Below are 72,089 nucleotides of genomic sequence, written 5' to 3'. Positions count from 1 at the left end.
GGTCAACTAATGGTTCAAGCTGGATGGATTTAACAATTACAAGTAACATCCTAGCTCCATTAGTAAGCAATTGGATAGTAGAAGAACCTTCCTGCAGTGATCACCGCTACTTCACTTGGAAATTCAATGCGAGTCATTCAGATTCTTCCAACGATGAGTTCCATGAACATAGTTACTCCCTAAAAGGTGTCGATTGGACCGACTTTGAAGTTGCGACAATTATACTTTGCCTATTCACAATGATGTAAACACCTTTACGTCTTAAATAGACAAATCTGTCATGCACATATGCGGTCCAAGACTGCCCAAGACCGCTCGTAAGCACGATTACGTTCCTGGTGGAACAAAAACCTCACGATCCAGAGAAACAAGGTCCGAGCACAGATACAGGGTGTTTTATTTTGCTCGAAAAGGGGATTTTTGTCAAAAACTATGTTTTCTAGAAAGTTGAAATTTGTACTGTACATTATACTTGCCGGGGGACCCGTTCTACCAAAATTGCATCTAAATCGAAAAATATTTTCACGTTTTTTGAAAAGTTAAATTTTAACCGCTAGGTGCTATTAGAAAATTGGCAATGATAAAATTGTAGAGCGTCACCGAAAACGTACACATAGCGTTAGCAAGAAATAAATAGACTGTCTTTTTCATTGAAAAAATACGACTTGAAAAAGTGACAAGTTGGGCAAGCTAAAATACCTTTTTCTGAATTCCATTGGGAGAGTAGTGTAACTTTATGAAAGTCCGAAATTTGTTAATCTGGTGTTTAATGCAATAAACACCGCTGAAAAATCGAGGAGACAGTGGCGAAGAAGGTATTACAGGATTTAATTTCGTAGGATGAAAAATGCGAAATTTAAAAAAAAACAAAGAGACATTTTATTTATCTACTTACAAACAAAATTTATATGTACGTTTCGAAAATACCACCTTCGGCTGCGATGCAGGCTTGGGCGCGAACAATCGTATTGTCGAAGGCGGCTTGAATCATTTCCGGGGTTAATTCAAATCAAATTCAAAATTGTTTTATTTACAATTTTTTTTTATTTTCACATATGTAGTTAGGACCAAGTTATCTTGCGACTTATAGCCCTCTTTTGTTTAAATTATTTTTAACAGTATAATAAGTTAATAAAAAGATAAAACAAAGAACCAAATCTATTAAACAAACAAATAAGACACTTTGTAAATTTGAAAGTAAAAATTATATAAAAACAAATAGCTAGTAAGATTGGGATCCAACAGAAATATTACTCATTTAAAATTGAGGTTTTTATCACTTTTTTCACAGAGTGTACAGAATTTAAATTTTTAAGCGATAGATGCATTTCATTAAACACTTTTAGCCCCGCGTAGAAATTTGACGAGTCTAATATCGAGTCTTAGTTTTTAGGTTATAGTAATTAAACAAAATTTTGTAAATAAAGAACAGACTTGAGAACTTAGAAATTTGGTTGATATTTGGTAGTTTGCTTTTTTCATAAAGTGGTTTTGTTGAATCCAGCCAATTAACATTATATATATATTTCTCGGGGCTCGTTTTTGAAACACTGTTAGTCGTTTAATGTTGTTATTACTTGTGTTACCCCAAGCTATTATACCGTATGTTATGTAGGAGTAAAAAAAACTGTAGTACAATTTGAATAAAATGTTTCTGGGGAAAAATTCTTTACATTTTCGGATTAGGTATGTGGAGGTAGCTTCTTTTTTACATACATAATTTATATGTTCATTCCATTTAAGTTGGTGATCAAAAATGATACCTAAATATTTGTAGGCAAATACCCTATTGATTTCTCTTCCCTGTATAAGAATTTTACATATGGATTCGTTAATTGGTTTACCTTGGTTTGCAAAAATTATATATTCAGTTTTATTGTAGTTTAGTTTTAGAAAATTCTTTTCGAGCCATTCTTTAATAGATTTAAGGTATTGATTAGCAGATTTAATAAGAAAATCTAAGTGTTTATTTTCAAGTAAGAGAATTGAGTCGTCTGCGTATAATGTTAGCCAATTTGGAATAATAGCTGTTAGATCGTTAATGTATAGGTTGAATAGCAAGGGAGAAAATTTTGATCCCTGAGGGACACCGATGGATATTGAGCTTAGTTTTGTGATAGTCTGATAAAGTTTTGTAACACATTTTCTCCCTGATAGATAGCTTGTTAGCCAATCCAAGGCTAAACCCCGAAATCCCAGTTTTTCTATTTTTTTAAGTAATCTTCGGTGGGAAACGCTGTCAAATGGTTTTTCAAGATCAAGGAATATTCCTATACAATATTTTGAGGCGTCTAGAGCAGTAAGAATTTTTTTATATACGTCTGCTATGGCTTGTTCTGTGGCCCTCCCAGCTCGAAACCCAAACTGATGGTCGGAAATTAAATTGTGGTTATTACAAAATGAGGTAATTCTTGTCATATAGCATTTGTCGAATTTTTTTTAAAAGAACGATAGTACTGAGATGGGTCTATAAATATTTTTTATTTGAGGGTCACCTTTTTTAAAAATAGGGGTTTATGTCAAATTGATGAAAAAACCTAGTGGCGCGATGATATGATTAATAACAAATATGATTGGTTTAGGGTGAAATCGTCTATTCCTGGTGAGCTTGATTGAGGCAAACTAGTGATAACTTCCTTGACCTCCTTTTTCGTTACAGGGAAAAGAGCACATGTATAGGGATTTTGGTTAATGTCAACGGGGGAGTTGTACTCGATTTCATGGTTGATTATTGTTTCTTCCCGGCAAGCGCTTACAATTCGTTGATGCAGCTCTTCAAGGGTCTCAACCGGAGTGGCGTACACCTTGTCCTTGACGAAGCCCCAAAGAAAGAAATCCAACGGAGTCAGAACGGGCGACCTTGCTGGCCAGTTTACGGGACCATTTCTCCCTATCCATCGTTGTGGAAATTCGTTGTTTAGGTAATCTATCACGGCTCTGTGGTAATGAGGCGGGGCACTATCTTGCTGAAACCACAGTCTTGCTCGTTGCGCTAACGGCAGTTCGTCAAGTTGTTGTTCTAGCTCATTTCTCAATAAATCTAAATAACTCTGGCCATTTAGATTTTGCGGTAAGAATACTGGACCAATTAACAGGTTTCCAACAAGACTAATCCAAACATTTAAGCACCCAAATTGAAATTGGTGACGGTGTTCATATCCCCAGTGGGGATTTGTGTCTTCCCAAACATGATTATTTTGGTGATTGTAAGGGCCGTCTCTTGCAAACGAGGATTCATCCGAGAATAGCATGTTGCGGAGGAATTTCATTCCGTCATGCACGGAATTTAGCAGCCAGTTGCAAAAATCCAGCCGTTGTTGAGCGTCTCCATCTCGTAAACCACGGTAAAGCGTTGCTCTGTAAGGATGGTACTTATGCCTATGTAAAATTTCCCAAATGCGAGTTTTACTGCAAGCCAAATCCTTACGCGCCGCGGCACAACTACTACGTGGGTATGCGGCAAAATAGGCTAAAACGGTGTTTTCGAAGTCCAAATCCCGCTGACCAGGCCCACGAAATCGAGGTTGTACGTTACCATACTGGTGAAAGTCATTTACAGCTCGCCTTACAGAAGTAATGGATGGTCTTCTATCTGGATGTCGTTGCTCAAAGATCTCACTCACTTCTCGTCGTAGATTTCTTCCACCTTCCACGTAGTAAATGGCCACTAGTTCCGTACGATCAACTCTGGAATATTGAGGCATGATTGTTAAGATTGATTACGACAATACTGTTACACTGTTTGTATTACAGTTATTTATATACTAAATAATTTTTAGGTTTTTACTGACCTTTAAACCTGTGGTCTATTTATCTTCTCGCCTATAGGGTTAAAATAGGTTTCGAATACGACTAGATGCAAACACAGGCCTATTAGATTAAAAAACTAATAGGATAAGTCAATAGTTAAATGAGCCAGATTGCGGTTTCAAAAAGAGTGCCACGCCTCATGACCCCGAAATCTGAAATACTGTATTTCAAAACGATGAATAGGGTGAAACGGTTCGGCACATTGGCCAGCAAGGTCGCCAGATCTTACGTAATTTAAATCGCCATGAATAATTTAATTAATTAATTTAATTTCTTCGCCATTGTCTCCTCGATTTTTCAGCGGTGTTTATTGTATTAAACACCAGATTAACAAATTTCTGACTTTCATAAAGTTACACTTCTCTCCGAATGGAATTCAAAAAAAGTTATTTTATTTTGCCCAACTTGTCACTTTTTCAAGTCGTATTTTGTCAGTGAAAAAGACGTCTATATTTTTCACGCCAAAGCTATTTGTACGTTTTCAGTGAACGTCTACAATTTTCCCATTGACAATTTTCTTATAGTACCTAGCGGTTAAAATTTAAATTTTCAATAAACGTGAAAATATTTTTCGATTTAGATGCAATTTTGTAGAAAGTGTCCCCCGGCACGTTTAATGTACAGTACAAATTTCAACTTTCTACAAAACATAGTTTTGGAGAAAAAAAATCACTTTTTCGAGCAAAAAAAAACCTGTATAACAAGACCCGGCTCGGAGAACCGAAGCCTTAAGGCAAATAGCCATCACTAACAGCTTTGCACGTGGTTGGCGGTTCTCTGCCTCAATCAACATATAATACATGCACAGAAATACTGTTCATTCAGGAAGAGTTTTAATCCGATACTATTGTACATACTCAAATAAGTGAAGAAATTCAGTCACCTCTATAGAACTATGCCACAAACCTTGCGGCGGTTCTGTGTCATGCTATTCACTACAATATTTTCCACTGAATGAAAGTTGGCACATGTCATTTTATTGCTAAAGTCAAGACGTTTTCCTTCAGATCCATCGTCGTACAGGCCAATCAGCCATCTTGAGGTCTTGGGGAAAACCTTTGACCAATTTTTTACACAAAGATTGTACTATTTCCTGTACAAAAACGAACACAAACTATAACTTATATGGATTCCAACACGAAAAATCCACAGTTGATGCTATAAGCAAGCTAGTTAACTCTATACAAGAGAGTAGCTCATAAGGAGACTACTTCTCTCTCGAATGTCTGAATATTCAAGGCGCCTTTCACAATGTGTAGGTCCCCGCTGTACTGCTGCGCCTCAAATAAGTCGACTGTCTGACGAATTAATATGGTTGTTTTAAAAGCTTGTTAACTGATCGAAAATCAGCGTTTTTTACTGCTTATTCTGTAATTTTGAAGCCATTTACAAGGGGCGTACCATAGGGATCATGCTAAGATTGATTTTCCCGGAAGTTTGCGAAGTGCCAGTTTCGCGGAGAACTCTGCATAGGCTATTCGAGGAGCCTCCAGACGAGTTGTTTAGACAAAGGGTAATGACTCCCTCACCCCCTTAGGGGAATGGAGTGAAAAGTACAAGTAAATTTTTTCGCCAAAGAAATCACAAGCCATTATTTTCAAGGGTTTGGGTGCTCCAACACCCCTCTCGCTTTCCGCCTTAGAGGAAATACAATACCGCGTTATACATAAATTAAATAGCTAAGGATGATAATAGATAATCGGCTACGCTGGTAACCTCACCTCCAATCAGTCAAAACCAAAGCAGCAGGTATTATCCAGGGCATTGCCCAGTATGCCCATGAAACGTGGGGTATCAAGGGTGCCGCCTGACGTGCTATTTCACAAAGGAATGTTGAGCGTATTAAAGTGTACGCAGCCGGGGCCTGATGGAAGGAAACTGGTAACATAAAATGGTAAAAAAAACTGCGCCCTATACTATGCATTTTTGCTATGCGTGTAGCAAAGGCATACATGACGATTTCAACCGGCGCACTCGTAGTACTAGCAGGACTAAAGCCGGTTGACTTATTTGCCAGCCAAGAGGCCGCTATACACATACTATATTAAATCAGGTCCTAGGTGCACCACTGTGAACAAAAAAAAATCCCAACACAATCTCTCACCAAGTAGAGACATATGGACCATACATCCAGCTTATTGCCTAAGTTTTAAGTGAGAAACAACCTGGTACAAAATTTATACTGACGGATCGAAGAGCAGCGCCGGTGTTATATGCATTTTCTTGGTATATTGTTATGGTTTGGAGTCCCACTCAAACCAGTACGTCCTATATCCTGAAACGGACATTTATAGTGTGGAAATGCTTGCCATTTCCAAGGCACTTACTTGGGTGGTTGAGGAACTGCTCCAATCCCCGGCAGTCCTGTACAGCGGAAGCCTATCTTCAATTCCGACAATAACAAACCGCCATATTACTAGCCCATTGGGAGAAGAAAATAAGGATTTTATAAACACTATTGGACCAGATAAAATAAATGAATCTGGGATTTAAGCTTACGAGGGCACGCTCGGCAATGAATGAGCTGATGCTCTTACTAAGCTATCTGTCAAATCCTTGTCCGCACCATCACAGGAGGTTGCCAAACTGGTGAACCACTGTGAAAGATTAGGTCAGAAGCTTGTTATTGGGTGTGATGCCAATACCAACCATGTTGCATGCGGCAGCAACAGTGCCGGCGCTAGGAGTTTCGGGCCCCAGGTAAGCGTTCTCAGGTCGGGTGATTGGTCAGAATATAAAAAGACACTCACTTCCTATCGTAAGGCCATCCGGAAAGCCTAACAGGCTTCCTGGAGGGATTTTTGTGAGAGTATCTCTGTTATTTCCACTACGGCCAAACAAATGAAAATCATGGAACATCTAGAAACTATTATGTTGAAGGATGGTCATTACTCTAGTTCTGGAAAGGAAACACTAACGCATATGCTGGAGGTTCACTTTCCAGACTCCAAAGTCACGGCCACAGATGATTCTTATGATCTTCCTCTTCGGTACAAAAGAACTATAAAGGTAGATTGGGATGTGTCAAAACAAGTTGTCACTCACTCCAAGATTTTGTGAGCTATAAAGTCATTTAAGCCCTACAAGGCTTCTGGACCGGATGGAATCTCACCCATCTTATTGCAGGAGGGAATTGAAATTGCCCTTTGTTATGTAGAATCTACAGTTCCTGAATTGCTCTTGGCATAAACCGGGCTACTGGAAGTATTCAAAGGTTATCTTTATTCCTATCCCAGGAAAACCAGTTATCTCGTGGCTAAGGTATTTAGACCAATCTTTCTAACTTCATGTTTCTTAAACGTCTTGGAGAAATTAGTTGATAGATATATTAGAGAGTGGGTTCTTAGTAATACACTCCTCTCTGATACTCAGTATGCCTATCAAAAGTGTAAATCTACTGAGACTACCCTTCATGACATTATTACTTGCCTTGCACGTGCAATTGAGTTCAAAGAAATAGCGTTAGCTGTTTTTCTGGACATCGAGACGTTGTGTCTATGGATCGATTTTATGTTGACTGATCGGATCGTGACGGCCTCCTTGCTTGGCGAATCGCTGAGGGTCACCACTAGCCAGGGCTGCCCTCAGGGGGGTGTTCTTTCATCCCTGCTGTAGTGCCTGGTTGTAGACGAACTCTTGGAGAGGCTAAACTGGGATGGCTGTCGCGGTTATGTGGACGATGTCGCAATGATTATTACTGGGAAGTTCCCAGGAACCATTTCAGCTATGACGAGAAAAGCTCTCATCTCTGTGGAATGCTGGTGTAGGGAGGTTGGCCTCACCGTCAATCCTGACCAGACGAGCCATGTTCCCTTCACTCGGAGGAAGGTACAGGACTTGTTTAACGATATTTCTTTCTTTGGGACCATCTTGGTCAAGTCAACTGAGGTAAATTTTGGTAAAATACCTCGGTGTCTTACTCGACAGTAAGCTAACATGAAAGCCTCATCTTGATCTTAGTATCAGGAAGGCTAAAATGTTATTCTGGGGTGTAAGGGGTACCATTAGCAGGTCTTGTGGTCTTAGCTCAAAGATTGTATATTGGATCTATACTATGATAATCAGGCTTTTTTAGTGGTTTGGTGGCCGAGGGTATTGCTTAAGTCAGTTCAGGCTGAACTATGAACTGTGCAAAGGATGGCCTGTGTCAGCATTACAGAAGCTATGAGAACAGCCGCAAGCGTTTCTCTGTAGGTGTTCCTGAATATTCTACCGCTCCATCTTTATATAGAGGAGGTTCCAATTATGAGTTCCTATCGGTTACTACATAATGGTTGGTGGAGGTCTGCTAATTGGGAATGCAGCCACACCAAATTGCTTCTGCAAAATTCTGGTCATTTACCCATCTTATTGATGGGTTCTAACACCAAAGCTGCAAAGTTACACTTTGAAAAGCAGTTAAGTGTTTACTTTCCAAGTCACCTATAGACTTGACTGGCGACACAGTTTATGGAACCACGGGTGAAATTGTTTGGTTCACGGATGGCTCCAAGGCTCACTCAGGGGTGGGAGCTAGACTTTACTGTCAGATTAAGAAGTGTGGCTTCTTTGAGAGCCTTGGCGTTTTTGCTACGGCTTTTTAGGCTGAGAGTTCACCCATCTGCTTAAGAAGAAGTATCCGGACAAGACTGTTGAGATTTTCTCGGACAGCGAGACTGTCCTTAAGGCTCTTATTCAGTTAAGTATAACGTCTAAGCTCGTTCTTATGTGTCTGGATCTCTTTTCAGAACTGGGCACCCATAATAGGGTTCAACTATGTTGGGTGCCTGGTCATAGGGACATCATGGTAATGAGAAGGTTGACACTCTGGCCAAGGAGGGTGTGGAGGCTAGCTTTATAAGGGCTTAATCTGCTATTCCTATACCCAATGGCCTGGTTCTCAGTTATGTGCATGGGGCTATGGCTGATAGACAGGTCACGCTTTGGCTCGAGACGGATGGTCAAAGGCAGGCCATGGAATTTATCCCTGGGCCTTCTAAGAAAAGAGCAACTGAGTTTCTCTCGCTCTCTAAAAGTACTATCAGGTTGGTTATGGACCTTCTTTTAGGTCACTGCCAGCTTAATAGACATCTGTATCTGATTGAGTGAGAGTCCTATGTTCAGGGCATGTTTTGCAGCTGACGAAACTTCATCTTATGTCCTTTGTGTCTGTGATTTTTATGCGGCTCAAAGGTTTGAGCATCTTGGAATGCATAGGCCGGAAACGAGCGATCTTTCCAGCATCTCGGCGCTTCGTTTCGGAGACTGGACTTTTTCATACATGTTTAAAAGGCTGGGGCTACACAACGGACCTCTGCTCGAAGTGCTAGGATGAGCTTGACCCAACCACCCAACTCTCACTAATAATAATAATTATAAGCTGGCTGCCACGGGTGCCGGGGGAAAATACTGTCTCAGCTCACCGAAAATTACATTAAAGGGTCTTTATGAACCCTTTCTGACAAATTTTGGCAAGACCAATGAATTGCCTCTGAGAAAGGCCACCACACATACTCTTTAGTACCCATTATTGATTAATTCTGCAGTGATGTGGATTATTATGTTTCACAAATTCTTAGTGGATATGAAAAATTCCCTGCCTATCTTTATAACTTAAGCCACTGGACTGAACCGTCTTGTTACTGCGATACAGACTATGCAGATGCAATGCATTTTCTAAGCAACTACCCGCTCACTGAGCACTTCCGAGATAATTTTACCGATATCAACCGCACTGTTATCCTAAATAACAGCAATATAACTTACTTTCAACTTTGGGGATATTACCTCAAATCACGTCATTTGTGATACTTCGACTGACACGCTAGACTGCTCACCCTCTAGCTCTGGCGAGGGAGATGACCAGCAGTGTAGCCTTAGATGTTTTCATCAAATCAGGCTCGCCACTATTTGAAACTGATCGCCCACCGCTTCACTGCTGAAAATCAAATAAACTTTTACACACCTCTTGCATTTCTGTTTGGTAAGCTCTTACGGACCAATATAACATAGCTTTACTTTCATAGTAGATTTGTACTAGCCCCCTGTAGTACGGACTTAAAGTCTGTGGAGCAGGGGTATAAATATAAGATACAAATAGGAAAAATCTTACTCGTGAGATAAAATAAATTAGCAGGATTACCACATGATACTCGCACTAGATTAAATTACGAAAACAAAAAGGTTGTTGTTCAAGCACTTATTTTAATTGAGAATGTTATAAAGGTGTCAAAAATAACTTAATATTTTAGAGAAATGCAGTGTATAAGAAAACATGGTTTTTAAATTGAATATGAATCCTACTATGCTGAACAAAAACGACTCTCTCATAACATATGCATAATACAACAATACTGTATTATTATTTAAAAAGCAATCGTTTTAAATTTATCAATTTTTTTCTTTAAGAAAACTAATATAAACAAATTGTCTAAGGGTGATCTTTCACGTCATTTTTCTCAAAAACTATTAAATCTAGAGTTTCGACATTTTCAAGGTATATTTATTGGTAACGGAACATTTTAGTTTGAAAATTTCAGAAAAATAGGAAAAGATTTCTTAGCTTTCTATAAATTATTTATTCACCCATATACGTCAAAAAACGTTTCAATGTGAAAATTGTAAAAAGTTCTCTCGAACCTAAAATAAAATTTAATCCATTGAAAATGGTCAATGTTGAGTTATTTCCAAATAAGGTTAGACATTTTAATTTCATTTAGTATTTAAAATCAGGTCTTATGTGTTTAAAATCCTTTTGACATGTTATTCCTTGAAACAGTGAGTTTTTTGCTAGAGTTATTTCTTGGTTTAGGCAACCGTTACGTTATAAGTGTTAGCCGATTGTTCAGAAGGCGCTATCCTAAAATTTTAACTAAGCAATATACTTTTTTAAGAGTGAATTTGAAAATACATGGTTCAGAGGGCCGGGTTATCATCTCATTAAAATGAAAGATATCGTTCTGGCGTATTTTGCTGCTTACACTCGAGCAAGTTTTAGAACCACTAGAAAAAACTCAGGATTGTCCAGGGGTTATGTCTAGAGAGTTATTTACCAAAAAAACTTCCATTCTTTCCTAGCAACCCTCCATTAAGCATAATGAGTATGTGTAAAGAGTATTTTACTCTTGCAACTGTCACCTAAACATGGCTGACGAAATTCCAAATTATCATTGTCTACTGGTACTATCTGCAGAGATGGCCCTTTCAAACCCCCATAACCAACAAAGTGATGTCAACCCTCCCAAGGCATTTCCTCATAATGATCAAGATAGATTTAGGTTTAACGCCTGTGAAAGTCTGGTCGGATATCGTATCATTGAAGCGTTTTTTCTTCCATCTCGTTTTATTAGGCAGAACCATCTGTGAGGACGTATATCGGAATGGGGAACGGATTGCAGTTTACTTTTCCCGAAACCCGTTATTTTGCATTCCGGTTTCGAAGAGCAATGGTTAGAGTAACCTTCTGTGGAATAGGTTTTGGAAAGCAATTGTAGCAGAAAAACATTTATTTAAAAATTAACTGTGAAACCGTTAAGGAAATTTTATAGGCACCGAGAGGCTAACCACTCTTAGAAAATCTGTACACCGGATTACGCTTAGATTACTACTGCCAAAGGAAGGGACTTCAAAGATTACGCGTAATCCCGTTAGTACAGTCAAAGGTACGGCTCTGTACACCGATTACGCGGAGTGATCAGCCCCTCGATAGGCACCTAGGTATTTGATCTTTTTGTAAATTTGTTGTCTCCTTGTTTTCCTTCTTAATTTACTGAACCATAATTTCAGCGTTCCTAGATAAGGCGCCATGTCTCAAATGAATGTTCATGGACAAGTCAAAGTTTATAGTTCATGCCACTTTTTTTCTTAAATATTTTGAGAAATGAATTTTGTTAACTTGAGAAATTAGAGCTTCATTAGCATCGCAAACAGTAAAAAAAAGTATCCTTTAAACTTCTGCCATAGCTCCGGGTGTACAAATACCAGGAGTTTCTGGAGACAGGAGTATGAGACTCGATATTTCGTAGAAAAAACGTTGCAGACACTTCATCAGAAGAAACGTTTTCCAATTCTTGTTAAGTCAAAATTAGTTTCTAGACCATCTCTAATTTACAATATGATGGAATGCATTGATTGAAAAAATTTAACAGTTCGTTTGTGTTATATTCAAAAGAATATCATAAGCTAAAGAAATAGTTAAAATTCTAATAGATTCAAAGTTGGTTTTTCTAATAGGTTAGCGCCGTCTTACTTGGCCGTTTCTTCCACAGCCCCTCTCTGGGCCGCTACCCAGGCGGAAACGAAGAAGAATGCCAAATATTCAGGCCTCGAAAACAGGTTCCAATTCGAAGCAGTGGCCATTGAAACTCTCGGCTCTTTCGGTCGCGATGACTTGGCTTTGTCCCACGCCATTGTGATGCGACTTCTGAGCCGCGCTCCGTTGAGTTCTTCCAATGTATCGCTATAGCCGTACAACGCGGTAATGCAACTTTCATTCTAAGCACTTTTCCTCCGGGAGTTTCATTGGAAGACTGTATACACCATTTGTAATAATTTTGTAAATTTCTTACTTGTTATTACCAATTTAATTTATAGTTTGTTTGTTAAACTTTTGGGATGTTTGAATAAAAGAGACGAATATTTCTATAGGTATTTATTTTCTTATTTGGGACTAATTAGAACATTTGGAAACCCCTTATTTAAACTTTTGGAGGGTCCTCACTGTAAATTGTGTCGACTCCTGTTAATCGAGAAGATAGCAGCCTATTTTTGCCCACTGTTTGCGCCGACACTGACTCTCTAAGTTTGTTTTAAAAGCTAAGTTATAGAGTGAACTATCCTAACAAGCCTTAGAAAATGAAAATTTTAAAATAGATTGGAAAAACGCTCAAATAAAGGAGAGATGTGAACTACCTGATCGGGTAATTTTAAAGTGATATATTATCTATATAAAATAAAATCATTTTCACGTGAATATTTAAATTTGCTCAGGTGGTTTAAAACATAAAACTGTTTCAAGGAATCAAGGTGTAGTCGAAGTGTAGATGACTATCTGGTAGATTAAAAAACTTAAATAATTGGAATTCGTACTCAGTAATTTAAATTCGACATGTATTGGTCCTTCTGTTAAATAATTAAATATCAGTTAGAAAAATAAATCTTCAACTGTATTTTTCTATTTCCATTTCGTTTTACCAAAAATGTACTAATTTTAACATAGGAAAAATAAAACGATCCGCGTGGCACTAGAGGAAGGTGGCTATACTTTTACGGGTCCTTCTACGATGCTTCCCTCTTATCGATGATTTGAAGTGTATAGGAGATTCGGTATAATTTTAAGGTGGATAAGCCCACATTAATAATCAATTGAATAGAGCAAATCTAGACCAAGTAGCATACGAAGATTGCCAAGCATTTTCGTCAAATCTAGACTGAGTAGCATACCGCATGAGGATATTTATATACATGGGCGCGAGATTCGTTTGGCAATAAGGAAGAAAGGAAGAGGTTTGATTAACAATAATTAGGATTATCAACAGAAATTTGATATAAAACAATCCTTTATTGATTAATATAAACAAAATAATATTCATGAATACATCACACTTAGATAAAATCTGGATTGTCTACCAATTGGTGGAAGTTAAACACAGTTTTCTTTACTAGGGGTTCGGATATTTACGCGATACTAAAACGTCTAAAATTAGAGGGAGTTGGGAGATTCTTCCTCTAAAGTAGTGGTTCCAATCTCTATATGAATTTAAGGAATATCTGGTATCCCATTCTTCTACACTTTTTGTAATAAGACAAACGAGCAGATAAAAAACTTCGTCCCCCTTTATTTTATCTGCTCAGATAAAATCTGTGAGTCTAATCTGAATATTTTAACTGGTACGTTTTTATTATAAAAATACGATAATAAAACCAGTTATCTGCTACCGATTTTAGAATAATATTAAAAGTAAATGAAAATTTTTAGAGAAAGGCTCTTTTACTTACAAGGAGACAACCCGAGGTGTTACAAACCGATTTTGTTCAAACTCGGGAATTTAGTAGACCTTCATGCAGGGCCGTTTTAACCAAATTTTGGGCCCCATGGCAGACTTGTGGTGTGGGCCACTGTGGACCCTCCCTACCAGGGTTGCAGCAACTAGAGAGCTGCATTTGAAGAAAAAACATTACCATTCCCGTCCATTCCCAACCACAAAAATTCCATTCCCATCCCATTTTCATACCAATTTTCTCATTCCCGACCATTTCATTCCCGTGCATTTTCAAATAAATCCATTCCCAATCCATTCCCGACAAAGTTTTCTCTTTCAGGCCCATTCCCTAAATTCCCGAAGCAATTAATTTCAAACATTATAATAACACCAAGAATGTATTAAATGTATACTTCGGGAGAACGATTACGTTGGGAAGATCAACGGAGTTGAACGAACACCATGGACGTCCTTTTCCAGCCTCGTGTGTGGAAAAATGGAAAACGTCAACCAGGTCAGTCTCAATAACCATAGACTAACCCAAAAACGTAGCTTTTACGAGGTCAACGAGATACCGGGACGCTTTGATTTATTATAACGCGTTCTAGAATTTTCGAAAGTGCAAATAAAACTAGCTTTATCATCTACATACCACCTTTCACCTCTGGACTTTCCCATTCCCAACTGCAAGCAAAAAATACTCGGAGGGAGGGAATTCAGGGGAAGTCCGTGCAGTCAGCCGGGAGTAGTGGCTCACTCCTGTAATCCCAGGCAGAGTTTGTGGATGGCCGTGTGAGGACGACCACCAATCCCCCAACGGGTGGTCGGAATACTTCCGCCACGGGTTTCCCCACCCCTGTCCCCTCGTATCCCCCCGTTGGCGTGGCCGTTACACATATCTCGCCCTGATTAATCAGTTATTGAGTGCTGGTGTCTAAGGCCTTGGGTCGACACCGATGTGTGGATGTCAAAAAAAAAAGTCCGTGCAGTCACCGCCTGGCATACGATACGAGTACGAGAAGCTGTAGGTGTAGGAGTTAACGGCGCAAAGCGCTTGTAAGAAGAGACACCCTCATAATAATTCGAGGGGCTGATCACTCCGCGTAATCGGTGTACAGAGCCGTACCTTTGACTGTACTAATGGGACTACGCGTAATCTTTGAAGTCCCTGCCTTTGGCAGTGGTAATCGAAGTGTAGTCCGGTGTACAGACTTTCTAAGAGTGGTTAGCCCCTCGTAATAATTAAATATTTACATTGGATTCACCCATTTCACTCGAACTAAATTCTATTTAAGGGGGCCAATCACTTAGTACATTATGTATATAAAATGGGGGAAAATCCATTCCCGTCCATTCCCGAGGCAAAATTTTCCATTCCCATTCCATTCCCATTTAAATAAATGATACCATTCCCGTCCATTCCCTCGTAAATGGTAAAAAGCCGATTCCATGCACCTCTCTATAGCTGCAACCACTCAAATATCCAATTGTATAGTACAAGCAAGAGCAGCGTCCCGTTCCGGTTGTCCAGACATCAAAGTGGAAAAGCTAAGTTCACTGTCGTTATAGCATACTTACTTGTCATAACAATTACGTCTCTCTATCGCATTCCCGGTCCCATCGGAAAGTTCCTGGAAAAAAATATTACGTTAAAATTTTGTCGCGCCGATACGTTTATTGTTTTTTTAAATAATATCGTGGTTAAAATACAAAATCGTCGTGACTCACCAAAAAAAGCATCTGAGCGTCGCCTCGTTTTGCGTCGACTCTAGGTGTCACTTCACTCCAAACCACCGCAAGAGCAGCGTCCCGTTCCGGTTGTCCAGACATCAAAGTGGAAAAGCTAAGTTCTCTGTCGTTATAGCATACATACTTGTCATAACAATTACGTCTCTCTATCGCATTCCCGGTCCCATCGCAAAGTTCCTGGAAAAAAATATTACGTTAAAATTTTGTCGCGCCGATACGTTTATTGTTTTTTTAAATAATATCGTGGTTAAAATACAAAATCGTCGTAACTCACCAAAAAAAGCATCTGAGCGTCGCGTCGCCTCGTTTTGCGTCGACTCCAGGTGTCACTTCACTCCAAACCACCGCAAGAGCAGCGTCCCGTTCCGGCTGTCCAGACATCAAAGTGGAAAAGCTAAGTTCTCTGTCGTTATAGCATACTTACTTGTCATAACAATTACGTCTCTCTATCGCATTCCCGGTCCCATCGCAAAGTTCCTGGAAAAAAATATTACGTTAAAATTTTGTCGCGCCGATACGTTTATTGTTTTTTTAAATAATATCGTGGTTAAAATACAAAATCGTCGTAACTCACCAAAAAAAGCATCTGAGCGTCGCGTCGCCTCGTTTTGCGTCGACTCCAGGTGTCACTTCACTCCAAACCACCGCAAGAGCAGCGTCCCGTTCCGGCTGTCCAGACATCAAAGTGGAAAAGCTAAGTTCTCTGTCGTTATAGCATACTTACTTGTCATAACAATTACGTCTCTCTATCGCATTCCCGGTCCCATCGCAAAGTTCCTGCAAAAAAATATTACGTTAAAAAATTTTCGCGCCGATACGTTTATTGTTTTTTTAAATAATATCGTGGTTAAAATACAAAATCGTCGTGACTCACCAAAAAAAGCATCTGAGCATCTCCTTCAAACTAAGTAATATTTATTGCAGCATTACCAATTTCACTGCACGTATACTCTTGGGCGTATCGATTTATCATATCCCCATCTGTTATTCTTAATACGCCTGAAAACGAAAAAAATATCTCCGCTTCGCATTATTTTTTTTTTATATATTGGACAATTTAGTCAATTAATAAATACGTGTAGTGTAAATGTTGTGTTTTTGGCGTTTAACGTAATTTTTATCTTATATTTTGCTTTCTGATAATACGCCAGTTTTAGCCTCACGGCTTTATTTGTTACAAAATCTGTGATAATATCAACTAATTTTAGTTAATATTTTGAAATAACTATGGCAAAGGAACCAAGTCTTAGTTTAATTTTAGAAGAACTTCAAAAAAATAGAATTGAAAACAGGTCGCAATTTGAAAAACTTACGGAAGCGAATAAGAAATTTAACATTAAATTCGAGAAGATTTGTAGAAAAATTAATCAACATGATTATAGATTGGGAAAACTCGATACCAAAGTCGATGAAGTGGACTGTATAAATCTTGAACTCGATAATTTAAAAGTAGCAACTGACCAAAAATTTACACAGAAAGATAAGGAAATTATCGAACTTAAGGCCCAAGTCGATTCTTTAGAAATAGAAAAGAGGATAAATAATGTTATAATAACAGGTGTACCAAAAAAACCAGGAAAGGATAGGGCTAAGTTAGCAAACGAAGTGCATGTAATATTTCTAGAGCTATTGGGTGTCGAAATCAGAATTTTACCTTTTCAAATCTATCGAATTATCTTAAAACTAGACGACGCAAAGACTAAATTAGAAATTATGAAGAATTCCTATAAACTTAAAGGTCCGAAAAATTTTGTTACTCATGATTACACAATAAGACAAGAAACCACCCGTTTTCATCTATATGTTTGGGTAAATGCGAATGATATTGGGTAAATTGAAACATTGGATAAATGAGAATAAGTTTGGGTAAATGCGAAAAAGTTTCGGTGTATTCCAATAAAATTGGGTATATTCAAATAAAGTTTGGTAAATACGAATAAAATTGGGTAAATGCGAATACGTTAAGGTAAAAACGCATTTACCCAATTATTCGTATTTACCCAATTTTGTTTCCATTTACCCAAATTGATGGCATTTAACCAATTTTGTTTTCAATTGCCAAAATTTATTAGCATTTACCCAAACGTATTGACCAAGATATTGTTAAAACAAATTGTTTAATTTTTTTAAATACTTCACTGAGATATTCTCATGTTAAATCCCGCAAAGAAAAGTTAAGATTTAGTTGCCAAAATCCGAGCCAAAAACGTTTCTGGTTGCCATGGCAAAACGGAAGCCCATTGAAAGATTTCCCTTGGGATAATTTCCAGTTACATAATGGTCTAGTAAATCCCAGAGTTTGAACAAAATTGGTTAGTAACACCTCGGGTGGTCTCCTTATTAGTATAGTGTGCAAACTTAGTTGGGCCTTCGTTCAGCGTAAGATAGAATTCCTTCTAAGGACACTACGCGGTAAACACAACCTTCCATAAACCTTTATAAATAAGCTAATGAACAAGAATTTATAAACTATTTTAGTCGTAAACAATACGTTTTGTCAAAGAAATATCCTTGTTGAAGGATACGTGACGTTCTTATCTGATTGCTCGGATAAAAAAAACAGATTGTAAAGGCGGTTTAGTAAACCAGATTTAGGTTAAAGTGGTTATTTCTATACGGATAAGTATCATTGGACCAACTGTTATCTGCGGATGATTAAAAAAGGGGGTTAATCCGATTAGGAAATCGTTGAAAAAAACTAGATCTATTCAGATAAATTAACAGATAACAGATAGCTGCTGGAAGCCCTACTCTTAACATGATTTTTGAGGATTGAGCCTCAAACTTTGATGGTCCCTAGAAGGAATGCTTCGCCACGGTTAGTTAATTAGACGCAGGGGAAGAAGATTAGGGAAACGTTTCTACGTTACGATTAACTTCGAGTGATCAGTTTCATCGGGGAACTCACTCACTTCGGTGTCTCAAAGAAACGAGTATCTCATCTGATTGCGGATTAAACGGTACCCGATCAAGCGTTGTCTTGTCGGGATGATCTCGCTGACGATTCGGTTGATTCAAGGTGGATTCTTTTCACTTCACTTCACTTTCTCTATCTCTCGGACAGTCTTACATGAAAAACTCCTTTACTCGGGTTTCACTAGATCAAACAACGTTCCGTTGTGCAAATTTGCATCTTCTGGATTATATAATTGTGCTTAGCATCTTTTTATTTAACTTTAGGGAAAGTCAAGGAACGGAGTCTGACTTGAACATATCCGGGCAAAGGTTATTCCCGTTCTTGGAACGGCCTCGTTCTCTTGTCGGCATTTGCATACAGAATTGGAATTGGTTTAGTTCTCCTTCTATTTATAATTGATTTGATATCAATAGGGTCAGATTAGTTATAAATGGTGGTAATTTTAAATGTATCATATTTAAATTAGTTTTTTCCTTTCTATAATAAGGGGAGCCAATCTGTCAAGTTCATTCATACGTAACACAAATAAATCAAATAACACTGACACGGAAACAATAAACACTTTCAACATAAACTAAGGAGGACCTTCCTTAGTCTATGCTTTCAACACAGAAATACGCTTAGAAACAACATTCATGAGGATATTTGAGTTATAGAGGTTCTTCATCTTTTATAATGGAAAATATTTGCTCTGAGAATATAATGAAAATACGTAAAACATTGTCCATTTAAGTGGGAGTTATATTTTATCCAATTCCCGGGGCGCATTGATACCGTTTTATGAGGAATATCTTTTATGGGTAATCCTTGTAAAACCGCATAAATATGAAAAATATAATCCAGGATATCGCCGACAAGGGGTATCGCATATTGACAAAAAAAGGCCAACGAGCGAATCACGCCGGGAGTAGTGGCTCACTCCTGTAATCCCAGGCGTCCGGGAGGCAGAGTTTGTGGATGGCCGTTTGAGGATGATCACCAATACCCCAACGGGTGGTCGGAATACTTCAACCACGGGTGTTCCTACCCCTGTCCCCACGAATCCCCCCGTTGACGTGGCCGTTACACATATATCGCCCTGATTAATCAGATGGTGTCATTGCCGGGCTCGCGGTCTTCTCAGACTCAATTAGCCCTTTCTTCTTTGAATAAAAAAAAAAAAACGAGCGACTCACCTCATCTTACCAGTTTTTTTTTGTACAATTACACATACGCCAAAATAGACTTAGAAATCAAAATTTTATTTTCTAAATACTTTTAGATGTCATTATGCTTGAAAATTATAATATCCTCAATTTAGCACTTGTTGGCGGTAACATAAAAATAATGATGAACTAGGCAAAAACAAGTATCAGATAGTCAAGTTGATACTGGCCGAATGGGATTTCAGGTGGATCAAATACAAGAATATATAATACATATCCCTTTAAATGTTGAGATAAAATTATCTGATTATTTAAATAATTAAGAAATAAAAATCCATGTGACAATAGGTGTTTCCAAAAAAAACTAGAAATAAATTGAAGTATAAAATGTTTTTCTTTTCGTCACTATCTTAACATTTTTAGTTCTTTATAGGCACACGCGTTTCGCACGCGGACTTCAAATTCCAAAATCTTTATCGACTGCAGCACGCACTCTCAATCTTCAATAACCATAGTTAGTGACGTAGAAAAACATTTACACATGGCATCCCTTATTTTATAGAAATCAGAAAGGGTAATACCCAAGGCACCACTTTGGGCTTCGCCAAGTAAAGTATCCATTTCTCCCATAAATGACTACTTATAAAAACGTCTATCAGCTTGGAAGTTTCAATGTACAAAGCAGCTCCTTAAAAACCACTTTTATTTTATTTTATAAACGTTCAAAACCAGCTTTGAATTTTCAAAGGTGTTGAAGTACTTGCATATTAATGTTTCTATTAAATGATTTAAAAAAATAACTTATCTAAAAATATATTTTAAATAACGGTTGCTCTAATTTTGTTTTATTTTTGTTAATTTTGATTTTGTGTTTTATTTATATGCATAAATGTGAAATTTGTAAACTAAGATAAAGGGCTCACAAGTCACAACGTGACTTAGCCCAATAACTATGTATAAGATACATTAGTAATAAATAAAGCTTGATTTGATTTGATTGGATTTGATTTGATACAACACATTATCTATTCGATTAAGGCTCACCATTATTTAAAATGATAAATATAATGCTTCAGAACCTTTTAAAGGTAAAATAAACGGCAAAGAAACATATAACAGAAAAAAATTAAAGAATACAACAGGGTTTTATAAAAGTCCATTACTCTAGAATATTGTTTGTTTCTACAAATACTTGAAAGTTTAAAGGACTTTAAGGGTTTTACATTATAATTTATAGCAATATTTGTGCCGGTGCATTATAACTAACCTTTAAAATATTAGAGGCGAAAGTTAACCAAGAGACTATCCAAGGTCTTAGTGGCTGTTAACGTGCATGCTTTCGCATTTTTAGCACACAGTTAAGTTCTAGGCAGTAAGTTAACTTTTCATTTAATTTATGTAAATTTAAAAGACCATAAGAAAATCTTGAGAAATCCGGCAAAAAGGCCTAGATTTAATATAAGAATTATTTTTCAAAGCTAAAAGCAAATCATTGTAATGCGATTAACTTAAAATAAAGTTGATTCTTAAAATTTATATAAAATTAACTCCAAATTGGACGCCATGAATAATTGTACAAATGTGATACGTTAACCAACCAATTATTGGTGCTACTTCTGATTTTTTTTATGTAAGCTTTGAAACTCTAGCTCTTCCTTGCCAATTTTTGAAGCTATGACCGATAAATAATTTTATAAATTACCTTTATATCGATTAATAAAAATTATAATTTAAGAATAGGCATTTTTGTTTAAAATTAATACTAAAACACTTTTTAAATTCTTTAATGTAAATATAAAATCTGATTATATAGGTTAAAGACTTACAATTGTAGCTTCTACAGGAAAACATACAAAAATAATTTATTTCGAACACTTATTCTTACGCTGTTAAATGCACTATCACAATCAAAACGAAATCGTGTTATTTGTCAAATGGAAAAACATTTAACAATTAAATTCATTTTGAACCTTGAATTTCAATAACGAATTCAACGATACTTTCACGCGTGCGTTGATTTACTAATAAACGTAAGCGAGTCTTATGGTTTTAAATGAACCATAACTTTTTTCATCGCATAATTCTCAATTTATTATTGTATTATATTGTCATTTTCATGTAAGGACTTCAGGTAAATGGAAAAACCACAAATCTAACTTTTTCATCGATTTCCGATGAATTTGGCTTTTTAAATAAATATTTATTACTACCAAGTACATGCAGAGAAGTGTATTTGTGATCTTAGGAGGCATTACCGTTTAATTTCGTCAATATTTAGGAAAACTAATAGCACTATTATCTTTAATTTTTAATTTTAAATAACTCTACTTTTTAATCTAAATTACAAAAATAAAAAGTTAATTGTTTTAGGTTTTTAATATAAAATCATTGACCTAGTTTTTCCGAAAAAGATATAAATATAAATAAATATTTATTTATCAATCAAACATCACAAATACATTATGGTTTGGATTAACTAGTTAAATACTACATCGAAAGTAAATTATATTAACATATTATTTTTGCTTATTGGTAAAAATATAATTAGTAATTTTATTAATTTTAAAATTGTTTAAATCATTAGTGGTTAAATTTTTAATATGTTAATTATTTTAAAATAATTAATTGTTTAATTACAAAATACCTTAATACTATAAAATTTAAACATGTTATTTTAAAGACTTTAATAACTTTAATATCTAATTTGGTGTTAAGAGGTAAGGTAGATATTAATTTGTCAATTAGTGTTTTAATTTTATATTCATAAAAAAGTAGTTAAAGTTATATTTTTAATAGTTATTTTATCAGTTAGAAAACTACACGATGGCATTACTTTGATTTTTTTAAATGTTTCTTTACTAGTTAATATTTTAATTTATTCGTATAAAACTTTCATATTTGGGAATAAATAATATTTTTATTTGTAATTTGTTTATTAAATTAAACATCATCTTAATTAGTCAATTTTAAGTTTGAAAATTATTTATAAAATAAACACAAGATACACCGCCAAAAATACTACGAAAGTATTTAAATAAAAAATTTTAATACTACAATTTTATAGCCTGTACCGACCCTCTATAGCGTCCTCTTATTTGGCCTCTTCTTCCTCAGCCCCTCTCTGGGCGGCTACCCAGGCTGAACAAAAAAAGAAAGTCAAATACGAGGGCATCGAGAGTCGATACATGTTTAAGGCCGTCACCATCGAAACCCTCGGCACCTTCGGTCGGGACGGTTTGGCGGTGATAGATGGCATCGGGCGTCGAATTCGTGAGGTTACCGGAGAGCCACGATAGGTGTAATTTCTCACGCAAAGAATTGCTATCTTAACTCGTTCCCCCCTGGTGCTTCGCTTGCCGATTATCTGGCAACCTTGTGCTAATTTCTTTTCTTTTATTTTAGTTCACTATAACATTCTATGTAACTTTGTTTAAGTGCTGTAATTAAAATATATGTTTTGAATTTTATAGCTCAAACAAATCGACAGTGAATTATGGTAATTTGTTCTTAATTAAAGGGAATATAACCTGCAAAGCAATCTTTATGGAAGACCCCTTCAATTTTTCAAATTTCGCTGTACAGTGGCGCCAAACATTTTTAAAGCGAAAGGCAAGAGCGGTCAGAGCTGCAAGCGTTGGTGTTCCACACCAAATACCTGAGGTTATATTCCCTTTAAGAAGCATTATATAAATTTAAATTCGCTATGCCGAAATTGTTTTAACACCGATTAATTTTGGTAAGGACAGGGTACACAAAATGTTGAAAGAACTTGCAGGCATATCTAGTACCGTATTATTTTTCGTCGTGTTCTCAGATTTAGCCATAATATCTAACATTTCTCAAAATAATATTTAAGCCGTAGGATTTGACCGTTAAATGATTATATCGAACGTCTAGATAATAACGACTTGTAGCTCCAATTTATCTCAAATCATTTTATGATGACTGAAAGATTTCAACGGTTTATAAACCTGCGGTGTTTTAGTGTTTCCTGCGAAATTGAATACCTTTTTCATTCTTGAATATTTGTTATTCAATTTTCGTTAAGGGATAATGGCCTATATAATTGATGGTAGTTTGAATAATTCAAAATGCACAAACTTTGTTTAAGTGGTCACTCTATAGTGTCTTCTAAAAAAGAAGATGATTTTCTTTTCATATTATTTTATTAATGTGTTGTTTGATAGTTTGGATTTTTTGATCTAAGAAGCAGTAGGGGCATTTCCTTGCAATTTTGTCGTCTCCCTTCAATGTAATACGGCTGTTTGCCAAAGCATAAAGTCTCCTCGCAACGGGAAAAAAGAAAACTCCACATAGAGTTATTCTATCTTTTGATAACAGTTGGTGTAGACTCTATTGCTTATGTGGTGCATTAAATTTTCCAAAAAATCCGAAAAGATTAAAAATGTTTTATTGATATTGAAGTCTCGTCACTGCAAATTTGCAATCGTATATAATTTAAAATTTTTATCATATATTAAAAATTTGCCGGTTTATTTAAAATACCTTGTTTTAACAAGAAAAATTATCTCCCTTTAAAATTTTACGTCAATTTATACATGATTTTTTACAATTTTAAGCATTAGTCTATAATACTCTCCCGAATGTTTACTTTCTGTTAAAAAAGTTTTGCTTTCGGTGGTTCTTACCTTTTATTGTAGCATTCGAAGATCTCGCTAGAGCAATGTGGTTTTTAAAAATGATCTTCCTTTGCTTACAAATGGTTGATGCTTAATTTAATATAAGCTAAGGCTGACGCTCCTTTGGAAAATAATTTGAACACTATCATTTTCTCATATCAGTTAATACTTTAAGTTAGAAATAAAAACTCTTTTGCGCCTAGCTCCATGGTATACCTACATGTATTGTTTTCCCTTGGCTTTTCTGCTAGCACAATAACCCTTTTTTACCAATCATTTGGAGAGATATTGTCATCAATGTCATATCTACATTCATTGATGAACTTTGCAGATAAGGGTTTCTAGAAAAAAGGAAGCTTTTCTAAAAATCTATAAGCCAATAAATATAAGGACACGTAGTAGTCACCATAACAGTGTTAGATAGGCTTAAAACCACAATGTGTAGGTTCCCAAGGCATCGTGCTGTGGCAATTTTTAAGCTTTTTGTATACTGTTTTAAAATATCACCTTGAAATATCACAAAGATTATTATACTTAGATAACAAATAACTGATATCGAAATTTGCTATATAAAGAACGGCACTTTGATCCTTATCTACCACTCAAATACTTAAGTAACCTTTTTCGGATTATTTAAAAAACTAACTCTAGACTATTTGAGTCTGAAATTATTAAATTAACCGTTATATGTGGTAAAAGGAAAGATTTATAAAAAGCACAAAACTGATAAAAGCCCAAGTCCTGTAGTCCATGGCCCAACAAAGGTTTCAAACTAGCAACAATACTTTAATTGTTTCTTAAGTAACTACACGCACAGCGTAAAGTTATATCACTACGGTTACATTTATTGTCTTTCATCTGTCCTTAATAAATCGATTACGATTTAACGGTAAAAAATCATACAATTTTACAGTTCCATTATTAATACGTTTGAAATATAATTATTTTATTTTAAATACCATTGTGTGTTTAGTAAAATTGGGCTGCGATTTAGTTTATTGTTCATAATTTAAAAGTAAACCGATAAATAAATCAATTTTTTGTCCCACATCATTGTCTACAAGGGTAATATTATCATTATTTATAATACACTCATTTTTGAAATATTCTGGTACCCAAATAAAAAAAGAATATCTATAGGCCTATATACTTTAATTTTTATAAAGGTTATTTTAGAATTAAATGAAATGAAGGCCTCCTTTTAAGCAAATGATTTGTTCATACAATTTCATGGACAATCTTCTTTTTTAGTCTTTTAATAATCATAAAACTTTGAATGTTTATATTTGAAAAATTCAAATCGATCTTAATTTTAAATTAAATTTTATATTTTTACAATTTGTGCGTACTAAAAGAACAATCTGATCTGGTGAAAATTTTTAAATATTTAAAAAAAACAATGCCTAAATTTAAGAAGGTTTGATTTTTGAATAAGTCAATAGTTAAGCTTCAAATGTTGATTAATTGATTTCAATTTAAATTTATTTAGTTTATTTAATGTAATTTTTCTACTTGGGTAACGTAAAAGAAAGGCAACGAATTACACTATCTATAAAAAATGTTACAAAATTTAAGTATTAATCATATGGGATGCTATCGGTTTAGATTATATAGGAGCACCATATTTGTTGTTTATTATGAGAGCGCTATACCAAATTGTTTTCGATGACCTAAATTACAATACTAAATGTCATTTCGCGTAAATATATTACTTTTATGGACAAACGAATTTATTCGACCGTTGATATTATTTTCGTACGAAGGCAATATGTACGTTGATAAACCTTTTAAACTTTTATCCCCGGTTCTTTAGAAATAAATATATTATTAAATATAATAACATAAATTATACATGATTTTTTGTTTTGGTTAAGATTGATTAAACTGTGTATTCTTAAACTCTCCGTTAATAACAAGTTTGGGTTTCTTTTATGAAAACGATATGCAGTTATGCGTCGTACATTATTCAAAATACAAAGTCAAGAGCGAAGTGTAAATAGCAATAGAAAAATTGGTAGAATAAAAATATTTTTCTATTAATATTATTATTTATTATTACGAATTGTAAAGGTTGTCTAATGTTCTTCATAACAGATTAAATAATTTGAGGTGAAATTATATAAGTAAACGACGCTTTAATTTGGTTTTTAATTATAAGTTCTATTCAATGTTTAGTTAAAGGTCCTGACCGTGTTCGATAATGTCATATTGCTAATTTGAAAAATTACGCTACCCACGGTTCTAACAAAACGTACGCTAAACTAATGGTCATTTTTATTTTTGTAACAACAAGTAAATCTGCAAGATAAATAAATAAAAGTAGTTAAGAAATAAACTGGAAAAGTTAACAGAAGAAAAGATAAAAGTATAGAAAAAACAAAGAAAATTGAATTTTTTTAAGATCCACTCATGCGCTTGAAACGTTTTTGACATTGGATCCGGTTAAGAAAATTATTATTTTTCTTGCTCTAAGCCTAAACTTAGAAACAAAACGTCATTTCACTACGTCAGTTGAGAGGTTTCATTTGACGATTTAGGACGTCACTAATGTTATTTGAGAAATTTGAAAAACGGTCGTTATAATGGCGTCCATTATAATGATTTAGTCCACTTTCTAAAACGTTAAAATACAAAAAAATCTATTGGTGGAAAGTGTTGAGAACCTTAACAATGATTAGCTATTAAAAGTTATTTTAACTAAGGGAAATTTAATAATTGTTAAAATTTAAATCTAACGAAAAATGTAGAAAAAGAAATTATTTTTGAAAATTTAAGATAAGAAGATGTAAAAGATAGAATATATCGATTGAATAGGATGACAATAGCTTAAAATATTTACAAAAGTACGATATGTATATTTAATCAACTGAAAACCAAATATGACCATTAACACTTAACAAACACTAAGTTATTTTAACTGGACTGCAAAAACTATTTTTATAATGCCGCGCCTGCGCAGTAGAGGTTCCAAAAGAGTAAAATGTGTAATATTATTAGAATCAATGTATTGTTTTTTCAAGATTTATTTTATCTCTTGATAAATATTAAGTTAGCTTTTACACGTGTGAAAGTAGTCGTTGTTAAAAAAAATAAGCACAGCAAATCGTGAAAAAGTAAAAGATATATACTATTACCTTTTTGAAAGAGGCCTTTATCGGTTTCTAAAACAAAACTTCATCTTTTAAAAATATTTTTGCGGTTTGACTAGGTTAAATTAAATTTTTTTTGATAATTTTAGTAGTTTCTTACTTCTACCCTAATGTAAAACAAAAAATTGATTATTTTAAACATTTATTTCCGCGGTGTTTCACTGTGCTTAAATTTTCGCTTCATATATTGGTCCGAAAACATCAACAACACTTTTTTAAAGATTCTAAAGAAAAACCTAAATGGCAGAATATAAAATGACACTATCATTTTAGCTGACCTTGAACACAACGCGGACCCGTTGCCAGCGAGGTTCTTGACGTGGTAGAAAATGGCCAGTTTCCTAAAAGGACTATGGTAAAGGTTTGCCTTCATGAAGCACGCGAGTCTGGAGGTTTAATACAATCAGACAAGAAATAGGGAAGACAAACTGTCCTACCCTGAGACAAAATACCATAAGCACAATGTCCTGTAAGTTTAAAAATACTTTCAATTTCAACCTCATTTAAAAATAATAAAGATTTAAAGGAACATACGCAATGGGATCAATTTCATGGCTATTCTTTATATAATTTTAAGAGGAAGATTTAATTTTTGAGGTGACATTGCCAACTGATGTCTGTCCTCCCTGGCAACGGTCCTGACACAACGCTTGATCACCAGGAAAAAAAGCTAAAAGTTTGAAAATATATTCTGAAAGAAAGTCTAAAATGATGCATCCGCTCTCTTTCTTATTTGTCAAAGAAGGCGTTTTTATTTTAAGCTCTTTGCTATCTCCTCAGCCAAATACGGCATAAAACGTCTTCAAAGTCTCGCAAAGTTACCGCCGCTTTTCCTTCAACTTTTTAACGAGATAAAAAGGCGTTTCGGTCAAAGTCGCGACGAAAGAAGAAATAATTGACAGACGAGAGTATACCAGAAAAGATACATAATGTTTATATTGGCCAGTATGAAATAGTCGTTATTTTTACTTAAGGTTTTATAGATATTTGTAAAGAGTTCGATAGTCTCGTTCCTTTGAACGTCTGCCAAGAAACATATAAACGTAAGCGTAAATGGCACGTATAGATAAAAATGATGACTGCTGTAAGAGAAGAATTTTTCATTTTGTAGTCGACTCCATCGACACTTTCAAACGGCAAAAGAAAGGAATAGGTGAGGATAGAGATATGTATCGAGGCTTCGCGCTAGTTTTCTTCCGCAAGTTTTGTTTCTTAACGATATTCAATATGTTTCTTTAACTCATAGTACGTGCAAGTTGTCGCAAGACTTGGATCTCGAGCAAGCCTTCTTGAGGATTCTTTTTATTAAGCCTTTGGCTTTGCAGCCCGAACACGAAGACGAGTTGCGACTCGAAGATCTGCTTTTGCTTTGATGACCGCCGCTGGGTTCTTTTAAAGAGGAAGACCTCGAAGCCCGTTTTTTCTCGCTGAGTTTGTTCTTCAGCCTTATCTGCGCCAGCGTTCCAACCAGAAGCTCGTCCACGTGGTGGTTGATGCCCACGGACGTCTCGATAAACTTGCAGTCGTGCGACATGGCCAATGATCGGCCATCTATTCAGAAAAATACAGAAGAAATAACATTTGTTATATCACTCAGAGAGGAAATTGTAATCTGGTTGGCTATAATGAAGGTTTTATTTTTTATTTTCAGTACCGGATTTAACTGTGTGTTAAGTGTGCTTAAGTGTACAACCTCAGCGGCCTTATAATAAAGAAGACGGACCTCGACCTCGTGTCCAATTATTTGGAAATCTCCAATTACCGGGCGTTTAGGTTTTTAAATGCGGCACTACCTTTTGGTAGACCCTTAATTTTCTCGAAACTTCGTTAACTATTACTCTCAATCTTCTGTAACCATATAGTTTGTTTCAATCAGAATTCAAAGCGATAAATAAATAAGCGTTTTGAGTGTTTAAAGCGCCACGTACTGGCCAACGCGAGAAGCTCCTTAAATACTGTATTTTCTTATGCTAAGCAGATGATAAATAGCAAAGCGTCTGTTTATCAGCGTAAAAGCTATCATTTTATCTGCCTTACGCGTTGGCCGCTTCGTGGCGCTTTATGAACACTTAAAAGTTAAATTGAAAACGTCTTGCGTCATTTTAAAGTGAGTGTTATCTTTCATTTTTGTTGGTGTTACACTAAAGAAGCGAACCCTTCTAATAACAAAATCTTTGATTATTTTTAAAAATGAACATCTGTTTCGTGAAGTGTTAACCTCGTTTATCGCATTAGTTACAAACACGAATTTATGAATTTTAACCAAGTAATCTGCTTCATGTGGAGCTGGTCGATTATTTAAATCAATTAGAACATGGGCAGTAAGGGTGGAGGTTTTAGATCGTTTTTTTAACTGTCAATTAATTGGTTAGTATATTGTTTCGACAACCATTCGCACTTTTTAGTCGTCATTCTTTTTCGCAATGGCTAAATTTGGTGGGAGTTAGAGATCAACCCTTTTTTGCTATAGGTGATGTACTTATATCTTAACCGGTAAATTCATGATATAAATAGACTAATTAGAAACTTGTATTAAATAAAATATAAAAAGTTGGAATCGAGCTACAGGTGTTTCAATAAAAACAAAACATCCAAATAATTAAAGTATAGTTGATTTGATAAAATAAAAAGTTGGAATCGAGCTACAGGTGTTTCAATAAAAACAAAACATCCAAATAATTAAAGTATAGTTGATTTGATAAAATAAAAAGTGGTCTTACCCATCTTATTAAAATGTTGCCCTTACGTCACATGACCCAGCTTTAGAAGTATATTTTTCGCACGCGTGATTTGGACGCGCGCTAGAAAAACCTATATACATCGCGACTGTAACACGCGCTCGTAGACTAGTAAATGTAAGAGACTGTGACGTAAAAGCATCATTAAAACCAGCAGGACACTTTATTTTAAAAAAATAACAGTAATTTGTTCTCTGCGTCACGATCTTAAGCTTTTAAGTACTGTATAAGCACGCGCGTTTCACACGTGGACTTCAAATTCCAAAATCGACTCAAGCGTGGGCTCTCTATCTATTGACGTAGAAATAACAATTACATGTTACCTCCCGTATTTTATAGAAACACCTATTGCCCTATTTAAATGGTAACAATAAAATAAAATTTCCCGACAGCCCAAATAACCACCCACTATTATATCTTTAAAAGTTACATTTCTTACTCTGGCATTATTTATTATTTTATTTATTTAAAAGATAAATTTAGTTTGGAGTCCAAAACCGGATAGATTCGGATACTAAATGCAAATGCCCCACCCACTATTATATCTTTAAAAGTTACATTTCTTACTCTGGCATTATTTATTATTCTATTTATTTAAAAGATAATTTAGTTTGGAGTCCAAAACCGAATAGATTCGGATACTAAATGCAAATGCTTTAATTTAAGATCATAGTTTTCAATAAATTAAAAAACAAACACGTTAAAAATTATTAAATTAGTTTAAAAATAAATTTAAAAATATAGAAAGTTTTTTTATTACTTTTTTTCTAAATATTGCTTTTAGCCGGTATACAAATAAACTTTTAAGTATTAAGTTTGACGTTAATAATAATTTATTAGACTAACGAGTGACGGAATACACATTTGAGGGCAATAATTTTATTATTTTATAAATATACTTAAAAAATCTAAACATACATTACAAATTAGGTAAATCTAAAAATATCGTCGTCCCAATTGTATCAACACGGTTTCGTTTTAGTAGGGATATAAATTACTTTAAAAGTGTAAATGTAAAGAGCCTCGACCTCATCTCGATACGAGGGAAAATATTTACTTTATACTGACTTTTTTGACCTTTGACGTATAAGCGTGTAAACGTAATTCTAATTTGAGAGCGCTTACATGTGTCTCAATCGGCAGGCGTGAGCCGCTCTATTTATTGCTCTTGGGATGGATTGAAAAACGGCACGTTTCCTTCTAAAAAAGATTTCGAAAGGAAAGCAGCGTCTAGCGGTTGGAAAGCTGCAGGAATTACGGGCGTTTTTGCAATTGGCATTCTGGCCGCTTTGTAAACCAGCTGCAAACTGTGTTCTTATGACGTCAATCGTAAAGTAAATAAAATAAAAGCGCTTTCGGGGAAAGGCAGGAGACAACCTCAGCGAACGGTTCTCTCAGGATGGATGGCCTATTCCACGACGCACTAGACCAATTTACGGCCGCTTTACAAACCCACGATACGAGCGAATTTTTAAAGAGGTTTATATATCGTTTCATAAAAGGAGGTTATTGGAAATTACTGACAAGGAGACTACCCGAGGTGGTTATCTCCGATTTGGTTGAAACTCGGGTGGTAAGTATACCTTCATGTAACTTGAAAATCCCGAAAAGGGTGGACAAGAATGGGCTTTCGTTTTGCCATGACAACCAAAAATGTTTTTGACAACTTAAAAACTGATTTTCTCTATGGAAATTAACATGGGAAAATCAAAAAATTAAAAAAGGTTCATCAACTAGATACATAATTCAGGGCATGGCTAAATCTGGTACATTTGGACCAATATACGTCAATTTTGGTAAATATGAGAAAATATACATATTTTGGGTAAATACGAGTAATCAGTTTTTAAGATGTGAAAAACATTTTTGGTTGCCATGGCAAAACGAAAGCCCATTCTTGTCCACCCTTTTAGGGATTTTCAAGTTACATTAAGGTCTACTTACCACCCGAGTTTGAACCAAATCGGAGATAAACACCTCGGGTAGTCTCCTTGTGACTTTAAGTTTTGGGAAATCTGGCTTACAATTTCACCGCATCTATGTATTATTATGTAAATTGAGATTGGACTCAACACTATTTTAGTCAAAAGATTAAATCGGATTAAACCATGATCAAAATGATAAAATTTTGCTGATTTTTTTATATTTTGATTTAATGTTTTAGTTCGTGATTAAAATTATGAAATGGAGATTGAACTGATGAAATTGTGATTGAAGTGGTTTAATCGTGGTTAAAATGGTTATTGGAAAATAAAATGATTAAATGGATATAAAATGATTAAACGCAAAATGAAATGATTATTTAGAAATTAAAATGGTTAAATGGAAATTTAAATCATTAAATGGAAATTTAAATCATTAAATGGAAATTTAAATCATTAAATGGAAATTAAAATGATTAAATGGAAATTAAAATGATTAAATGGAAATTATAATGATTTAAGCGTGCATAATATGATTAAATTGTGAATAAAATGTTTAAATCATGTTTCAAATGGTTAAATTATTATTACTGCCCACTTTTACAATTACATTTGAATTATTTGATTTTGCTTAAATGAAATTTCTAAATTTTTTTGGTTTTTATACTTTACAAATAACATAATGTTGAAACGAGTAGAGTTTTCACGTGCGCTATAATATTGGCAATTTAACCTTCGAAACATGTAGTTTTAGCGATTGAGATATATTTTATAAATTGCGCGCGCTCAACAGTCCTTAAATTACCTTCTTTAGTTGTTTTTGATATTTCACATTAATAAAAAAAATCCAAAAATATTCGTTAGAGCTTTACTTATAGACCTTTCTGTTACTCGTTACCTATTACGAAAAATAAGTTGAAAAAATCATTCTTATTGGTTTTTATAAATAATAGCTAAGTTTTGCCCAAAAATATATCCCGGCTTCTTATGCAGAATAAGATCAAAAAGAAGTGACGTAATACCATATTCAGACGAGGCTGATAAAACTGGGTTCAGTAAACCAAAGTTAAATTTTTATAGCACATTTCAGTATAGCTAAATAAGCTCTGGTTTCAAAAACGGGATCTAAACCCGGGTTTATAAGCCTCGTCTGTAAAGAGTATAAGACAAATGTACATTATGAATATTTCGAAGAGATTATCTAGAGTAACAACTACATGTATAAATTGGAAGAAATATCATTTCAGTTATATGCTTCTAAGGGCATGAACTAAATGTTCTTTATATTACTTCTATTATCCATATAAATATGTTATTTCGGGAAATAGATATAATTCGTATAATTGTATTCTTACCTTCTGTTGAAATGGCTCGTAGACGAACCAAGTCGGTTTTGTTGCCTACGAGAATGACCGCTCTGACCGGACCGTCAGGGTCGTCTTGTGCCCTTTGGATGGCATGCAGGATTTCTTTCGCTTGTTGAAAACTTCTTTTGACCGTCACTGAGAAAATGACGACGTACGCATCTGGCCTGTAACTAGCCAATAAAGGCCCCTACAACAGAAAAATAATCATCACATTAAAAGTCGTTTCAAATCGGAAAAAATTTGCTAAGGTTTTTAACAATAACGTTTTTAAAACTTAGAACACTGACACCAAGACAGTTAATGGGTCTAAATATTTCTTTCATACAAGTGCGATTGCTTTCTTTTGGAAAATATCGTGGACATTAGCAAGCGTTAGAGTTATATACAGTATACTTTATCTTTAAGGTTTTCGGGTTGATTAAGTATCGTTAAACTTTGTAATAAATTATATTTGAATATATTCAATTCATTTATGACGTTTTTAAAACTAAAAATCGTGGTTGATTTTTACAAACTTAAAGACGATATGCTCAACGTGTACCTTTTCAAAGGACTTTACATATACACCAACTATGCTGGCTTACATTAATTCTTGTATTCTTAAATATGGAAAATATTTCTTTATTTAAGATGATAAGTTTTTAAACGCTATATAAACATTATAAAGCACCTTTTAAATGGAAACTAATTATTTTAATATCAAGTACAGCTAATTGGCCATTATATAATTACCAAAATATAAGTTACATAATTTTTGGTAAATTGCGTAATTATACTATTACACTGCTCCAATTAAGACAAAAATAATCATTGGATTTCAAATCATTCCTTTAATCCATGTTTAAGCAAACTGCTACGAAATGCGTAAAATTGTTTAATTTCATGAGCTACGTATTAAATAAATGTTTGTATTAAAAAATATGTACACCTTTTCATATTAAAGGGGGAAATGATGAAGGATTTAGTCATTACTATTAGACACGTATCATCCTAAAGAATAGAAATAAAATATTTTATTTGCTCTCGTATATCAAAGAGAACATACTATTAATTAAAAAGATTGTGATTATTATAGTTATAACAAAGCATTGTGTAACAAATTTGTATACAGTGTAAATATTTTGACCTTGAAGGACAGTTATTCGACTCGTACCAATTATTCCCGTAGACAACAATCTGATTTATTTAAAGTGTAACGATTGTTTGCATTTAAACGTAAATCAAAGTTTGTGTGGTTCCACAAATAAAATGATGGTTAGCTATGTATTTTAGAACTTATCATATGGAGGAAAGTAACGAAAAGATGAAACTTAATTCTTGATTAATATTTGTGGTGCCTTGGGTATAAGCCTAGCTGATTATTATTATTATTAAATATTCCTTAGCAGCTAAAGCAATTGTAGCAATAAAAGTGGGCGCTGAAGTCGGGATAGCCCTCTGATTTTAAAGCAAGTGGGGACTCGACATGAAGTAGCTCTTTTTTCAATAGATGTCGCTAGCGTCAAAATCAAAAAGGCGGTACTTATAGGTACACCTCGCGTTCATTGGATAGTGTATAAATTGATCAATAACATAAACTACAGCAATTATAAGCAATATTTTATACGGGATATATAATTAGGGTTAAAGTCCACTAAATAGAGTATAAGCTATCTAACTACATGTATAATATTTAACTTTGGCTCTCTAACGACGTCATCATTTAGCTCTTTTTAATTTTAGCTTCCTTCGCCATATATAGATGGCACCACGCTCTTCAGTAAAGTCGGGTTTTTGAAGAATCGGATAGATTCATGGCCTTCTCTAATAACATGGGCTTTTTCATAATACAGGTAGCCAGGATAGAGCCGCCACTTGCTTTAAAACCACCGTAACAATTGGCCGTGCTATAACTTCGGCCGTGAGTGACAATTTTACACTTCTATATTTAATTTTTTATTTTATTCAAACACTGATTTTTCTAGGCTCATTCACACACCTCTAACGGAGATAAAGAAAACGAAACACCACAAAGGTAAAGTTTCTATTCAAAAAAAAAATCTTCATTTACAATATTTACCATATCTTCAGTGTAGGGACATTCCACAAAGACCATCTCAGACTCTTCTCCATTGAGAACCACTTCCACTGTTTTCTCGTTTTCTTCTTCTGTTTAAAGAAAAGAAATTATAATTTCAAATTTTATAAATACTTAAGTATTAATATAGAAAATCTAAAGATTTTAAGTTTTGAAGATTTTGTTAGCCTTGAATATTAAAAAAATAAGTTTTGAAAAATTATATTTTTGATTTTTACATCAAAAGAATATTTTCATCGGAAAACCAATATCCTCACTTCTTAGAAATAAATAATGCTAATGGTATGATGTTACATTTGACATTAAAGTTACGAGAAAGTGCACTTAAGGATTTTTCAATTCTCAAGAGAGTGAAGTCCAACTTGAAACAAGATATATTTTATTTCTTACTTTTCCATTTGGTAACTCTATAGGGTTATAATCAAAAATTAAAATAGTTTCTTTGAAGAGAGGTTACGGATAGCAGCGTCTCGTCAAAATAAAGTCAGAATATATATTTAAAAATACCTACTATTTTTGAATTTTAATAACGGAATGGTAAAGCCATCGGGTTTCCATTGGCTCACGCCCCCCCCCCCGGTCCCGAATGAATGATTGAGCAAAAGAAAGAGGCACCTAGCGGGAGAGCGGTAAAGCTTTTCAATTGAATTCCGTGTTCGGAAGAATTTAAAGCGATCGTGGAAAAATGCTTTCAATTTCTATACCAGAACTATATTGAAAAACGAACTGTACCAGTAGATGGCGCGATTTTAGAAGTACAGCGTAACTAGGATAACCAACATTCTCCGTATCGCGTACGCGCGGCTTTTCACAACTATATTCCGTGAGAATAAAACGCTTTTAGAAACGCCAAAGGTGCGCGTATGGGAGTTTCTGTTGTCGTGTGGCTTAAGCTGACAACGCGGAGCACCTTGTGGGGTGGCGCAGTCACTAGCACTTTCGCCTCGCAGCAAGAACAGCCGGGTTCAATTCCAGCTTGTGGCACTTCTGCGTAGAGTTTGCAAGTTCCCTCCACACTGGTTAAAGGGGTTTTCCCCCGAGGTCTACGGTTTCTCCTTTCCATAAAATTTGTAGAGGTTACAGGGCCGTTTTTACGCACAGGCTATCTAGGCTGCAGCCTAGGGGCCCGCACCACAGAGGGGCCCGCACCACAGAGGGGCCCGCACCACAGAGGGGCCCGCACCACAAAAGGAAAATGTAAAAAATGTCATAAATAGCTTTAATAGTCTTATCAGGTTTTTAGTCATAAAAATTTCTTTAAAATACGATTTCAGGATTCCCCCAGAAGGGCCAGCACCACAGGTCAGCCTAGGGGTCTACAGATCCTAAATTCGGCCCTGAGAGATTAACAGTAAAAGTTAGTATAGGGAACTGTTCGCTCGCGTGTCGTGAAGGGCTTTCTACCACCCTCTTACGAGTTGAAATCCGGCCACCTGTTTAAGGCATTAAAAGTCGCTAGATTACTTGGGCCTAAGGTGGTGCCTTGGGTATCAGCCTAGCCAATTATTATTGTTCTTATAAACGATCAAGTAAATCTTGTAAAAATTGAACGAAAAAAAATGAACTAACCCTGTATAACTGTAAAAAGTGCCACAAGCGCGTTGTTATTCGGGAAATAAACACCATTTGAATTTAATTTAATTTAATTATTATTATTATTATTATCTTATCTTACCTCCTAAAATATAAACTGTGAACAAATGATATTCTACTAGAATTGCAGTAATAAGTGACTCATACGGATGCGTTAAGACTAAAAACGGAACGACCCTTTGTAAAAAGGACACTTTGTTAAGCACATACGGACATTTTGAGCCAATACGAGTAACGGGCGAGTGAAGTGAAGCGTAATTCATTTAGGCTCTCGGCGATAGGGGCCACAATATGTCACCGTTAAAGATAGCAGAATGGCCGATAATTAAATAAAGCCAGCTCGAATATCTTTGAAAGAGGCGGGCAACTGGCCAATATCCTTCGCTCAATTTAACCTTTCCAAAACTATCTTCATCTAGAAACATATCGACACATGCATGTGCGCTGATACGCCGTCGGCTCTCGCCAATCGATGTCCTGGGGTCAGCCACGGGGCTCCGACGCCTTGCTCGCAATCGATGACGACGCGCTTCGATGACGGTGTCGCCTTGTCGGACTCCCTGGTGCGTTGATGGAAAAACACGCTTGTGATCTTATCGAAGGATATCTTTGTTTATTTCTGCCGGCACTTTGTTTTGGAACACGTTTTGAACGGATATTGCTCCTGAATATAGAGTGTACTTGCACTTTTATTTGGCACTGTTAATTCAAAATGGCGACCATTGAAAAATAACTCCCTGCAAAAATTCAATTAGGAAGACTCTAACCCTAATAACGCAATAAACACTCTGACGTCGTTCAATTATAATATAACCATAAACTCTGAATTTATGAAATTTATTTTTAAATTATGTCTATTTTTAGTAATATACATCATTAAAACTACAAAAAAACTTAAATTTGTAGTATATTAATAAATTAATTCTTTTTGTCTTTGTGAAACGTTTGACATGGTATATTCAGATATTTAGTTCAGGAAGGGAGCTGTTGGCTCGGGTGGCATGCAGGGCTTGCCACTACCCTCCTTCGCATTGTAACCCGGCCACCTGAACTAATGGCTTTAAAAGTCCCTCGATGACTTAGGCCTAAAGTGGTGCCTTGGCTATTAGCCTAGCTGATTATTATTTATAGAATGGCAAATAGAACTTTGTGATTTGTAACTGACAAACTTTAATTTCCACTACTATCTCGTATTAAAAAGCTTCTATCTTCAAATAAAGTTGTTTATTAGAGAAGAATGAAGGCAATTTTTCAGAAGATAGCCTTATTGAATATTATTTGAGAAGTCCGGTTGTTTTAAATTGTACAATACTGTAACGCAACGCAATTGGAGATGTCCCTTTTGAATCACTTAGATTTATTGGCCTTGTGTATGTCATTACTGATGTCTACCACGTCGTCTATATCGAAAGAGATAAATCTACTTCAATCAGGGGGTGGGAAAACAGAAATATTGATATCCCTCAAGTACTAAATTCAGCTACACATTTTTTTAAATTTATTCTATTTCTGGTTACTGGGCTGTAGATAGTGGCGTAGCAAGGATATTTGGCGCCCCGGCAAAACACCCAAATTTGTATCCTCCCAGGCGACCCCTATCGCCCAGTTAATAATATTAATAACAATCAGCTAGGCTAATACAAAAAACACCACCATAGGTCAAAAAATCTAGCGACTTTTATTGTCTTAATTCGGGAGGCCGGGTAAAATTGCGTAGGAGGGTGGTGACAAGCCCTTCATGCCACCTTGTTTTCAAACAAAACCTAATCATTAACAGTCATAATTTGGCAACCCCCGGGCCACCAGCGCCCGCGGCAACTGCCCTCCTTGGCCCCCTTCGCTACGCCACAGCCTGCAGAACCCTCCCAATCCCCAAAATTTTTCATAAAATATCCACTGAAGATTAAACACCATTGTAATTGGAAATATCGCAGCTTTTGAATATTTGAAAATGAAACGAGTACATGTAAATCTTGTATACATCGCTCAAGTTCGAGTTACATTCATGAAGAGTTTATATTCAAGTATTTAAAAAATATTAATTGTAATATTTGAACCATCAGTTAGATATGGTTTACTTACAAACTCTTGCAAACAATGTATTGCATAAGAAAGCAGCAAAATATATCTTTGAGTAAGATGTTTTAAAAAAACTATAACATACGCTAGTGTAAAATTTAAATAAAAAATTGTTTAAACGATTTCTCTTACACTATATACTTTTTAATTAAAATTTAAATGGCGAGCTACAGGTTTCGGTTTTGTGGCGAGTCGTTTGCAAACGCGTTTACAAGTCTAAAAATTTTAAATTTTAATTTAAAGTTGTATAGTGTCATTCATATCAAATATAATATTTCTATATTTTTAAATAAAAACTATTTATTAAAGTGGCCTTAGTTATAAAGAGCTTGAACTATATACTTATCCCAATCGAATTATCGATAAGATTTTTAAACTATCATCAATGTCTTTTAAAAAGCTTTATACGATACGGGATTTCTGAGATTCTACGTTGCATTTTTGAAGTTGTCCTGTTAGCGCTCTTAAATATCAATAACCGAAATGGCTCAGAGCTACTTCAGAAGTCGTATCTTGCTCACAAGGAGAGTACCCGAGGTGTTTATTGCCGATTTAGTTCAAAGTCGGCCGTAATGTAGACCTATATGAGATATGAAATTTCCCAAAAGGAGACGTTGCACTACCCATTCGATTTGCCATGGCAACCGAAAATGTTTTTGACCACTTACAATCAAAATAAGATTTTTTCCTTATTTTACCCAAAATTTGTTACAAATTTACCCTAAAAATGTTTCAATTTACCCAAACTTGATGAAATTTACCTAAATGTGGTCCAAATTACACATTTCGTGATTTTCAAAACCGAGAAAATCCCATGCTTTTTTAAATGGATATTTTATTGTTTTAAGTGATCAAAAACATTTTCGGTTGCCATAACAAATCGAATGGGTAGTGCAACGTCTCCTTTTGGGAAATTTCATATTTCATATAGGTCTACATTACGGTCGACTTTGAACCAAATCAGCAATAAACACCTCGGATACTCTCCTTGTCAGTCAAAACACTTCGCCTCCGCGCTTTGCATATGCATGTTTGGTTATTTCAGACGCATTGGGAGAAGTCGGCTTAGCGTAGGATCTCTTCGATTAAATTTATCTTCTCGCTGACAGTTCCTCCTCTATCTTGACACGCGCAGCCTCCTTCTCTGAGTCTGTTTGCCGTAGTGAGAGAAAGTTGCGTTTCCTCGGGCCACGAGTGTCTGTATTCTCGGCTTTTCCCTATTCGATAAAAGGATGATGCGGTTGGACGAAAATACTTCGGTTAAACGAATTTAGTCTTTCTTGAAGTATGAACATGGCGATAAAATAAAGGCTAAAAAGAATTGTGGTAAAAAGGAAATATAAATTTATATCAGAAATTATCTCTAAAAACTTACCTACTAAAAGGGTTTCTTTAATAATATGGTAATTCATTTTTTAATATTTCCAAAGTTAACTTTTAATTGATATAAATATTTAAGTAATGACATTATAACCTCATCAACTGCCATTTTGGTAAAATCACAGCACAGCGTGGCTCTTTATGGGAGGGAAATTAGCTTTATAAATCCATTACGGTGATTATTGCTGAAAATATAATAAATAATTCCTAAAAGTGGTTTGCCGCTCAAAGATCAACTTATTTTTGGCTTGAATCAGTTCCGAACATTAAAAAATTGAGGGTAATTGCTTAGTAGGGTAATAAGTTATTCACGCCAAGCGAGTGAGGTGCGCGTCCTACGCCTATTATTCTTCTTAGCCTTTGCCAGTTTTTATAGTATAATTAAACCGAAGGACGAATGGGAAAACCACCTTTACCAATGAGAAAATAACTTGCAAACCCAACGCAGAAGCAGTTACACTCATTCCGAATTTTCATTTAGTGCATGTCATAAGTTGGAATTGAAATCAGCTTATCTAGTTGTTAGCAGACATTTTTAACCACGGGTATAAAAGTTACAGATCATGTTCATTTTTACAGCCATTTAAAATTAACGTTCATGGCTTTCTTAATTAAAAAAAGCTTTTCGAGCAAAATTATCAACGACTTTCAGATCGATGAACTTCATTAAGTAATTACAAAATTAATTAATCGAATTTACAAATAATTCAGCCATCTACGACTAACAATTTGTGTGTGAAAACGACTTTCAAAATTTTTTCTTTTAATTAAATTGATTACTTGACGAAACCGCACTCGACAAACAGGGCCTTCAAAAACTTATGAATTAATTATTGGAAAGTCGCGATCCATAACCAGCCGATCGTCGCCTTTTGAAAGTGTCAGCTGATTCTCTTTCCCCATTTACGGAGGCCTGTTCAATTGGATTTACTTCTGCGATAAACGTTTCTCATTCTCTTTACCACCTCTTCTATCTTTAATTGCGGATTTTCCCAATTGCCCACCGGCAGCGCTAATATCATTCAAACACTCTTTATTTTGCAAAGGGACGGAGTTTAAAGAGGTGCTCGGCAAAGGTACCCACAGAGTAAACGACAGGTCCAATTTCAAGAGAAATTCGCTTCTTATTCGTGCATTTTTTTTCGATCTCTCAAAATAATTCAAAAAGCGTTTGTGTAAGAATTGCAACAACAAATTATACGATTATTTATAAGAACGATTAAAATTTATTTTTTTAGTTAAGTGTTTATAAAAGTTAACGAATATTTTTAAAAACTACGTTAAATTATTTGCTATTTTTATATTTAAATACTCAATAGTTCAAATTATAATATGTATTTTTAAATTTCAATATTTTAAATATCCGAGTTGTCTTATATTATTATTAGTTTAAGTGATATCTGTAAATCTCTGTAGTCAACTTTAAGCTAGACTTGATGCCTAGTCGACTTTAAGCTAGACTTGATGCTTAGTCGACTTTAAGCTAGCCTTGATGCCTAGTCGACTTAAGCTAGACTTGATGCCTAATCAACATTAATCTAGCCTTGATGTCTAGACGACTTAAGCTAGCCTTGATGCCTAGTCGACTTTAAGCTAGCCTTGATGCCTAGTTGCCTAGTTGACTTTAAGCTAGACTTGGTGCCTAGACGACTTTAAGCTAAACTTGATGCATCGTCGACTTTAAGCAAGATTTGATGCCTAGTCAACTTTAAGCCTTGTTTGTAATAGAAATTCATAACCACTTTTGAGGTTTTTTAACAATCACACTAGGCGATTTTACTAGAAATTAGACGAGTTAAAAACATGCAAAATCCCCAATATGTTCAGTATAAGAGCTAACTGGTGTTTCTGAAATTATATTTTTCAAAAGACAATATTAATATAATTTAAAAAATTCCAATATTATAAAGTGAAAAACCTCTCCTTATATTGATTACATTATTGTAAAGTTTTCTGTCACATATCTGTAATTTATCAAAACAGTTAACAGTGTGAGGTTTTTGTTTGCTCTTTTTTGGTTAATTCCAAATAACAAAATATAGAAATATAAATATTTTTTTCGCGGAATGACACAATCATAATAGAGTTTATGATAAAAATAACGTTATATTTGCCTAATGAATATGACACGTTTCTAGAATTTCAACATTATAAATAAAGGGCAATTTATAACATAGCACTTCCATAGGTCTTTTTTAAAATATTTAAAATATTTATTAGAAACACATTTAGTTTCACTTAGATTTTCAAAACATTTAACTGAGAATTGCTGACCATTATTTATTTTAAGGTAGTTTATATTAAATTGTTTATCTAATATCGCCGATATATGTTACTGATAACCTACTAACAATTTTGCTTTCTCCGCACGCAAATTAAGTATCTACTGATTATTCAACAATTTCTGATAGACAAAATAAATTTAATCGTTATAATAAACTGTAATTACAGTTACCCAAACTAAATATTATAGTAACTTTTCATAAGACATTCTACACGCTTCCAGAATTGTAAACGGAAACATTCTATATGTATAGCATATTTTCAATAAACTAAGTACGTTCTTGCTGGTACTTAAAACCTTTTGGTCATAAGTAACCTCTGTAACCGAAACGGAATGTGAAGTCCGAGGATCGATATGGAGCGCAATTGCCAGATTCCAGCGCGGAACATAGCGCTAAGTAATTGATCTGAACTCGTCCAGACGTGGTATATGTAAAAAGGGGAACCGAGGAAGTCCAATCTTTGATTTTCTTTTCAGATTCACTGATTGGACTAATTCTGGCGCGAAAGCACGAACATTTATTTATGAAAAGGAACCGAAATTGAAAAAAAAAGAACTACCATTGAAGCGAACGTATAATCAGCGCCTTTAACGACTAGAAAACGAACACGTAGATCGATAGTATGTCTAATAACACGGTTTATCCGATTAAATATTCAGAACAAATATCTGGGGTTATTAACTGGGTTGCTGTACACGAGTCCTGTGTCGCGATAGAAGTATTACAGATATTTCGCCATTGCAGTGAAACGTATAGAGAAACTGCGCATTAGGTTCGCTTCATGAGAGCAAAAGATAACCGAATCGAGACACGTGCGTTTTGAATAATTATAATTTTATATTCCATTTTAATTATCAAATACATTTAATTAATTATATTTTTAATAGATTGTAGTTTTTCCTACGCAATATTAAGATTGAATTTATTTAAACTTACCGAGGACAACTAGGTCAAACCTCCGCCTTCCCCGCGAAATCTTTCCCCCTTGAAAAGGGGAAGGCACTGCCGTGCAAAGCAAAAAAGCATTAACGACCAAAACCAAAATATGGAGAAAACCCGCGAAATTCCAACTTTCTTTGCCTTAAGATACCCCAACTTACTTCTTTCAAGTTTATATAGTAGACTTGGATTTTTCAAATCAAATTGTATTCTGGTACTAAACAATTTACAGGCCAAACGATATTTCAGAAATTTGATCGTTAATGCTTTTGTGCTTTGCCCGGCAGGGCTGCACTCCGGGGGTTCAGAGTATCCACCGTGAATCATAAAAACAGAGGCTATAGCTGTAGTGTAATATTCTCAGTTACCATGATTACATTCCTGAATCTATATAATCGGCTAATATGTAAAGTCAGGCTCGCCAGGAAAGTATTTAATTAGTCTTTGAGTATGCTAGCTATGTAGACGAAACAAGCATCGCAAGAATTACAGGAAGATTTACCCACTGACGAAAATAACGGCACGCTTCGTTAAACGCGGTATTATCTTAGTGGCGATCAAAACTTCCGCTAGATGGCTGTAAATGGCGCAATCTGATCCGACGTGACGGGGAGGGGGTTGAAGTTACGCGACAGCTGCTATGATATTTAATGTTAGTGGCTTTATTGGTCGTATAACGCAAAAAATAGGGTAATGGTCGTGGCGGGAGGCTCCCTCTTACGGCGAAAGAAAGATTAAATGTAGAGTGGCTATTCTCATGGCGAAGCGAAGAAGAACGAGTTAATGTAAAACCCTTATTTTCTAATCCATAAGGATCCCCCAAAGAATGGCTTTTGGGAAGGAAACCAATAGCCTCCCAAATGCGCCTATAAAAAGAGATATATTGCGGAAGGGTTTATATAAAGATGGGCAGAGCACACTCCTTTTCGAGCGTTACTAGTTTTTTGAGTGAAGATCAGTCACTTGCCTATTTCAGGATATACAGAACAGTATAACAATAAAAAAAAAATTATTTAAAATTAAATTTCAGCCGTTTCGAAGCTCTAATCGTCACCGACGCCATTTTGATTTTTTCACTAAAACGGAACATAAAATACAAAGAATTAGAAATTATGAAATTATAATCAAATAATAGTAAATTGAAAAAGCATTATAACATATTACGCTATTTCAAATTTACTCTTAGAAATATTAAATTCGTAGATACAACTATCCAACCTGAAAATTGGAAAATTACAAATTGTAATTGAATTTTTATCTATGTAGGGATGCAACTGAATAAAAACGTTTCTTTTCTATTTAATAATAACCGACAGCTATCTGAGTGAGTTAACGCTTAGTATTTAAAAGATTGGGGCCATGGAATGGAATTGTTAGTTAATTGAATCAAAACCATAAAAGAGAGTTAAAATGTAAAACATTTTCATAAGAATAGAAAACGGTTTTAGTTTAAATCAATTTTAAGGAGCGTGAGCCGGTGATACTCGCAAAAACGCCCAACCCTGTTTTATTTCTATTAATTTAGTTGGAAGTACTTTTATCGTGGGAAGGCGTTATCTTTTTCGTTGTGGCTGCTCTAACACCTACAAATATTTTTTATTAACCCGGGGAATTTAAATGGCACGTGAAGTTCATGCATATTAATTTTCTTAACGTGAATTGGAAACAACCAACCTCTTCGGGAAGAAACGAAAGATGCACAAAATCAATAAAAGGGAGAGACACCAGCCCAGCAAAGGTAGTATTAAGTATTTTTGAAATTACAAGTATGAATTGTCTTAACTAAAGTCTTAAAAGCCTGCCCATGTTGCTGGCTCAGGGGCCCTTTCTTATCGTTAGAACTGCATTTTCCAGGTATATTTTTGGGCACCGTAATCTTCAGGGCTCGCCAGCGTGGCAGGCCCTGTGGTTCCGATATTAACGCCATTGGCTGTAATTTGATTTTAAATCAGAATTTTACACTGACTCAGCTATAATAGTGTAGGAGCTCTCACCATGTTAAAGCACATTTTACACTATAGTAGTATAGGTGCTTTCACGATGTTAACATAATGAGTTGTTTTGAAAAATCTTCTTGAACAAAACGTCTTTTCCGATGTTGGAGGAACGCCCCTTGTGTAAGCGCACACCTCGGGAATTTACACTAAGTCAAAGAAGCAGAAACTGCTTCATATGTCTTACCCTAAGAATCAATCAACACGGCTCCAAGCTGTGAAATGCGATGATCCGCCGTCAAACGTCTGCCCTTTGAAGAATATGGAATGTCGTAATTTCTACTTTATCAATTAATTTAAATTGGTTCATTTTATGACTAAAAATGACTTGATTTATTAGCATAATATAAGATAAATAAAACTAACATTCCCTTTTATGACATGCTTAATCTTTTTAAAGATAATACGGCAATCTGTTTTGCCAATGACCATATCAAAGCGTAACTCAACTAATCTTGAGATGAATCGGGTATGACTGAAAATTTAATATCTTTTGAAAGTAAAAATAAAACTTCTTTTGGAAAAATCGGTCTGTAGAATCGTAGCATGAAATTTACAATTTTAAATACCCGAGCTTCGTTTAGGAGCTATAGCCATTTCGCTTGCATTTCTGACAACAAAGATCGTGAGGAGAGAGTTTTCGATAATAAAACTTCCGTTTCTGCAATCACTCTGTGACAGTATCATAAACCAAAACCGTTCATAAACGTACGAGTGCTATAACTGAAGTGAAAGTTAGCGTTCGTCGGAGTAGCATTGTTATCAGCGACTCAAAAGGCGAAATGTTTGTTAAGTATTACCATATAAAAAACTCGATTTGAATGTAACTTTGAGTGTAACCAGATATATGATGTTATTGTCGAAGGACTTCCGAGGAAATATAATTTTATTTCGTTTATTTAGAAAATATATCTGATTATTTTCACACCTAGGGTCAAATTGAAAGCAAATCCTTGAGTCAAGTCTTAAATTAAAACACTTCTGTCACCAGTTCCTATTTATCGCAAAATTAATCTTTTCTAAAAAATGGTGAAATTGGTCTTCAGTTGAAATTTCTCACTAATGGGTTTTCTTTGGCTTAATTCCACAATTAGAACCGTTAGGAAAATATCAGTCTATCTCTATATTTAAAACTTATTCAAGCCTTCAAATTACAAAAAGTGTTTATTTTGTACGCTAAAAGTCTTTAATATTTCCTTCACAAGTTTCACTAACTTATAGCATGAGAAATGGAATCCATTATTACTACCCGGGGGACAAAAAAACATAATTTACCGTAAGTTACGTATAAATATTTTAAATAAATTAAATTTCATTCGGATAAAAGTGATCCCGAAAAAATGGGACCTTTTAGCATTAGTTGATAGAAAGAATTTATTTTTTTTTTGAACATTTACATAATTATATAATATTTATTCCCAGAGGAAAAACCAATATTATACAAGAAAAATTTGTAATATAATTTTCATCACCGAAGGTATAAAGTTTTTTATTTGTATATCTATAAAATTTAATTTAAATTATAAGTTGGTTTATCAAAAGTCAAAATTTAAGCCAGAGATTCCAACAGTAGACCGGTTTCACCCTTTTGAGGCTCATCAGTACTGTGTAGGAACTCTGGCTTTACTCGGAAATCTGTAAAAGTAACATATATTCAGGTATAAGTCGTTTTTTAGATACAAATAAAGATTATATTTGCCTTTCTTTCTTTAGAAAAATAAAAACCTGTCCGTCAATTTTCTAAAGAATAAATCAAAGGAAATAAAAATGGTCAACCCACATTCGTATTAAACCGAATTTACTGACTTCAGCCCAGCGTATGAATGATAGTAAAAAAATCTTTAGAAAAAGACTTTGAAGTATCTTATATTCCAAAAGAAAATCGTGGGCCAATACTGGGTATTCTGCGGGCGCCCACGCTACAAAATCTAATTTCATATAATCCTAGATCAAGTAAAACGTTTTTATGTTTCTATTTACAATTTCAATACTAATTTTCTCGACCAGAAAACTTTGCTTCGTAGTGCTTTAAAATAGTTTCGGCAATTTTAAAGTCAAACGTGTTCACCTTTTTAAAAAGAAGCAAAAAAAACACAGTTTTCAGTTGTTAATTTATGACTTGCTTTTTATTGAACTTAAAAACATCACATATATTGTTAACATTAGGAGAATGTATATATTAAATCGAAGACGTTCTATTTCATTTATCGATTTGTTTTATAGAATCTGATTTCTCTTTAACTGCTTTACTTTCAACATATCACTTCACGAATGGTATAGATCGTATATTTTCCCTTAATTTATTTTAAAAGGTTTTCCTTACGCCTACATGTAAACATCGACGATAGCGAGACTGGCCAGAGCTCGTACAATTTTTCTAATAACTCTTCCACAATATAATTACTATTCCTAACATGAATTCAAACAATGTTAGTCAAATTAATCTGGTTTCTATTTCGCGTGCAATAATAACTAACGTTTTTCGATTTCCATGACAACCACATATTTAATAAGGGCACAAAAATCCGCAGATGAAGCGCAAACAGATGAAAGAGGGACCTCATTAGCTGTTTTTATCAACTGCCAGGCGAAGTAGAAACATAAAGCCCGCGAGCTTTTTATTCCTTTGTTTTAATTACAGGGCAAGCTCCGACAGGCCTCTGATCCCGGTGGAATTTCAAATTAGGCTTCGGAGCAGTCGCTATTAGGCCGGACGCCGCGGCCAGACGAAATTTATTACTTCCTTCGCGTTTCGTGCTGCCGCTTGTATAGAAAGCTCCGAGAAGGGCTGGGCACCCCAATTTGGACTTACGCTCAACTCGTACTGTTATATGAGAAAATTTTGTAGTAGTCTGTTGCTCTATAATAATAATAATAATAATAATAATAATAATGAAAATCAGCTAGGCTAAAACCCAAGCTACCACCTTAGGCCTAAGTCATCATGCGACTTTTAAAGCCATTAATTCAGGTCCAAAGTGTCTTTTAAAAAATAGTTAACGTTTAAAAGGCTTTCTTTAGCACATAATCATGTCCATTTCTTAGCATAGTTTGATATTTTGGTAATTTTATAGGAGTTAAATCATTTAGTGTTCATTTTGAAAAAATAAATTTAACTTTAATTATTTATTGTTAAAGATTTCACCTGGATTCAAACTGGTCTCAAATTATTTAATGTCTGGTTTCAACTCTATATTCAACGCATATCTGCTTAGAATAGTTATCACATTTACATAGACAAATACATTATTTGTAATTTAATTAAATTTTAATATTCTGAATCAAAACCGACGAAGGCATTTTTCATGGCCAATCACGGGGCTCGAACATATTTTCGATGAATTTTGATAAGCTGAGCGGTGGTAGAGCTTATTAAGTTCTACCCCCGCTAAGGGCTAGCGTACCCACCCTTACAAATTATAAAGCTTTGTCTGAAAAAAAAAACTCATTTGACTCGCGCTAGCAGAAATATTAGTGCTCTTAACGACTCTAAACGACCCAGTACGCAGCTCAAATATGAGAATATCGTGCCCAGTGCTGTAGGTTCATAAAAAAGAGAGTGTATTTGATGGGTGTGGCACTAGGGAAATTCGTGCCATTAGTTTTGCCGGTCGATGACACACTAGACTCCAGTTATACTTTTTTTACAAGCTCAATATCGTTCCACGCACAAATCTAGAACTCTTCATACCTTCGGAGCCACGCCGCACAACTGAGGTTTGTTTTTACATCCAACCTCAGGTATGCTATTATTATCGGGAGTCACAAATCCGCGCTATCGTAAAAGAAGAAAAGCTGGACTAAGAATATCGTGGAAAGTTTTGACTCCCTCCAGAAAAAAAGCAATATGTTATATTATGGATTGCCATCTAGTAAGCTGCATTTGAGCAGTTCTTTGTAAGATACGATTGACCTGAATTTCTTACTAAAGATATAAAAAACAACATCCTTGTCGTAGGTCATTAATCAACCACTAATAATGAGGTCAGACGCTCCTACCAAATGATTCTAAGAAAAATATTTACATTACTCTTATATATTTCTTAAGTGTGACTAGAGGCAAATATAAAAATTATCTACAATTTGGTAACTTTTTTGGTATTTCGTTTAGATAAATATTATTATTACTGATAGCTAAAAAAAACATTTAAAATGACTAGTTTCTAGATGTCCCTTAAAAAATACTCTGAAGTCAAAAGTAAAACTTTGTAGTGCGTAGGTCTACGCCTTTATATTTTCTAGGACTCTATTTGGACGTTTTGTTTTGACCAGAAAAATTATGTTTCATTTCTCCGAAAGGTTTAAAAGATAAACAATTGATCATTTGATGTATTTTTCTTTGCTGTGTTTTTAGGGTTACTTTTAACAAACCGTTGGGTGGCGCTTTCGCTTCGTAATAAGAGGAGCCGGGTTCGATCCCGGCTTGGGGCACTGACTGGAAACACCTTTGCCGTAGAGATTGCTAATGCACTCTCCTCTGATTAAAGGGTTTCCATTGGCTTCTTCGGTTTCGCTTTTCCGTAAAACACTTGTTGAGGTTAACGGTAATAATACATGTAGGTTGCTGTTGGCTCGCGTGGCATGAAGGGCTTGCCACCACCCTCCTACGCAATTTAACCCAGAAACCTGAATTAAAGGCAATAACAATCACTAAATGACTTGAACCTAGGGTGGTGCCTCTTTTATTAGCTTACTTGATTATAATTACAAACCATTTTTTTAAACTCAAGTAAAACCTTTCTGGGTATTTTCCTCAATTGGCTAAAACCAAAGTGTCGAATTTTTTCGCAACAGCTGTTTCACACATCTTGCCACGTCCACCATTAGCTTCAACTAAATCTGAATAAATTTGGTTGAGTACCTTTATTTTTAAGAAAATAATGTTTGGATTTGACATTCAATTAATTTTGAATGTCTCTACTTCATCTAGTTTATCACTATACTAGAATATTTTCCGGAAAATGACCGACGCCTTTTTTCGGAAACTTTTCCGTATTTTTCCGAAAAAAAATTTAAAAAGATTTAATTTCATGATAAGTCTAATATATTGTTTAAAAACCCTTAAAAAGTAATTTATGTTTCAATCTTTTTATTTTTCCGATTTTCGGAAAAGTTTCCACATTTTATTTTTCCCGAAAATTAACAACACTACACTATACTCTTAACAACTAAATCTTCTAGGCTTTTCGCATCCCTTAAAAATAGATTTTTCAGATTGGGGTAATTTTCTACACTAATTAAGCAAATTTTTACAGACACGAAGAGTCTAGACGTAAGATCTGCACAGCATTCGTCTTGAGAAATAATTTGTTAGTTTTAAACTTATCCTTGGGAGCAGACGGCACTTGTTTATTTGAAAAATCTCAGTGCACAAAAGAAAACTTTTTCGTTAATTAGAAGTCCTCTTTAAAGAAAACCAACAGAATTTGAAAAACTCTTTATTTTATTTTCGGCCAGTGATTTTAGCCTAGATAGGGACATTAGGGGAGAGAGAAGTGGGTTCTGCTCGAAACGGAGGCTCGCGAGGGATCAATGGACCAGAAAGTGGGTCATTGGATCTCTCGGGGAAGGCTACTCTTCGCTTTCGAAATGAAGGGTTATAAAAGTCAGTGCGAAGGATATTTCAAATGCATTTTGCAGAGCCAGAGATAACAAACGTGGTCTTACATTTAAGAGCTCGTAAAAACATTCGGATGTTACTTAAGGGGCGTGAGAATATTAACCTCTTTAGTGGATCGGGACATTCCTGAAGTTAGAGTAGGACGTGCTTTTAAACTTCACGTGTCGTTGTTATATATATGTACTTTAACTGTTATGTTTAAAGCTAAGACTTTATGAAGGGTTAAATAGATTGGAGTAAGTAGGGTTTATGGACATTTTTTTCGCGGAAAACTGTGGGCGCCTCTATTTCAAAGCAGCCCTGAGGTTCAACACCGTGATCGTGGGTGTTTATTTTTCGGCAGTACCGTTTCTTTGCCCCTAGTGACAGCAAGAATGATACCTTCCTTCCTTTATTCCGTGTTTTCTAAAACGTGGCATTTATTCTCTGTCTACTGTTTAGGTGTCCTACATGGATAGAAACTATTTTTCTTAATATTGTAATCTAATCAATAAATTAATTAATGAATTTATTAATAAGAAAACGTTATTTTACTCTTTACAATGGTTTGTTTTAAAATTTAAACGATATAAGAGTACGGTTTCGGACTTATATCTATTTATTTCCAATCTGGCAAAACCTTCTGACCCTTCCGACTTAAAAAAGATAATTATCTCGAGCAGAAACCTGTAGGATGATTTCTCAAAAGTGGGGTTTGAAATTATACTGAGACTGCATCTAGGCAAGCATTTTACGCAAAGCAAAAGACTTTGTTTTATTCAGTATCTAAAATCCACCTTCGGTGCAATCCCCAAGGATATTATTTTATATTCAAATATTTTTGGTTCAAAAACATACGATTTATTAAGAATTTCCTAATTAAAGACTCAATTCACTTTAAATCTGAATTGAATTTGGTATCAACGCAGAAATATTAATTTACCTGTATCATTTTTGTTTTTGATAAACAATGACCTCACAAATCAAGCTCGCGAAGAAAAATAATGGTAATGTAAGTAAAAATATAAAAATTTGTCTTTTCAATATGACAGTAAGTGAAATCTGTTTTCTTTTTAATTAAAACGTCCGATCATTTATAGATTGTAAGCCTGATTTATGTTCCTGAGTAATGACGTGTACTCTCTAAGAAATAAGGGTGTTTAAAAGATGTTAAGAAAGTGATACACCTCGTTCACACCGTTTTAACACTTCCAAAAGGGAGTTACTTTTTAAAGGTGTAAAAATAGTTTGACTTCACACTAAACAAATGTTTAGATAAGATAAACATTCCCAGAAATAAGGGTTTGTTTCACACCGTTCTAACGCCATTTAACTACAATTCAGTGAGTCGATCCCTGATTCAACACCTTTACCAAACAAATAAAACACTTTAAGCACTCTGCACAGTCTGTGAAACAAAATATATCCATGTAATATTACACCTTCACAGTGTGTATAAACGCAATTTAATCAGTTATGACGCATCTTTTAAGCGTTAAACCACACCTTTAAAAGTGTTAATACGCTCTTTTGTTAGAGTTAAACCACACCTTTAAAAGTGTTAATACGCTCTTTTGTTAGAGTTAAACCACACCTTTAAAAGTGTTAATACGCTCTTTTGTTAGAGTTAAACCACACCTTTAAAAGTGTTAATACGCTCTTTTGTTAGAGTTAAACCACACCTTTAAAAGTGTTAGTACGCTCTTTTGTTAGAGTTAAACCACACCTTTAAAAGTGTTAATACGCTCTTTTGTTAGAGTGAAATCACACCTTTAAAAGTGTTAATACGCTCTTTTGTTAGAGTTAAACCACACCTTTAAAAGTGTTAATACGCTCTTTTGTTAGAGTTAAACCACACCTTTAAAAGTGTTAATACGCTCTTTTGTTAGAGTTAAATCACACCTTTAAAAGTGTTAATACGCTCTTTTGTTAGAGTTAAATCACACCTTTAAAAGTGTTAATACGCTCTTTTGTTAGAGTTAAACCACACCTTTAAAAGTGTTAATACGCTCTTTTGTTAGAGTTAAACCACACCTTTAAAAGTGTTAGTACGCTCTTTTGTTAGAGTTAAACCACACCTTTAAAAGTGTTAGTACGCTCTTTTGTTAGAGTTAAACCACACCTTTAAAAGTGTTAATACGCTCTTTTGTTAGAGTTAAATCACACCTTTAAAAGTGTTAATACGCTCTTTTGTTAGAGTTAAACCACACCTTTAAAAGTGTTAATACGCTCTTTTGTTAGAGTTAAACCACACCTTTAAAAGTGTTAATACGCTCTTTTGTTAGAGTTAAATCACACCTTTAAAAGTGTTAATACGCTCTTTTGTTAGAGTTAAACCACACCTTTAAAAGTGTTAATACGCTCTTTTGTTAGAGTTAAATCACACCTTTAAAAGTGTTAATACGCTCTTTTGTTAGAGTTAAACCACACCTTTAAAAGTGTTAATACGCTCTTTTGTTAGAGTTAAACCACACCTTTAAAAGTGTTAATACGCTCTTTTGTTAGAGTTAAACCACACCTTTAAAAGTGTTAATACGCTCTTTTGTTAGAGTTAAACCACACCTTTAAAAGTGTTAATACGCTCTTTTGTTAGAGTTAAACCACACCTTTAAAAGTGTTAATACGCTCTTTTGTTAGAGTTAAACCACACCTTTAAAAGTGTTAATACGCTCTTTTGTTAGAGTTAAATCACACCTTTAAAAGTGTTAATACGCTCTTTTGTTAGAGTTAAACCACACCTTTAAAAGTGTTAATACGCTCTTTTGTTAGAGTTAAACCACACCTTTAAAAGTGTTAATACGCTCTTTTGTTAGAGTTAAACCACACCTTTAAAAGTGTTAATACGCTCTTTTGTTAGAGTTAAACCACACCTTTAAAAGTGTTAATACGCTCTTTTGTTAGAGTTAAACCACACCTTTAAAAGTGTTAATACGCTCTTTTGTTAGAGTTAAACCACACCTTTAAAAGTGTTAATACGCTCTTTTGTTAGAGTTAAATCACACCTTTAAAAGTGTTAATACTCCCTTTTTCATGATTAAAAAACAAATTTTTAAGTGGTAATAAGCCAATTTTAAGAATTTAATAGCACCTTTAAAGATGTTAAAACCCCTTTTAGTTCAGTTAAATTACACCTTTATAAGTTTCAATACGCCCTTTGTAGAGTTAAATAGCACCATTAATAACACACGTTTAAGCACACCGTTAACTAGGGATTATTCATAACTCTTTATTAACTAAAACAGTGTCCATAAAATAAAAATTATATGGTTTCTCAGTGCGGCATAAGCAAATTTATAGGTTTTGTTTTCTATTTATAAATTTTTAAACCAAATTTTCTGTAATAATTTACCATTTTTCTTAGAGTGTAGCACCCACTCAGATATTTCCCACCAAAAATATATTTATTAAATTATGCATTGAATATACGAATGAAAACTAAGGGTCTTCGTATACTTGCCATCAATTACAGCACCGAAATAAATCTGGTTTTATTTAAAACAATCTAGTTATTCCAAGTGACAAATATTCGAGCTATTTCTCGCCTATAACAAACGTTAGGAAATGCTGTATTTTATCTAAAGCAACGACAACTGCTTCTCGAGTATCTGCAATCTTTCGTCGTTTCAATATCCAGAGAGATAATTTCCCGGAGAGAAAAGCCATTACAAATAAAACATTACCGAGATTAAAACAAAAGCCTGGAATTCCTATTAACCTTGAGAGGTTGCTTCTCTCATTTTGATCTTAAAATAGACCAAACCACTGAATCGACGAAACAACTGATGAAATTAAAATTCCTATGATCTGTTAAAATTGAAACAATTTTTTCAATTAAAGGTTTTGATGTTTTGCTAAATAAACAGTAATTATTGATTTATCACTACTACTACAGTAGTGATAAATCAATAATTACTGTTTTTTTATACACTACGTATAAAAAAATTTCTAAAATATTACGTTAAAATTGATTTTAGATAAAATTTACAAAAATAAAGAAATAATTATGAGGTGCTCAAACTAAGGCAATTTTTTTTTAATTTGAAACCAGTAGTTGAAATTTATTATGATTGGAAAGCAATTTTTACAAAGTTAAAAGGTTCTTAAAAATGGTAGAAAAATTTATTTTAATTTTAATTTTTAAAAATAAGTGGAAATACATGATTAGTTAAGCGGAAGAATTATGGTAGTTTACAAAAAATATTTTTCAAGAGACATTTACAAAGCGTTTTGAAGGCTATATAAATTTTTATAACCATATACAGTCTACAGACGTAAAAGGGATCATCTTGAACGTATAAATAATTATTGTAAAGGTACTGGCTTTTAATAAACGCAATTGATGAATTAAAAAGTTAACAAACCAGTGTAATTCAATTTTTTTCTTCGTAAGGCGATCTTAACAGTTTTATATGGTTTCATAAGACAATCCCTTCCATTCGAACGTGCAAATTTTCCCGGTTTCATTTTCTGAACTTAATGCATACTTCTCTGATGATATTTTTCTGTTAATACACTATTCTTCTTTAAGCTACGCGCTTAGTCTCTGTAATAAAAAGTTTGGTAATTTTTCGGCGACCCTCTGAAAAAAACACATCGTCTAACAATAACAAACTAGAGTTTCCTTGGCGAGTTCGCCGGCGGAGATGGCCTGTCCAAAGCAAATGAACCAATCTATGTCTTTGTCTCTTTTCCGCGTTCGCTGGTGCTGCGAACGATTTTCCATAGTCTGTTATTAGATTTTCCCTTCATTCCGAAGTTCCTTATGCAAATAAGCTCACGCGACTGGTTGGAACGCCTTTTCCTTTATCCCAGAACGTCTACTTTATCCGCTCTCTCGAGACGAGCCCCGTAAATTGGCTCGTTAGATCAGCAAAACAAGGCTGCATGAAACGAACTAGGGTTTCACTTTTTTCATATACCTCATATTAGATAAAGCTTGAGTTTGAAACCCATTTTTTCGTCATGTCCGTGGGAAGAAAAATCGATAAATTCAGGAAAAAGATCTTAATTCAAGAAACTATATTTATTCAGTTATCATTTGCTTAAAGTTCAAAACTCAATTAACCTATAAAGCTTAAAAATCTACGGTTCGCTATTTGGTATTGTTAATGATAAATCAGAATTTCTGGGTTATATTCTGACTAAAATTTAATCTTATTATTTATAAATATATGGAAATTAACTGTTACTATCTTAAAAGGCTGAATTATAAATATTGTTATTTGAAAATTTGGTGGTTTTGTTCATAGACAAAGCGTTAAAAAAAGTGAAAAATTTTATTTAGAGAAATTCCTTTCTAAATATTTTAGAAATTGAACACAAACAATTTTGTGTTAACTAACGCGGAATTTGATCTAAGAAAATATTCAGTTATTTAATTTTATTGGATTCAATGTCAATTGCAAGATTTTATTTATTTTAGTTCTTCTTTCCTTGAAGTAAAACCCAATATTTTTACGAAATCATTTAAACTTAATAAATGGTTCACCAAATGACCATCAAATAAAACGATTTTCGTATTAATTCATGAAATATGTCTACAATATATTTAAAATCTTACTTACTAAAACGATAGAATCTAAGTTTATTTTCTAATTCCAATATTCTCATTCAATTTTAATTTTTAAAGAAGTTTTGAATTTAAAGTCAATTTCCAATTCAGCATAAAACATTTCGCTTAGATAATGCCTAAATTGGATTAGTAATTTGCAAATTGCGACAGTATAATTTAATAATCGGCGCGCTTAAAATATTAATAATTTAGGGTATATGTTAGTGATAATCCTCAGAAGGCTTACGACGGCGTAAGTGACAGGCGAGACGTGGCCAAGTGGTTGTCGGAAGGCCGGCTTAAGCCTTGTTTACGTCTCCTGGAGTGTTTACCCGAAGGATAATATTTTGGGAAAGGAAGCCACGCTTAATGCACTAATCGAACGGCGGTTGAGCGTTCTTAGTGGCAGCTTGTAGCTACGAAATGTAATGCGATTTAAACGCCATTTGCGCGGATGTTTTCAGCCGGGGAAGGTCATTTACTCGCGAGCGGATAACACTCGGAACACGCAACATCGCTCAGTTCAGGGAAGAGCCCTTGCGCGGGCTGAACGTCAAAACGCGATATCAGCGCCTCTCGCGATTATAGCTAAAAATTAAAATTTATAACTGAAATTTCGTGCAGGATTTGACTACAGCGAATGCAAACGCCAGTGATATTTGTAAATTTTAAAGTAATCTTTGTAAAAGCAAAATGTAATAATTGCAGCTCCATCTCTGGTTTTAAACGTAGTTATTAGAATAAATTGCTTTATTTTTCCCTTGAATATTGTAGACATGCTTTAAGAGTAATATGTTCCATTATTTTCAGTGTAACCTACCATTCTTAACAATTACTAAAAAAACCAAATCGCTATAAAAATTATTTTAAAGTTAAAAAAATTCAACTTTTTAAAGGTTTTTCGGTAAAATTTACTCAGTTTATATGAATAAATTAAAAAAAACGCTTAGCGTTTCAGACAAAATTGAGATATGTCATTTTGACTAATTTGGCTTTGCATTGAAGTTGTCTTGTTGTAATTTTTTTTCGTTTAAGGCTATATTTTAACAAAAGAAGCTACATTAAATAGGATTTCCCAACTAAGCCCTTTGTTGCGTGATTTGAGATGTGAAATCAAAAACTCACTACATCCTAGGATAAGACACGTTATCGATACCTGTAGATTAAAAAATTCCCATGTACTCCCTTTATTGTGTGGTGCAAAATCCTATCCCCCACTATGAAATCATCGCTGCTCATGAACAGTGACGGCAATAGGAGATTTAAACACTTTGATATTATTAAAATATTTATAAAATACTAATACTAAAAAGAGTTAAAAAATATTTTATTTACAAAAAAGGAGATTTTGAACCGCGGTCCTTCCTCAGCTAGTCAATATTATCATCTACTACTTTGATATTGAATGGAACCCGAAATTTTAAAAATACGTATCGCGATAAATTTTAGATTCCTTAAAATTCTAACTATTTATTTCAGGGAAAATTGAAATTAAAAACTTGAAGATGAAACACCAGAATTGGCTAGCTTCTGTAAATGAAAAAGTCGCAAAACTCCTTCTAAGGCGCCCTAAAAAGATCCTTACACCATCACTGTATTTTACAATCATTTATACGATTCCGGTTTGACTAAACCCACGTCTTTCATTGGAGAGTTCGTTACTCAAACAATTGTAAGTCGTAATTGTGCAGCACGTTTTTGAATGGCGAATGTGCAATTGCGATTCCACGTTCATCCAATTCGCGGAAAGGCAAAATACTCGACCATCGTTTTCGACGTTGTCACGCTCGATACTCATAACGTCAACTTTAATCACGCAAATCAAGTGAAAGCCCTCTTCGCGACGATTTACCATCAACTTACGTATAGATGCAAGCCTTTCCCTGGTGGCTGGGCCGTGTACGAAATCAAAGACTGGGTGAAAATTTTAGCGATGTAATTGGTCTATATTAAAGCTATACCTTTACGATAAAATTCGTTGGGAAAGTCTATTAATTTCACGTATATTTCAGTTATAGAATTTGCTTAACAGTAAATTTACAAGGTTTTCAAAAAGATTTTCGGAGCTAATTTAAAAAAGATATCTTAATTAATAAATTTAATGTTATAGTGCATACAAATGAATCCATGAACTTAATTTTTCATATGAAAATTATCTAAATTTAACGAGACATTTTAAAAATTGTTTACTATCAATATTCTGCCTCTACAAAATTTCGAAGTTTTGGAGGTAAAAGGGATAATAAGGTGTTATAAACCTAAGCAGTCTATAGATAACGGAGAGTTTATATAGCATTCCTTGGTTTTAAGTGGCTAGTTTATATCCTAAAACCTTTCGGGTTTCACAAATGTGACTAATTAAGTAGCGAGCAAAATAATACTGCTTTATTTACTCTGTATTCTACAGCTAAGCCAAGAATCAATTTTTTATACTTAAGGAAAATTATTTTAGTGTTGCACAGAGTCAGCTACATGCTACTATAAAATCAAAATGTACGGGTTTCTTTTTGCTTATTTAAAACTTCATATGAAGCTCACGCCGGTGACCTTCTGCCACCCAAATTAGAGCCTGGTCCAAAATCGACCGTGATACTAAACAGAGTAATTTATTTCTCGTTGTAAAATTTATTACATTTCGTGTTTCAAATTTAGGGACAGTGCAATTGGATTTCTTAAGTTTAATTTAATCTATATTTTAAATTAATGCTTGGTGAGAATATTGTTGCTCCGCATCCATTTTTGAAATACTGGCAAAGTACATGAAATATAATAATACTAATAAATAATATGAATCAGCTAGGATAATAGTACACCAAATAAATTTTATCTATCAAACTAAGCAAACACATTCATCAGCCCAAATATTTAAAAATTAGTTAATTGTCATACGGATCCCTTTATTTGGGAAATTTAATTGTTGCACTTTAATTTTAACTGAAGACCACAAACGGCGGCCTGTTGTTAGTCAATAAATGGCTACAGCATCGTTAATTTTTACAGTTATGAGAATTGCTCATTAAAATAGATTGCCCGTGTTCTCGCCATTAGAGGGAAGGGACCCTAATTGGATGTTTAGGCTAATGACGCTTCACCGGAATCGCGGATGTATTGTTGTCCATTTTGTCGCGTCTCATTGCGTGCAACAATGCGATACCAACACACTAAAGAGTTTCTATATCTCTGCTTGGTTTTGTTTTCCAAGATTTGAGGCTAACAATATGTTTGATAAATATAAACGAAGCTAACAAATTGGGCGTTCGAAACCATCTCGAAAAAGATAGCATCACATCGGAAATAAACTGGAAGGTTTGATTGATTACAATCGCGTTATTAAAAGCGGCTGAAGCCACAGCAATCAATTAAATTTCCAATTGCTGAGTGACTTTAAAAGAGTAAGGTTAATTACTTAAATACTTTGGGTAATGTTACTTTGACAATTTAGGGTTTTATCACAATTCGGAAAGGTTCAAATGCTTTCCTCCAAGCATATAGAGAAGTAATAACAGCGAGATTTGATCACAGTTGAGTTATTATTTAAAGGTGTATTTAAGGTTTAATCGATTTATATGGAAATGAGCAATAAATTATTGTTAAACTATTTATCGATTATCTTTAGTAGTTAACTTATTTTCAACTGTAACTAACTGGTCTATCCGCAGTGTGTTTCTGCAAATAAAGATAGTTCTTTATTTTAGGCGAAAGTGGGTTTCTGTCGCTTCTCGTATTCGTGAGTTTCAGGGTATATTATTCTTAAAATAAGAAAGACCTCGTTTCTATCTTCCGTCGTTTCAGCAGTCTTCTGCGACTCATTACGCACGCTCATTCTATTTTTAAAACCAACGTTAACTTAGTGAAAAATAGAAATGGGTATTCTACCGACTACGGCACGCTGTCTACAGTCTAGGGAGTACACAAACGAAATTATCTTGGATAATATATTTTTCATTTAAAAGAATATTTTATGTTATTTAAAGATTACAAACGATAAAATCAAGAGTTATTTTTTATCATCTGGTAATAGTCCTGATTATATTGGTTCTAAAAAGAAACTGAGATTTGAAATTTTAAGTAATGAATTTTAATGGTATAATAATTGGATTATTGATGTTTTTCTTGTTTTTAATTTGTAATATAAACTGACTCACGATGTATAATTTTTTTTAGAAACTAAGAAAGTAGGGCTTACAAGTCAAATAATGTGACATAGCCCAGTATCTTTTTTTCAACTGCCAATTGAATCGTTCTAATACTTTGAAATTAAATTAACGAATAAAGTACAAGCTATGGTTATAGTTATTGGTACTGCTTCCACGTTTTGTACTTCATTTTACAGTATAAGACTATTAGTGCTTTCTCCGTTTGGAGTATAAAGAGGATTAAGTTAGGTCATATTCAAATGTAGTGCCAAACTTTACTCAGGCTAATTTCTAAACAAACCACATTTTTGTGTACACTAAAGAAATAATACCTCATTGCTGGTTTTAAAACTCAAAAATATTGATAAATTTCGTCCAATACTCTTCGCGTAGGCTATCATGCTTACATGTAGCTCCAAAAAAATGGTATTCTCTAAAATATCAATTTAAAGCTGCAACTAGATGCAAAAAAATACTGCCTCCTAGTAAACAACCATGGTTTTCCATGGTTTATTCAAAATAGCAGTGTCCACACAAAGTCTGTAGATTTCATTTGATAGTCATAAAAATAAGAATATTGAATCTTACTAGATGTAGCTTGTGTAAATAACTAGTCCATTTTTGTATAAAGCTAACAAATAGAAATGATCTAATAATATCACCCAATGAAATTGAATTTAACACAAAGCCGTTTGCATACGATCAAATTCGAAGTGACTCTTTTTACAGATTATAGCTTTATGGCTTCGTCTGTTTGTAGATTTTTCTGCGAGCAGCCAATTCAAAGAGCGAGAGACGTTTAGACAATAGAGAAAAATCGAGCCAGAAGCAATTTCTTTCAAACTTCGCTCGATAGCATTCAACATTTGAGCCTTTGCTGGGATCACGTTTCTTGGCATCTTTCGCTTTTGTGTTTAAGCGCACTATTGACTAAAAATCAAGAGACAGAGTTTTATTTGCCCAAAGTCTTCGCGACTTCGAAACTGCACGTAGGCAGTTTTTCGTGAAATTGTTTAGGATGACTTTTTCTTTCTTTTTATTTCGACCCCGGTCTTTTAATTTTAGCTTTTCGCCGGAGCGTACAGGTGATCTTTTCCGCCGTTCATATAATACGTGAATCTGCTTTGTTAATGTGAAAAGAGATCTATCAAAGTTTTCTCATCATGAATAACAATTAATTTGGCTAAAAACGTTTTAATTTCCAGGGATAATATTGTTTTTCACAAAGTATATATAATTTTGCTTAAAAATTTGCGATAACTAAATTATTTTTAAAATAAATAAAATTTTAATTTCGTTGAACATAACACGGAAAATTCTTTATTCTAGGTGTAATATATTTAAATAAAAAAAATCTTTACGGAAAAATATAAAAATAAATGTATAGGCGAGTTTCTACTATGATTAAATGCGAGGCGATTGTATAGTCCTCCTCGTTTTTTCTCTGTGGGAGTGGTGCCCCCAGTGTGCACCCGCCATCATAGAAAGACGAACACAACCTGTTTTATTATTATTATTTCCTTAATAATAATATTTTAATTTATTCTTTAATTTTTCTTAAAATGTCTTGTAGATCCTCCGATTGCATGTCAAAATCTTTCATATTTCCAGTTTTTCGTGATAGTTACGAATTTATTGCCTTTCAATTGTTGGAGCTGGTTGCTGATTTTTCTTAAGGTTTTCTAGGCTTTCAAATGCAAAGTCACAACCGTGATTTAAGGTTAGTTTTGGTTCGATTCTTCTTGTCCAAAATATATTTTTGCTGTCACATTCCTGGCTTTAAACGGCGCAGTTATGAAATTCGTAATAAAAAACCATGTTGACAAATTTAATTATATCTCATTTTTGACAGCTTTTATTGGGATTTTGTCAATATAAATCTTTTAATCTGGTTAGTGTCCAATCAAATGAGTTTAGTTATTCATCAATGCTGGTTTTCTAAATTTACTTCTTATATAATTATATTAATATCATATAGAAAATAACGATAGCAAAACCCTTAAAAATAATATTAATAATAATCAACAAAGGGTCGACACAGGTCTAATTCCATCAATTAAAATAGCGTTCGATTAAATATACCGCAGTATAACGTCGGTTAACATATGTTAGAGGTAATAATTAATAAAACAGTGAGTTCACGGTAGAGTGATCGTAAAATATCATTTAGGGTTAATCGAATATTTTCTAATATCGTTTAAATAGCGAAATATAAAAACTTAATAACATTTTCTATATGGGGACTTTCGATCCTTTCTTCGAAGTATTATTAAGATATGTCTACTGCAAAGTTGTCTATACGCTAATGCGATCCAGGGAAGGTGATAATCAGGAACTCATTTTCCCAATATAAACCAATCTATCTTAATTAATTACATTACGGTTTTTTAAAAATCTCCGTTCGGCCTAACGTGTTATTTGCATTGTCACTTTCCTTAGCGATATGTTTATCGTTTTTCAAAATCCGGCCATATTTATGGCACCATTTAAATGAGTATTAACTTCCATTATTAAAAAATATATATTTACAATTTTACTACCACGTTTAACAGAAGATAGGGATGATTGTCGTAAGAAACGTTCCCACTGTCCCTATCTATAGTGGGTTGATGGGGTCACTGGAGCCTTTGGGGGGGCTCCATACCCGGCGTTCTGGGTCGTTGGGCTTGGACCGCTGGGTCACTGGAACCTCAGGGGTGTTCCATACCCTACTGGGGAGGGTAGTTTGCAGTGGAAGAATAAGTCACTCTAGTCCTCAGCTGTGCGAGGGTGGGTTTCGGGCAGCGCATGGTGTCGCCTTTTGTTGAGCCATGATGAGGGCGTTTGTTTGCAGTCATGATGGCTGTCTCACTGGCCGAACGTTGTCTCGCAAAGGGCACTTTTGTCCCGGCCTGATTAGTCTCGTAGGCCGCTGTAGTACTTAAGGCGGAGCAGCGGGGTACAAATACATAGACTTACGTCGTAAGAAACGTGAAATATATGTCGTATCGTGTCGAAGCAAACGATTTTTCTAAATTAACTCCCACTTCCTTTAAGCTCGAGTAACAAAAGAAGTTTGCACATCCACGCCACGGTTGTTTCAAGTGAATTTCTGAGTACGTTTGCTTGAATCGTCTATTCGTTCTTCCCAACTTGTTTTATATTTTGTCGTTTGAATTGAGGCTCTTTAAAAGTCGCGAGCGTGCGGAGGGAACCAATCAGAATGCGTCGTGACACGCGGAAAGCGAATGCGTCCATTTCGAAGTGAAAGAGGAAATGGATTGACGCCGCTTTTGTTTTGCGAGAGATTTGTTTTTCAGTCTGAATCCGCTTTCGCAACGGCCAAAGCAGCGTTTGAAACATTATGTCAAAGCTCCTTTTATTTTCGCATTCGTCACGCCATATACAATATCGAACGACTGGGCAGAAATATTGATTTCGAACGAGGGGTTTTTGCTGATTCAATTTTAAGTGGAACCTTATTCATTTTAAAGTTGTCATTTTATTTTCCAGAATTTAAATTGCTTCAAATAGATTGAGAACAGAAAAGCCTATGTTAACAATAATCGACAGATAATTGAAATTATTTTATTTTCTGGACAAACCACCCAAAAAGAGCCAATAGTTTCTTTATTTATATATTTAGGGCATCATGTTGAATTTTCAGCCGCGAGGTAAGTGAGGAAGTCAAATCCTCACCGACTTATGCATTAATCGCGTCGAAAACGACAGTTTTGGGAAACCAAAGATATACTTGACTGATTTTATATTTCCAGGATGATGGAGCTTATTGTTAGGTGTATGGTTAATTTTGAACAGATTATCCCTAAGAATAAATAAAACAATTCTGGGTTTAGCTATACAGAATAAATCGTTTGCAGCTCTTCAGTTTATTACCGTTATATTCATTGGTTTCCATAGTACAACCCGCCCCTGAAATATCAATCTTCGTGTTTATCTCTCGGAGATAGGCCAATAATAATTTTCGCATGCAAACTCTTTTTGCAAGTTTTGATATTTTCAGAAATAGCCAATAGTTTGCAAACCAGATACTGATTTGCGCAAGGTTTTTGCAAACTTTTATCAGATATTGATATTTTCAATTCTATTTACCTCAGATATCAGAGTTTGCAAAAATGTACTATTTTGCGCAAGGTTTTTGCAAACTTTTAACGATTATTGGTGTTTTCAACCTTGCGCAAAATAGTATATTTTTGCAAACTCTGATATCTGAGGTATATATAATTGAAAACACAATCGTGGAAGGGTTTGCAAAAACCTTGCGCAAAATAGTATATTTTGCAAACTATGATATCTGAGGTAAATTGAATTAAAATTATCAATATCTGATAAAATTTTGCAAAAATCTTGCGCAAATTAGTATTTGATTTGCAAACTATTGGCTATTTCTGAAAATATCAAAACTTGCGTAAAGTTTGCATGCGAAAATTAGTATCGGTCTTTCAAGATAATAACTAAGTATATATTATCCGCGAAAATCATCGTATAGTTTTAGGAAAATACCATCGGCGTGTGCTTCAAAATCGGGATTCAATTCTGTTTTACTTCATTATTATAAATCATTAATTAGCTTAATAAGTTTGTGTTTCGTAAATATAAAATAATTTAAGAAAAGAAGTGCGAAATTTTTAATTTTAATACATTGCTGCCACCAGATTTATAGGGTGAGTGACGTTAGTTACGTTAAAAACCAGTCAAAGCGCGTGGTAATAGATGATTTTATTATTAAGAAATTAGTGTTTTTAAGCCTTTGCAAAAATTTCAGTTGATTACTATCTTAAAGTTAATTTTAGGATAAGACATTTTGTTGAGGTGAAGAATGCGATTCTATTTTTAACCTTTAAGACAGAGAAACGGGGGGGGGGAGAAAAGCGAATAAGCGTCATCGTCGAGACAGGTGAGAGGTCGAGCTCACTTAAATTTCTATGAGCGTCAACCCCTACTCGTGCATTCGCTCTTCTTCTCTCGCTTGAAAAACTATCTTTCTAATTTCGTCCCAGAGGCCCTCCTTTTGGACCAGAAAGAAACGCACGCGCTTCCGCCTGAGATATGTTTCCTTCGGCGAATATTCCACGAGTTACCTAAAGCGCACTAAATTCAAGTAATCTCCTGAAATACGACTCTAGTCAACATTCGTATCTATCCAATGGCAGGCTTCCCTTTAAGGTCTTTAAAAGCTAACTCGTTTTTCAAATAAACCTTTTAAAGTGCTAATTAAAATTAGTCCGAAAATGAAAAGACTGGGAAAATATTAAGCAAACATTTTTATATGAATATAATAATGATATAATTTTTATATACTAATTATTTAATTCCTATATTCAAATTATTTAATTCTTATATAATAATATAATTCTTATATAATAATGATATATTTTTATATAGTAAAAATATAACTCTTATAAAATAATAAAATATTTATATAATAATATTAATAAATATAACAATAATATAATTTTTATATATTAATAATATAATTCGTATATATTAATAATATAATTATTTTATATTAATAATATAATTATTTTATATTAATAATACAATTCATCTATTTTAATCATATAAACCTTATATATTAATAATATAATTCCTCTATTTTATTCTTATAATTCTTATATAATAAATTTATAGTCATTTTATTTATATTAATAATATAAATCATATAGAATAATAATTATAATAAATATAAACAAATATTTTGAATTAATCCTAATTTTGACTTAATTATTTCGGTGTTTAAAAATGGAGCATCGTGCTTGTATAACGATTTACTAGTTGTATCTGAGGTTTTACAATTTCAAATTTTGTAGCGTCATCTTTCCAAAAAAATATAATCATATTTTCCCAAAAATAAATTTTAATAAATTTATCGAGACGATAAATGTAAATTCATCGCTTTGACATCTTTTGATATTTTATTCAGAAAACTAATTTGAGTCGGACAAACGACATTCTGCTTAAGGAAGTATAAGGAAAATCTCTGTAAACCCAAGCAGGCGGCGGGCCCCGGTCAAGCATTAATTTCGGATCAAATGAAAACAGATTGGCTATAGAAATGAACTTTGGAGGAGGGTATAAAACTGGCCCTTTACATTTTATGTTGCGAAATAATTTCTACGTACATTACTTAAGCAATAGAATGACACGCCATCTACTATTGGAAAAGATGAATACCATTTTTACTTACACCTGTTTCTGCAAATACTAATTGTGATCAACTTTCAATACTTTACCGTAACTACAGGAGTAATGAAATAAAATAACCAGTTTTGATATGTTCTTGTCTAAAATTATTCAATTTTCTGCCGTGGAAGCTTTTAAGTGTTATATTAAAAAAGTAAAAAACTATACAGTTGGTTGTTTTTGGCTATACCAAGAATGTAATTATTTTTTACTAAGGGGAAATCAATAGCTGGATTTTAGAATCCAAGTGACGCTCTGCTCATGTGCTCCTCCACTTAGAAATAATCAAATCAGCTCGATATCTCAAGGGCTCCCCAAAAATTTATGTTCATTGAAACACACGTATGTGATGTATAAAATAAGAACGTATCAGGTTTTCCTTACTCATTTAGTGAACGATAAACTGGATCACGGTGAACACGGTTAACTCAGCAAATTCATGCCACAGTGGGAGTTTTACGATGTAGAATAAAAAGGTTATGCAGTTTTTTATCAACAAAATCCCTTCCACCTATAAAACGATATACATACGAAAAAAATAAATGACCTTGTAAATGAATGGGTTATAAACGGGCAATTATATAGGGAACTCTCGTACTTCTGGCAAAGTAACAAGAAACAAGATGTCGGTAAACATTGCGCAAGATCAAAAGCCACGACTATCTCGGAAAAACGGTTTTTTCTTTTTAATAAATTACTAAAAGTCGGAGCCTTGCCACATTGCAACGAGTGAAAGAGGTAAATTTGGCAAATAAACAAAAGTTTGGCCTAAAAAAGGTGTGAAAACCTTTAAGAAGCCGATTCTGACGCAAGGGCGAATAACAGCTGCGAGCACGTGTCAAGGAAATGATATACTTTCGAAGCCTTGCTCTCGATACAGACAAAAAATGTTCGAAGACACATTGTAGAATAAGGTTTTGTGTTCTAAATGTCAGGTGTGGAAATTTCTTTAATATTTCTAAGTGCCAATAGAACCATAAGATAGCAATTATTTCCATTCTTGAAAATTAAAAAAAGGAACATTTATATGTATCAATAATTTAAATTTACGCAACAGTTATTAAATAGCAGAAAAAAATGTATTTCTTAGTTTTTACCAGCAGGCGTCAGTCAACTTAGGGACGTACAATCGTTTTCACACGCGAAATTAAAAATGCATTATGACGCACTCTAGTGGAAACCAAGCTTAATAGGTCAGATTGTTTTGCGTCTACGTTAACCGTCGTAATGTGTTTCTTAAGTCATTACCAACCTTAAGACTTTTAAAGGTAAGACATCAGAGCTACATTAATACTACAAGGCCACGTTATTTTTAAAAAAATAATATTTTATCATTACGAGTGTTACTAGTAAATAAATAATAAAATAAAATAAATATTACATTAAATGATAAATTATTCGTGTAATGAAATTTGTCTCGCTACACCGTCCGAAATCGGTTTTTTTAGTTTCCTATTGATTGACAATGAAAATGTCGGTCACCGGATTGTAATCAGATTTTCAACTGCACGTTACATTCGCGTGAAGACACGTCGTTTGGTTCGAGCAACTCCATTAACATTAATAAGAAAGAAAATCATTCCTAGTGTAAAAAAAACAAAGAATGACACGAGAAGTTTTTTGTTTGGAATAAAAATAGTGGTTCGTTTTATAATCAAAATCCAATTAACTTTAGACGTAAGACGAAAGATGATTTAATTATTTCGCTTTAACCTGAAATAGAAAGAACAGTTTTCCCCCATCGATCCGAATTCGACCTGATTCTTAACAATAATTAGGATAATGGGATATATGTTCGATGCAACTGAATTAAAATCGATAGTTTGACCTTTCAGCAGTCGGTAAGAAAAATACTTTAGGTTATCTGATTTTATGGTTCCGGAGAGTCAAATAGGTAATTGTTATGACCGATTTATTTGTCCACAAATAAATATGCATACAGTTTATATATAGTTCTGTAAATATTTATTAAAATAACTAGATCTTATGAAATATTTTAAAATAATGACTTAAGATGAGCTTGTTTTAAATAAACCTTCGTGAAATAACTAGGTAATTAATTTTTAACTTGTCTTTATCCAAAAACTACAAAATCAAGAAGCTGGGTTCTATATTTGCCTTACCATTCTAAAGCTGTAGTTTCAGTTACATTCCTAAATTTTGTTAATTACATTCTTCGAAGTAGTTTACATTAAAATTGAACCCTTCCCTTGAATTGTTGGCAATGTGAAATACAAAAATTAACTTCTTACAACAGTACAAGCCTCCCACCCTGGATCTTATTAAGCTGGAATTATACCGACTACTAGCCCTGACTAATGGCATAGCAGTAACCAATCGAATTAAATCATAAAGCACAATTTAAGCAGTTGATAAATGTTTCTTATCTTCACCACAAAATTATGTAGTTGAAGTGAAGACATTGGGCAGGTAATATAATAAAAAATTGTTTGAAAGATATGTTTAGAAGAAAAATTTCTAAAAAGGTATGGATTACGACATTTAAGAAAAATAATTTAAATGAAATCTAATACGAATGTATCTTACCTTGAGAGCTGTCGTAGGCACAAATGTATTCTGAGGTGGTAAACTGTTTGATAATCGCGGACTTTCCAACTTCGGACGCGCCTAACACAAGTACCCTGTAGCTCTTGTGGTCAGGCGCTGGGGTTGGTTCTAAAGTAGATGGTTCTGGTTCCGCTTCTTTGGCGGGTTGAGTCGATACTATGGCGGTCGAGCACAACCTGATCGAAGGACTGAGCGATCCTTTGCGTGTCTGTTCGATGGGGACGCCCAAAGATGACACGGGTGACACTTGCTGACTCATTGGTAAAGTTAAATCGTGGTCTCCGCTACCGGGAACCAAATGGAGGTGCGAACTGTGGTTCGAGGCAACACTGTGAGTGGACCTGCTTTTCGACCTGAAAGAGTCACCGCGATTGATAAGTCCTTTGGAGCTGACGGTGAAGTTTCTCAGTCTCGTGTACTCGTTTTCGTCAACCGGCAAAGGCAACGAGTTATTAGAAGAGGCTCTCGACGAATGCTGGCCTTCGTTGTTGTAATTGTTATTGTTGTGATATCCTCCTCCACCCGGGATGGTCATATCGCAAGGGATACTAGCGATCCTGTTTCGAAACCTTTGAGTTGAATCGTGGGAGGATGGTCTGCTTCTCGGCGTCCTCAAACTTTGGGAACGGCTGACGCCGCTTCCCGACTTGGTACTTAGATTCGGCGACGTGGGACCCAGACGGGTTCCGCTGGTATTTCTCCGGATATTTCGTCCACTGTGGGTACTCGGGCTCCGTTGCAAGATCATGGCTCCGTTTGAGTGGACAGTGACGGGACACTCCGCGTTTATAGGGGACGGAGATGGCGTCGGCGACGAGGCGGACACGGTGATCCCAGGCGGAAGGACGTTACAAGGAAATCCTGTTGCTCTCGGAGAATGTACTCTGATCGTTTCTTCGTACGAACTGTTTGTGGCGTTGCTCTCCTCCGAACTGCGTCTTCTTGGTAGGAAGCCACAGCCGAAAACTGGCCTCGTCAATCCTCCGCCTTCCACGTCCAACGTCATCCTTCTTTCTTGATTAAGAGCCAAATGAATATTGGGCATTTACACTGGAAAATTCTCGAGAAAAAATGCTTTTTCTCTCCGACGGGTTAACAAGCAATGCCAACTTTCTCTTCCAAGTATCCCGTTCTTCTTCGAAGGCCCTTCTTTTTTAATCTCAATACACCCTCTTTTAGAGATACCGACGCTGGAGGAGCGGCTTCTCAGTGATCCCTTTTTGTCCTCATACGATACCGCGACGATTCTCGGAGTTTGAGGAAAGGAAACCGCTTTCTTCCGCGAAAGTCAAGCGTCCTCTGCTTTGAGTCGCGTCGAACCGTTGCCTTATAAAAAGAGAAAACTCGAAACTCACCGGCTGCGAAACTCTGCGGAAGAGAGAGAGAGAGAGAGAGAGAGAGAGAGAGAGAGAGAGAGAGAGAGAGAGAGAGAGAGAGAGAGAGGAAATTTGGTGGAAAGGGCTATCCCCGTCACCCGAAGCGCGCGCCGTTCTATCGTCAGAAGGGCGGGAGGCAGTGGGAGCGGGATTAGGAAATACTCGATCTCATGCAGAAGAGAAAACGGAAGAATACGACGAACTGGCTCTCCTATAGACTCGAGTGGGGTGTCGTAGGCTGTTATACAAGGCTGGGCCGCCGGCAGTTCTTGGACGTGCTCTCTCGAAAGCGAAACGCGACTGCGCCGGTGCCTTTTCGATCGAAACAAAGTTCGATTGTTAGTGTACCTTCAGTCTCTCGCTCTCGACGTGCGCGCGAGAAACCGTTGCGAGAGCGACACTGCGCGAAATTTCGAAAGCTAATTATCTGACATTTAGACATTTTTGGCAAGTGACGTTGAAGTTCTTAGAGCAATAATTGGTATTCGAGATTTACATTTCCCTTGATTAGGCTTAATTATAATTGCCATGTGAAATTTCAGTAGCGCACCCACTTGGGTGTTTCCATACTACAACTAAATTATTAACAGATTTTGTATGTGGTGCCACTTCTGCCAATTAACACCGACTATCTTATACATATTTGTGAAAGGATCCTGCTTAAATTACAAATAATTCAATAATAGTAAATAAAACTCTACGTTTTTATAAATTATTTTATAATAATATGTTTCAACTTATACCAATATACATTTATAGGTTATTCAAATATCGATATATTTATTATACACTATAAAACCTGTTATTTTCTTCAAAAATAGCCAATGCTATCAGTTTATTTGAAGCTTTCTGGACAATAATCAGCTAGGATAATACCCAAGGCACCACCTTAGGCCTAAGTCATCAAGCGACTTTTAAAGCCATTAATTCAGG

At 34.6% G+C, this 72,089-nt stretch overlaps 1 protein-coding gene across 2 annotated transcripts; it reads right to left on the bottom strand.

Moving 5' to 3' along the window:
* Nucleotides 1-26,970: 26,970 nt before the first annotated feature.
* LOC149949217 (uncharacterized) lies at nucleotides 26,971-71,068 on the bottom strand. 2 transcript variants are annotated; one of them, XM_090167677.1, is made up of 4 exons: nucleotides 69,760-71,068; nucleotides 35,447-35,544; nucleotides 33,385-33,583; nucleotides 26,971-28,920 (listed from the first exon to the last, which is right to left on the bottom strand). In XM_090167677.1, exons 1-4 carry the CDS (start codon nucleotides 70,823-70,825, stop codon nucleotides 28,610-28,612), a joined length of 1,674 nt encoding a protein of 557 aa, XP_090023803.1. In that variant the 5' UTR covers nucleotides 70,826-71,068; the 3' UTR covers nucleotides 26,971-28,609. The 2 variants fall into 2 exon arrangements, with proteins under 2 accessions (XP_090023803.1, XP_090023804.1); XM_090167678.1 differs by having other exon boundaries at nucleotides 35,456-35,544.
* Nucleotides 71,069-72,089: the final 1,021 nt, after the last annotated feature.

Source organism: Leiobunum rupestre, chromosome 3 (assembly GCF_980474605.1).
Source record: "Leiobunum rupestre chromosome 3, qqLeiRupe1.1.hap1, whole genome shotgun sequence".
NCBI lineage: Eukaryota > Metazoa > Arthropoda > Arachnida > Opiliones > Sclerosomatidae > Leiobunum > Leiobunum rupestre.
This window is presented reverse-complemented; position numbering and strand designations above follow the sequence as displayed.

Bases quoted from the DNA above. Each gene is read 5' to 3' on its own strand.
- LOC149949217 (XM_090167677.1), bottom strand. From the start codon at position 70,825: ATGCCCAATATTCATTTGGCTCTTAATCAAGAAAGAAGGATGACGTTG. The intron at 35,545-69,759 runs GTAAGATACATT...TTCTTTAAACAG, and splicing joins TGCCTACGACAGCTCTCAAG to AAGAAGAAAACGAGAAAACA. The intron at 33,584-35,446 runs GTAAATGAAGAT...TTTCTGTTGTAG, and splicing joins CTGAAGATATGGTAAATATT to GGGCCTTTATTGGCTAGTTA.